At 40.4% G+C, this 72,089-nt stretch overlaps 1 pseudogene across 1 annotated transcript; it reads right to left on the reverse strand.

Moving 5' to 3' along the window:
* Window positions 1–561: 561 nt before the first annotated feature.
* Window positions 562–39,040, reverse strand: LOC308432418 (stress-70 protein, mitochondrial-like; annotated as a pseudogene). Its single transcript has 3 exons — window positions 38,192–39,040; window positions 33,074–33,147; window positions 562–2,573 (listed from the first exon to the last, which is right to left on the reverse strand). The product of its transcript is annotated as a stress-70 protein, mitochondrial-like (transcript).
* Between the last annotated feature and the right edge of the window lie 33,049 nt (window positions 39,041–72,089).

Below are 72,089 nucleotides of genomic sequence, written 5' to 3' on the forward strand. Positions count from 1 at the left end.
CCAGACATTGGCCAAGAAGATAGCAAGAAGTATGTCTTAGTTAGGCCCATGAGGGGCTTATATCACCCTCAAGTATCACTTTAAGCTATGGCTAACACAGCTGTTATCTGTTGACCTAACTTCTGTACCTATAGACCATGGCACAGGTAGTTTAGTTTTGCAAGGTATCGGCTGAAGTGCTCCTTGTGCACACAAGTTATTCTTTATAGCAGTGCTCTTGGCCGACAAGCATCTGCATATAATTTCAATTCAAGGTCCATGACAGGATACCTCCACTGCGTGTGAAATGGGCTTCCTGTCTTGAAAACATTGCCACTTCAGCACAAACCAGATTCACTTTAATAATGATCGGCACACAGCCCCATCCCACCCCTTTACATGCAGCTGGAAATAACAGGCTAGTTACAGAACAGTATGAACCTGCTATTGCTGACTTTATTACCCATTAAATGAGTTAGCTATTGTCACTGAATTTATATATTAAGGGAATTATATATAAAATACTGCAAAAATACAGTAAAAAGACTGAAGTTTGCCCCTTCTCTGCTAAGGAAGTCCCTTTACTCCCAAGCTTCATAGTATGTCGTCCTTCTGTCTCCATAATACACTGTCACTATCACTGTTTCTCTTCCTTCTGATCCTCCTTCTGTTCCCCAGTGCCAGCACTTGAAGAACCTTCCCCTTTCTGATGCCATCTTTTTATATGCCATTTCAAAGAGTTTCAATGATGCCTGCTGAAGGGAAGATGCTGCCTGCCTAATGTTTTCTCCTGTTTCGCTATTCTTTAGAGCAAGAAGTTCTCTCTTTTTTGAAATCTCTTCCTTTAGCTTGCTGCACTCATCAGCAGGCAACTGGTCCTTGAATTCTTCCATCTTGGTTTCTGTGTCATGAATAATTCTTTAGCCACATTAACTACTTCAACACACAACTTCTTTCTCAGGTCTTCCTCAGCACCCTTCTCTGCATTTTTAACCATATCTTCAATGTTATCTTTGCCTAATCCACCAGAAGGCTGGATTAAAATCTGCTGCTCACATCTTGTCCCTTTATCCTTGGCAGAAGTGTGCACAATCCCATTGGCATCAGTGTCAAATATAACTTCAATCTGAGGCACTCCACGAGGGGCTGGAGGGATTCCAATCAAAGTGAACTGTCCTAGAAGTGTGTTGTCTCCAACCATCTCCCTTTCCCCCGACACACTTTAGTCTCTACTTGAGTTTGTCCATCAGCAGCAGTAGACTTTTTTGGGGGTTGGAATAGTGGTGTTCCTGTTAATAAGTTTGGTAAGGACACTTCCCAGTGTCTCAATACCCAGAGAGAGGGGAGTGACATCCAGGAGTAGCATATCGGTAACATCACCAGCCAACATGCCTCCCTGGACGGCAGCTCCAATAGCTACAGCCTCATCAGGATTAACAGCTTTACTCAGGGATCTACCATAAAGATCTTGTACAGTCTGCTGAACCTTGGGCATCCTTGTCATGCCTCCAACCAGAATCACTTCTCCTATGTCACTCTTGCTGACTTCTGCATCCTGCAAAGCTTTCTGGTCTTTCTTGATTAGATCTGTGACAATGCCTTCAAACTGAGCTCGAGTCAGCTTCATTTTCAAATGCTTTGGTACGGCAAGTTGATGTCATTCTGCACAGATGAGGAGAGTTCACACTCAGCCATCTCAGCAGCTTCCCGAGCCCTCTGAAGTGCCGTGTTGTCTTTTGTCAAATCAACCCCTATCTCCCTTTGGAACTCCCTGACAATGTGGCATAACAAAGCTTGGTCAAAGTCTTCACCTCCTAAGATAGTGTCCCCATTGGTAGATTTTACCTCAAACACTCCTTTTTGAATTTCCACAACAGAAATTAGATTAGGCTCCACCACCTAAATCTTACACAGCAATCACTTTATTTTCAGATTTGTCCAGACCATCAGCCAGAGCAGCAGCTGTGGGTTCATTGATCACTTGATGCCCATTTAGCCCAGATATCTGGCCAGCATCCTTAGTGGCCTGTCGCTGTGAGTCACTGAAATAAGCAGGCACTGTGATTACAGCATTTTTTGCAGTGTGGCCCAAGTAATTTTCTGCAGTCTCCTTCATCTTCATCAACACAAATGCTCCAGTCTGACTTGGAGAATAGAGTTTTCCATGAGCCTCAACCCAGGCATCACTATTAGAGGCACAGACAATTTTAAAGGGAACATTCTTAGTGTCTTTCTGTACTTCAGGGTCATCCCTTAGTAGCATAGAAGGTATTGTTTGGGTTGGTGACAGCTTGATGTTTTGCTGGCATACCAACATGTCGTTCCCCATCTGCTGTAAAGGCAACCACAGAAAGGGTAGTTTTGGAACCTTCAGCTTTCTCCAGGACCTTTGCTTGTTTGTCTTCCAAATGGCCACACAGCAGTCAGTAGTACCCAAATCAATACCAACAACTACACTTTTGATTGCTTCTGATATATAAATCCTTCTTGAAATGAATCTAAAAGCCTCATGACTAAGGCCATTCCAGCTATCCTGGTGACGAGCAGCTGCGTGACTGTGGTGCCCATGAGATGCCTGGCACTGATCTTGGCGGCTGGACAGAGGGGGTATGAGGGCAAGAATAAACACCCCACAAGCCCTGGAGCTGCAGGTATGGCAGTGCCTACACTTCTCTGTTGGTCACTGGTTCTTGATGCTAATGTAATTGGTCAGTGATACATCTTAATGTCTTTTTTTTTCTAGTTATGTGAATATTTCTTATAAAACTGGATTCCTGTTAAAATTGTTTTGCACATGTGGATGTTTTGAGGTTATAGCCAACATTTAGTAAATTTGAAATTTCTGAAAGCAAACCTTAGGGCATATCATCTAAATCTGTACTGAGATCCTGTACTTCCTTTCTCCACCTTCAGCCAAGAGAATGTTTATAGTTTTAACTAGAAGAATAAGGCAATAGAGATAAATAAAAGGGACAGAAATACGAAAGTCAAACTATCCCTGTTTGGAAAAAACCTAGTCACATACTTCTAGGACCCATAGGAACTCCTAGAACTATCAAATGATTTTCCCAGCAAAGTAGCATGATACAGAGTTAACATGAAAATCAGCTTCTTTCTTACAAACCAGTAATGAACTAACCAACAAAGATCAGAAGAATGAATCACATTCATAAAACCCAGGAATAAACCAACCATGATGGTTGACAGAGCTCTGCAGTGGAAATTTTTAAGACACTGTACTGGCAGGTTTTGTGTCAACTTGACACAAGCTGGAGTTACCACAGAGAAAGGAGCCTCAGTTGAGGAAATGCCTCCATGAGATCCAGCCGTAAGCATTTTCTCAACTAGTGATCAAGGGGGGAGGGACCAGCCCATTGTGGGTGGTGCCATCCCTGGGCTGGTAGACCTGGGTTCTATAAGAAAGCAAGCTGAGCAAAATAGATAAAGCAAGCCAGTAAATAACATCCCTCCATGGCCTCTGCATCAGTTCCTGCTTCCTGATCTGCTTGGGTTCCAGTCCTGACTTCCTCTGGTGATGAACAGCAATGTGGAAGTGTAAGCTGAATAAACCCTTTCCTCCCCAACTTCTTTTTTGGTCATGATGCTTGTGCAGGCATAGATACCCTAACTAATACAAATTGGTACCAGCATAGTGGGGATATTTCTATGACAACCTGACTATGTTTTGGGGAGGACTGTGGAATATTTTCTCCCTGGATTTTTACCACCCATCTCCTTGGACTACCAAGCCTTGAATGGTGTTGCCAGTTGACCCCTTCTAGGGAGGACAGTTGTCACTTTTGGCCAAGAAGCAGCTCTGTGCACCTGTATGTGATATCACATTCTCATACTTTGTCCTATACTGTTTTATGTAGGTTGTAGGTGTCGAGAGGTCAAGGTAGGGGGAAGAGCGTAGAGAGTCTTTAATTGTCTTGAGAGCTTCCTATTGCTTTCTTCTCTTGCCTCTGAGAACATCAGTCTGAGGGCTGTCAGGCTATGGGCTGCCAGCGTGGAAACCTTGGATGATGGATAATTCCCAAGACACAGCCTTTTTGTCTCAGGGAACTCCCTTCTTCACAAAGAAGGAGGTGGAAGCTGTGAATTGGTTGTTAGCTTCTGAATTTTACCAAATAAAGTAGAATTTAAGAAGAAAAGGAAATAGTGGGAGACTTCAACACTTCACTCCCATCAATGAACAAAACATGGAAATAGAAACTAAAGAGAGACACAGTGAAACTAACAGAAGTTATGAACCAAATGAATTCAAAAACATCTATGGAACATTTCATCCTAAAACAAAAGAATATACCTTATTTTCAGAACTTCATGATACCTTCTCCAAAACTGACCATATAATCAGTCACAAAACAGGCCTCAACAGATAAAAAAAGATGGAAATTATCCTATGCATCATATCAGATCACCATGGACTAAGGGTGGTCTTTAATAACAACAAAAACAACAAAAAACCCACATACACATGGAAGCTAAACAACACTCTACTCAATGATAACTTGGTCAAGGAAGAAATAAAGAAAAAAAAAATTAAGGACTTTTTATAATATAACAAAAATTAAGGCACAACATACCCAAACTTATGGAACAAATGAAAGCAGTGATAAGAAGAAAACTCATAGCCCTGAGTGCCTCTAAAAAGAAAATGGAGAAGACATACACTAGCACCTTGACAGCACACCTGAAAGCTCTAGAACAAAAAAGAGGCAAATGTACCCAAGAGAGGTAGATGGCTGGAAATAATTAAACTCAGGGCTAAAATCAACCAAGTAGAAACAAAAAAGAACTATACAAAGAATCAACAAAACCAGGAGCTGGTTCTTTGAGAAAATCTACAAGATAAATAAACCCTTAGCCAGACTAACCAGAGGGTACAGAGACAGTATTCAAATAAACAAAATTAGAAATGAAAAGGGAAACATGACAACAGAAACTGAAGAAATCAAAAGAACAGACATAATATGCAGTCACTGATAATTGGATACTAGTCCCAGAAAGCTCTGAATACCTAAGAAACAACTCACAGATCATATGAAGCTCAAAAAAAGAAAGGTCAAAAAAAAAAAAAAAAACAAAAACAAACAAACAAACAAAAAAAACCCAATAAGTGTATAGCACCCTCTCAGAAGGGCGTACACCTAGACCTTAAATCATTAATAACTCAGGAGCTAAGAAGATAGCCTTGTGGCCATTTTTGGTATTTAAAAATAATTATGTTTAATCTATGCACACCAAGAAAACTTTGACTATTTCCATCTTACCTTTTGTTTTACATGTACTTTATGCTTATTGAAACTAATAAAATTTCAATGCATACTATCAAACCTTAAAAAATCAAGTACTAACAAAAATATATTCATATAGTTTTATGCCAAAATGCCTTTAAAAACCTGTACATGTATCTCTGTTTTTTTTAAAAATAAAGTTGTAAGGGAAAAAAAAGAAACTGAACAAATTTTAAAAATCATCAGATCCTACTCCAAAAGCATATACTCAACAAAACTGGAAAGCCTGGATGAAATGGACCATTTTCTAGACAGATACCAGGTAACAAAGTTAAATCAGGATAAGATAAAACATCTAAACAGTCCCATAACCCCTAAAGAAATAGAAAAAGACACAAAAAGTCTCCCAACAGAAAAAAAAAAACCCAAAAAAACAAATGGGTTTAGTACCAAAATCTATCAGACCTTCATAGAAGACTTAATACTAATACTCTCCAAACTATTTCATAAAATAGAAACAGAAGAAACACTACCCAATTCCTTCTATGAAGCCACAATTACACATATACCTAAAATACACAAAGACCCAACAAAGACTAATTTTTTGCATGAATATCGATCCAAAAACACTCAATAAAATTCTCAAAAACCAAATTCAAGAACACATCAAAATGATCAAATAATCCTATTAAAAGATGGAGTACAGAGCTAAACAAGGAATTCTCAACAGAGAAATCTTGAATGGTTAAAAAGTACCTAAAGAAATGTTCAACATCCTTAGTTATCAGGAAAATGCAGATCAAAATAACCCGGAGATTCCACCCTACTCCAGCCAGAATAGCTAAGATCAAAAACTCAGATGCTGGCAGGGATGGAGAGAAAGTGGAACACTTCTCCATTGTTGGTGAGATTGCAAGCTGGTACAACCACTTTGGAAATCAGTCTGGATATTCCTCAGAAAATTGAAAATAGTTTTACCTGAGGACCCAGCTATAACACTCCTGGGCATATACCCAAAAGATGTTCCAACATATAACCAGGACACATGCTCCACCATGTTCATAGCAGCCTTATTTATAATAGCCAAAAGCTGGAAAAAACCCAGATGTCCTTCAAAGAGGGATAGATACAGAAATACACAATGGAGTACTACTCAGCTATTAGAAACAATGACTTCATGAAATTCTGAGGCAAATGGATGGAACTAGAAAATATTCTGAGTGAGGTAATTCAGTCACAAAGAACACACAATGTATCTACTCACTGGTAAGTGGATTTTAGCCCCTCCCCCCAATAAAAGGTCAGAATACTCACAATACAACTAACAGACTATATTGAAGCCCCAGAAGAAGAAAAACCAATGGATGGATGCTTCAATCTTACTTCGAAGGAGGAACAAAATAATTTCGGGAAGTAGAGGGAGGGAAGGATCTAGGAGAGTGAGAGAAGGGCGAGGATAAAGAGGTGCAGGGTCCGATTTGGGAGGATAGAGAGGAGAAGTTCAGAGGGTCTGGAAATTGAATAGAAGTGAGTAGTAGTGGGGGAAGGGGAACCAGGAATAGCCACTAGAAAGTACCAGATACCAGAGAAGCAAGAGGTTCCCAGGACCCAACAGAGCCAAAGTACTCTCATTTGATCCTTAACTATGTTCATTTTGTTATCAACAAAGAGTTCGTGCTGTTGTTGTTGTTCTGCTACTTGTCTTGAAATTTTAGATTTGTGGTAAGGATTCTGACACTCCATGGTTCTGCCACTGGGCTTGGCAGTTTCCAAACTCCAACTCAGAAACTGGTAGTTTTCATAAAACTGCCAACCTCAAATCAACAGAAGTTGGGAAATCCTTTCAAAGCAGAATTTGATGGTAAGTCACCACTCACTAGAAACATTATGAATTGGAAATTAAGTGATTTTGACAAGTGAATTTCCAGTCAAATTGGTCATGACAATTTATCTAAAGAACTGTGTTATTCATTCAGAACAGAAACAGAGCTGAGCTTTTGGAGGGATTAACTGTACTGGAATCCTGAAATGAGAAGGTGACTACCTTGTGTGTCCTGTGTCTGTAAAGTTTTTTACTCAAAGATATAGGGTGAAGACCCTATAAATAATTATGTCACATAGTAGATAAACTGATGTAAGCTTTTTTAAAGTTTTTTTTTTTTAAAAAAAAAAAAAACCTTCTAAACCTGCTGCAGTAGTTTTATGAACCAATCTTGGTTTGTCAAAGCCATAAATCTGATAAGAGAATAAAAATTTCAGATGATGCATTTCAGGCACAGAGGTGCATACAGTATGCAAATAAAGTAAAGTTGGGAAAAAAACAAGAGTCAGACTACCTTGGTCACAGGGATTACTGGATGGTTGCAGTTGGATCCATTCTCAATGGAAAATAGAAATCAATTTATATAAAGCAATTATAGTTAGCTTTCTGCCTCTAATAAAAACACGCCACGTGTATTTACTGCTTTTACAAACTCTAATATTACTTAGCACTGCCCTGCTCTTGAGTTCTTCTTCAGGGGTGGGGGATGGGAGGGGTGGGGTTCTGCATTCATTTTCCATCAGCTGATGCAGGGAAACCCTGTTTGGTTCAGAGTGTGGCTTAATTCTTTAATTATTCTTTGCTCAAGTAAAATCTTTTTTTCTGAGGGGCGGGTGAAAAACATTTTTTTTTTTTTATTTTTTAGAGAAAGTGCTGAAAAGGAGGACTACATCTTATATTTTAATTATAGAAACAGAGTGCTTTTACTCTAGCTTACAGTTCCTTTTAGGCTTCATCTGTAGAAATAAAATCAATACTACATCCTCTCACTTGTACTGGCTTTATGTAACACTCAACACCTCGCTTCTCCTGTACATATGCTGGACACTTTCAGCACGAACAACTTCGCCTCTTTGAATATAACAATTTTCATTAAAGTAAAGCCCAAATATTTGTTAGCAAATTATAATACAGAATAATAGAAACTCTTTGCCCTACCATCTCCCTACCCACACTGCATTATCAAGCTGGACTCTTGGGAAATGAAGCCTGTTTTAAAAATTACAAATTGGCAACTGAAAAATTTTAATGATGATTTGTAAAATTTTCTCAGCCGCCTACTTTCCTACTTGATGACCTCACCTTTGCTTGCTTGCAATCTGCAAGTAAACTGTGCTAGTCCAATATCCTCTCCCCCAAAATGAAAACTGGTTTTAGGGCTTATTATTATTAATCTTATGTTAAAATTTCACATACAGTTTTACCTCCTATCAATTCCTCATTGTATTTTTTTGTCATCTTATTTACTTAATGTCTAATGTTTTTGTGTGATGGGATGAGCCATTAAGAAGCTGAGATGGACAATTCAAATACAGGGTTATAAAGAAGAAAGAATCAAAAAAGGAAAGGAAGGAAAGAAAGGAGGGAGGGAGGAAGGGAGGGAGGAAGGAAGGGAGGGAGGGAGGAAGGGAGGGAGGAGGGAAGGGAGGGAGGGAGGGAGGAAGGGAAGGAAGGAAGGAAGGAAGGAAGGAAGGAAGGAAGGAAAGAAGGAAGGAAGGAGGGAAGGAGGGAAAGATGAGGAAGGAAGAGGAGGGGAAAGGAGGGGAGGGGAGGGAAAGGAAAAGAAAAAAGAGAAAAGAAAAAAGGAAAGGAAAAGAAAGAAAAGAAAAGTCTGTAGTAAAGTAGGAGATGTGCGGTTGCTGAAGCCATGGTGAGACCACCTTTCAACCTCACCCTATGGAGGACTTGTGAGGTGTCTAAACACTAAGATTTATCTTGCAGCGTTACAATATAAACTGAGTTGTTCAGGGTGGGACCAAGCCTTCCATCAATGGCCTTGCTTCTCCGACCAGCTTCTCCATTTACCCCTAATTCTTTCTTTTCCCTAAAGAAAACAAAACAAAACAATGCACTTTTTTCTTAGCTTATCTCTTCCCAGCGTTCACGCTATCACAGCCTTGCCTTCGTTTACCATTATTACTAGCCTCACACTGCTACTATTCACGACCTTCCACCAAGCGCTGGTTCCCAGGAAAGCAGCCATCCAAGCTGCGAGGCCTTTGTTCCTCTCAGGTTCCCACGGTGTAGGCTAAAATAGATTGATTTTAGGGAAATAATAACTTCATGCACTGAAGCCCTTCATCTTGTGCTACAGAGCAAAATCAATTCTTGGGACTTGGGCCAGCTGCATTGTGTGAAAGGGGGCATTTCATTCTTAGGGCTGCAGCTACCAGGCAGCCTGCATCTTATCCTAAGCCTGGGACTGGAGATAAAGGCGTGGAATAAAGAGTTCAGCACAATGACAGTCTTGAAAACAGCATATCCCTGCTACATAATCTTGACACAGAAACATAGCAGACGTCCAAAATGGCAGATAAATATGTCACTGTAATCAAATACAACCTAATGTATTAATTCTAGTTCAATTTTATTGCATTTCTCGAATTCTCAAGTTTGTCATTTTATTCGCTGCATTAGCATTACTTATCTGAAGTTTAATTCTATTTAGTCTTTTCTTCTAGGATGGGTCATTTCTATGTTTGGGAAGTAGCTTATCCTGGGTATTGCAATGGTCACAGTTAAAGTAGGTTTTACATTTAAGAATGACAAAAAAAAAAAAAAAAAAAAAAAAAAAAAAAAAAAAAAGAATGTGATACATGTTAACAATAATTTTCTTGTTTTAAAATAGGAAAATTAAAGGGTACACCAGCTATTAGGGTTTAAAGTATTTTGAGAATATGGCTCAGTGGGTGAGAGGACTTGATATTCAAGCCTGGTTGGAAATCCCCAAAACTTACATGAAAGAGCTGAGTACAGCCATGCATATAATTCCAGCACTGAGAGGCAGGTGCAGGCAGAATCTAGGCACTGACTAGCTAGCTCACCTGACTAACCAAAAAAACAAGATTCAGAATCAACAAGAGACACTGTTGAAAAAATAACAAAGAGCATACACCCCCCACACACACCAAAGATCATACAAACACATCCCATACACATACCCTATACCATACATGCACCCATACACCACAACCACTCACAACGCACAGTACATACACAGCCCATGCACACATACACTACACTTCATACATATATCACCTACACACATCCACAGACACACACTATAATTTGGAACACTCATACTCCACACAATATATACACTCATATCATGCACATACACACACACCAAAATATATACTGCATATATAGCACAACACACACCGTACATGTACCATACACATGTACCATATCATCCCATATATACACATTCTACTCAAATACCATATAAACATGTACACTGAAATACAGTAATTATACACAGACTCACACACATACACACATACACACACAACTTCACCACACAGTCATATCACACATACACACACCAAAATATATACAGTATACCATATACAATACACACAGGGGTAACGGACATAAGATATGTTGAAATCTAGCCTTCACTCAGTATTGAATGTGACCTTGTTTGGAAATAGGGTCTGCGTAGACTTAATCAAATTTACGTGAGCTCATACAATACAATGGCAGGCCATAACTCAGTGCTTGGCATCTTTCAGGTAGGAAACAGTGCAGATGGAGACACATCAAGAAGAAAAATATGTGCAGCAAGAAGAAGAAAAGAACAGAAAGCTGTAACCACAAACCATGACACACAGGATGTCTGAAGCAGTGGAGTTGAGAAAAGCAGAGATAGAGTTCTTTAGAACCTTCAGAAAGGACAAACACACACACACACAGACACACACACACACACACATGAAAATGACAAAAATAAATTCTTAGGAAAAAAAAAAGACACTTAAATTTTGGGCTGAAAATGAGTGGAGTGCTTGTCAGTCCTGTAAAAGTCCAACTCCCAGAAGTACAGAGAGCAAAAATCAGCAAGCAGCATATTAAACTCAACTTCAGAAAGAACTTGCATCTAGACAGTAAATCTAATATGACATCGAAGGTTGGGACAGAGATAGGAGGGTCACAAAACACTTTTGAATTCTCACCAATAATCTTTCTCTAAGTGACTAGTTACCCTCTGTAACATCAAATACACCCTTACAGGCATGCATACATGTTACATATGCATACACATAGAAGGATACACACCATACATGTGTCTGCATATGTATACATGCGCATTTGTATAAGAGTCTGGCACACTGGAGATATTTTCATGTATTTGTATACATAAAGGTTTTCCTGGACGTTAAAGAGGAATGAATTGCTTGGTTGATGGAAGTTTCTCAAACAGAAATGGGATGCCTCGTAGCCAATGTTCATCTTAATTGCAGTAAAGGAAAACAGTAATTTAACAGTCCCCGAAGAAAACCAACCTTATTCCACTTACATATGCCTTGTTGAAAAAAAAAAACAAAACCAAAAAACAAAACCAAAGCAAAACAGTAAAAGCAAACGACAGGCTGTCAGCTCACTTGTTATTTAAAGAGACAGCACAAAGTCATGTTAAGTAGGGCCAACCCAGAATTCTATGCCTGAATAAATGACCAACAAGTCGTTCAAGCAAACATTAAGAGCCTTTCTCACTAAATCAATTTCACCAAAAGAAGAAACTTATTTTTTAAATAACGTAGAAATAGAAGCTGGGAGAGTGACATTCATGAAGCGGTGGCAATCAGAGACACGGGGAGCGCATTATTAGGTGTAAATGAACATTCATTCAAAGATAATGGCAGTAATGACCATAGCAACAGTGCATTCATTAAACGCAATTGAAGGCTGGCAAATGAGAGTTGGAACTAGAGTGGATGCCTTCTAGTGTCCAGCAGGGAACAGTGACCTCTGACATCTGTTAGGTGAGTATGTGTATTAAAGAATTTAAAAGTGGCTCTGAAAAAAAAAAACATGGAACATCTTCAAAATGAATAGTCTAGGAAATTTAATCTAGATGGGCAGGAAAATAAATTGGAGAATGGAACTTTTTCAAAGAAGATAAAAGATAAGGTACAAAATTTAAAAGGAGAGTCCGGCTGAGATGAAACATCTAGGACATGGTACACTCTGTATCCGGCCACGACTCACCAGTGGTCCTATCAAACATCATCTACAATAGGGAAAACGACATTAGGGGGTTGAGGCCAGAAGGACTACTACCCCCAAGATCCTTGCCTCCTGATAGTCTCACTTCCGTGTAAACTCCTTTCTTCTTTATAAACAAAGCTTGTATTGAACACCGAGAACGTTGTAAAGTCATGAGTTTTCACTTTGTGATGGAGTCTGTCTCACCAATGATGCTACCCTTGCCTTTCTCTCTGCCTGCCTCCCGTGGGTTTCCTTCCTTCTCCACAATATGAGCCTCCTGCTATCATGCCGCTTGGATTCCATTTCATTCTGTTTTATTCCCCCTCTCCCAGTTTCTTTCTTTTGTTCCATCTCACTTGTCACATGGATGTGCCTGTGCCAGCACAATGCTGTCTGTCTTAGTCACTGTGCAGTTGCTATGAAGAGACACACGCCATACACAAGGCAATTAGTATAAGTGCGAGCATTTAATTGTGTGGTTTCAGAGGTTTGGTCTATGTCATCATGGTAAGGAGCATGGTAACATGCAAGCAACCACGGAGCAATAGCTGTGAGATAATTCCAGAGAGGGGGGGGGAGGGAGGGAGGGAGGGAGGGAGGGAAAGAGAAAGAGAAATTCTATACTTGGTGTGAGCTTTTTGAAACCTCAGAGTCCACCCCCAGTGACACACTTCCTCCAACAAGGCTTGTACCTCCTCCAAGAAGGTCACACCTCCCAACCTTCCAAACCTTCTCAAGTAGTTTCATTCCCTGATGACTAAGCATTCAAATATATAAGTCTATGGGGGCCATTCTTATTCAAACCACCACATTGTCTTTGTCATTATACTTTCATAGCATAATTTCAGGTGAGGCACTACAGTAGTTCTTTCTGCGTAGGTTTAATTTGGCTATTCTGAGATGTCTGTTTACATATAAATTAAATTTTTTTCTAGTTCTGTGATGACTGACATGTAATTCTCGTGGATATGACTTAGAATCTATCTGCTTTGATAATGTAAAACATTTGTATAGTATTAATTCTGCCAGTTCATGGACATAGAAGGCTTTTAAATCTTCTAGTGTCTTCTCATAATACTTAAATTTTTCATCATGTATCTCCTCCTTTGTTAGGTTTATTCCTAGTTTTCTTCTAAAATCCATTGTGAATGGGATATTTTTTCTAATTTTTTATGTCAAATTCACTACTATTATATTGAAAGGCTGCTGAATTTTGTATGTTGAGTTTTGTATCCTGTTACATTGCTGAAGGTGTTTATCAGATCTAGAATTTTGTTTATAGAGTCTTTGGAGTCTCTTGAACAAGGAATAATTTTTTACATAGGAATAATCTCCCTTCTTTCCCTACTGTTATCACTTTATTTCTATCTTTTTCTTTATTGCTTTACCTAAGACTGTGAACATTATACTGAAATGGAGTATAGTGTGCACCCTTGAATTGTTCCAGATTTCAAGAATAGTCTCAGTTCTTTCTTGTTTGGTAAACTGGTGCCTCTTTGTCATATGTAGCCTTTATCATGTTGTGACATCTTTCTATTACTCATAATTTCTTCAGGGATTTTGTGGGAAAATGGGTGAATGCCATTTTTGTATCAGTTGAAATAATTATCTGGATATTGGATCATGATTGATCCTGAATTCTTTTCTTTGTCATATATTTATTGATTTGCCTATGTCAAACCTAACCTGCATCCTTAAAATGGCCCAGTTTGTTCATAAATATATGATCCTGCCTGTAGCTTTTTTTAATTTGCATGCAAGTGTAGGTTTGTGTTGGTCTGAATCCAACCACAGGGCAAGGCTGCTTGGGGAGGGGAACCTTCCCTGACCAAGTGTCTAGCCTGGGGTGGGGGAAGAGAGGCTCTGGCTTGTCCCAGAGGGAATATGGTCTTTAGCTTGACTTGACAGCATCAGGCTTGGAGGCTGTTGTGGCTGGGAGTGCACAGAGGCCTTCTATGGGAGACTAGACTGGTACTCTGTAGGCAAAGACCTTCTCCATAGCTCCCCACAGCAGATCTTGTACATGGTTCCAAATAGTTCATTTTTGTGGTGGAAAGTGGATGGATGCATAAAACAATACCCCACTTTTCAGGGTGGGCCTGAGATTAAATACCTTCTGCAAGGAGGAATGTCTGGGAAGGAAAGTTTACTGGCAAAGCCCTCCAGACCTCTAAGGACCTCATTAGCATGGAGAACTCTGTTTTGAGCCTACTTGACTATAATCATGTATCTTTTCTTGGTCTGAGATGTTAGGGATGCCTCATCTACATGTGCAAGAGCTTGGAACATGGCCCTTATGTGACTGATGGCCACAAATCTATGGGAGATTGTAGCTATATGACATAGGCATAGTCTTGGGAGCAGGTGAAGCTCCTACCATCCCTTCAGGGTCTCTGGCACTTCAAGCCTTTATCTGGACCTTACCAAGCTCTCTCTTGCAATCCCACATACAAGTACTTTGATGAGATTTTTTTTATGACGATTGGTCCACACAGTTTAATTTTTGTTTTGTCCTTATCTAGTCTGCTTATTCCTTATCAGAGTAATGCTGACTTTGGAGAAAGAGTTTGTAGTATTGTAGTATTCCTTCACGTTCTATTTTTGTAAAAGCTTGAGAACTATGGGCATTAGCTTTACTTTGAATATTTGATGGAAGTTAGTAGTAAATCTGTCTGATCCTGGACTTTAGTGTGCAGAGAGCTGTCTGACCCTGGGCTTTTATCTGTGAAGAGCCATCTGATCCTGGTCGTGTATCTTTGGAGAACAAGATCCTGGACTTTAGTGTGCAGAGAGCTGTATGACCATAGACTTGTATCTGCCCAGAGCTGTCTAATCCTGGGCTCTTTTTGTCTGTGGAGATCCATCTGATCCTGGCATCTCATGTATGGAGAGTCATCTGATCCTGGACTTTGTTTGCAGAGAGTCATCTGATCCTGGACTCTGTTTGCAGAGAGTCATCTGATCCTGGACTTTGTTTGCAGAGAGCTGTCTGAGCCTGGGCTTTCGTCTGTGGAGGGCCTTTATTGTTGCTTCCAATTCCTCACTTGTTAATGAGTTCTAGATTTAATTTTTTACAACAAACGTGCTTAGGAATTTAGCTAGTGTTTCTTGATTTCCCACTTTTTGTACTAAAAATTTTTGAAATACTCCATTGTGATCCTCTGGATTTCTCTGGCATCTGCTGTGACACCTCTGATATTACTGAATTGGCTTTTCTATCTCCCTCATTTAGCTAGAGGTTTGTTCCCTTGTTTATCCTTCCAAGGCACCAACACTTTGGCAGATAGTCTTTTCACTTTTATTTTGTTGGTTTCTGCTCTACTTTTCATAATTTTTTTTGCCATCTGCCTCATGTGACTTTGGCTCATTCTTGCTTTTCTAAACCTTGAGGCATATGATTATTTTTTTTTTTTTTGAGTCATCCCTAGCACTTTAACTTGACAGCAACAGCCTTTATTTCTAGAACTCTGCTCATCAGACCTGAAAACTTGACTTCACTTAATTCTAGAAATCTTAAATCTTTTCACTGTTTTTTTCTAATGACCCATTTTTTAAATTTCTCCAAGTATTTGTGTAGTCTGGTAAATTCTACTCCCTTTAATATTATTTTACTAGGCTCAACAAAAATCCAGAGTCACTCTTTTTGCTAAGGTTTCTTTGTGACTTGCAGTCTGATTGATTTCAGAGGAGCTGCTGTGGGTCACTGCAGAGAATACCTATTTCCAAGGTGTTGTATGAAACATTCTGTCTATATCTGTTAAGCTCAAATGATGTGGAATAATGCTTATCTCTGCATTGGTTTTTTACTGATTTTTAATTTGAAGACCTAACAGTGAGAGTGAGTTATGAGAGTCACTATTGTTTATCCAGACACATCTGGTAATTTAGTGTTTATTTATGAAATTGGAAGCCCCATTATTTGATACATACACAGCCAAAATTATGATATATATTCTTGAATTATTTTCTCTATTAATATGTACTAGACTTGTTAGAAGGTGTGAGAATAGGTAGTGAAAGTTCATGTGCATGTACGTCCATGTGCCTATGTGTGCACCTGTGTGTGAAGCCCAGAGGTTGATCTTGATTGTCTTTCTTGATCTCTCTTAACCTCATTTTTGATATAAATCTAACCCATCAAATCAGTGAGGCCTGGCCACTGTGCTCCAGGTATCTAACTGTCTCTGTTCCCCAATTGGGTGCTCAGGTGACATGGGGACTGGTGTCTCATTTTCTAAAATCCGTTTGCTGTATTGTGAATCCACTGAATAGGTGGGTAGGTTTTTCTCTTTTATCCACTTTTTGGTGTTCATTTTCTTTTCTGTGAGTCTTCTTGGTTGGCTGTCTGCACTTGGGTTTCCTACAGGGTAGGGATGCTTTGATAACAGTTCCAGAGCTAACCTGCGACAGAAGACACATATGTAGTTCACATGTGTGTATGGTTCAAAGACAGTGGCAAAAGGATCATGTCTGCAGAAAGTGTAGTTACTATTTGTTAGAGCTAAAGGCATTAGTAATGAAATATCCTAATGAAGACAGAAGGGGAAAAGTGGAAAGGTGAAGCCTGAAGGAGAAGGGAAGGATCTTCATTAAACTTGTGGGAAATAGTAACGTTGATGGTGCTGAGTAAGTGCAGATACAGAAGGAGGAGTCACAGGAACCTATTTGGTGAGGCTGAAGGAAAAACACAACCTCTGAACAAGGAAGGACAAAAGATTAGATGAACATAAGAAACAAACACAGTAGACGTCCCAGCCCAGTCAGCGTCTCCTCCTGATTGGCAGACCGTGCTTTCTTCTCCTTCACCGATCTTCATGGTGGTCTACTTGGGCCGGGAGGCTCTGTTTGTTTCAGTAATTCGCAGCAAGTGTGCTTCTCTTGTGGAGAGGATCTGTGTGTGGGAGCACTCTGACGCCATTTCCTGGGCTGGGACTCCTGCACTTGCTAACTACAGCTTCTTTGTTGTTTGGAAAACTCCCTGTTCAGGGCTGCTGCCCATTTTTAATTGGGTCCTTTGTTTCCTTGTGTGTGTGTGTGTGTGTGTGTGTGTGTGTGTGTGTGTGTGTGTGTGTGTTTATTCTACAATGAAAACTTCAAATCTTTGAAGAAAATGTTTGAGAAATACAGTAGAAGGTGGGAAAACTTCTTATGTTCATGGATTCTTAAAATCGGTGTCAAAAATGATTATCCTACCGAATGTATTTTACAGATGAAATGCAATCCCAATCAAATGCCCCATCACATTCTTCATAGAAATAGAAAAACAAAAACCTAAAATACATATGGAATTTCAAAACCTCCAGATAGCTGAGGCAAGTCTGAAACCAGGAACAATTTTAGACGGTTGACCATACCATATTCCACAGTTATAATTATTTATAATGTATTTTACATCTATAATTAAATACTATGGTACTAACGCAAAAGACACACATGTAGATTAACTAAACAAAAGGGGAGACCCAAATTTGAGGGTGACTAATTGCAGCCACGTCATATTGGACAAAGATGGCACAGCTGGAGAGACAGCATCTTCAGCAACTGGTATAGGGAAACCTAGATGTCCACATTTAAAAGAATGAAGTTACACCAATACCTATCACCCTGTACAAAAATCAACTCCAAACAGATCAGAGACTTCAGTGTGAAACCTGAAACACTGAATCTGCCAGAAGGAAGCACAGACCGCACTCTACAGATAAAGGTATTTTAGAATAGGACTGTGTTTGCTCAGGAATTGAGAACAAATAACCAAGAAAACAACCAATCAAATCAAGAGAAGACCACAGAAAGGTAGAAAATCTTTGTTAGCTGCACATATGATAGAGAATTAATATCCAGAATATCTAAAATAGAAAATAAAACTCATTTTAAAATCTGCAATGATTTAATGTAGTGGTTTTATGGTGAGTTATACTGGGCATTTTTTCTTTTTACATACTTCTTCCAACTCACTGAAACCTTTACAATGATATGGCATTTTTAAAGGGACTCAAGAGAAAAGGCGTGTGCTACAGAGTCCCGCTCTTACAGAGGATGAATAAACAGGTGTTTAGTTGGACAATAGAAGCAATATGAAGTATAATCCTACATAGTAGGCTTCCTGGTATTAAATAAACTATATTGGAAGATGACAGCTATATAGATATGATTAGAACCGAGATCTGTATCCTCTGATTCCCCGGGCCTTATCATCAAAACTATGCAGATCTGGTGCAAACAGCATAACACAGAATATGAAGATAACTTTATTACAGAACTATGCATGCAAAACACACTCACAAGGTGTGAAGGCAAACAGTAGCCAAACAGACCACTCTCCTGACACACATGCATAATCAGTCGTTCTTATACTACTTTTGTAAAGTTTCTAGAACAAGTCGTTTTTCTTGTGGGCCTTTCTTATGTCTAGATGATTTATAACCTCTTGAGATTTGTCCTTTCTGGAAGTGGCAAAAAAAAAAAAAAAAAAATATGTCTTTGTTCTTTATCTACAAACTGCCTCTTACATCATAATCTTATAAAATCCAGGCCTCCTTCAACTTGGCTTCCATAATTATTCATCCCCGTTAATTTGTACAGTTTGGAATGTCAACTTTCTTTCCAAAACAAGAAATATGGTTTAGGAACCATTCTTCTGACAAGCAATTAAAGCCCTATGGTTTTTTATTTTTTTCCAATTTTCCTTTTTAAACAAGCTGTAGTCTATGTGGGAGAGATCTATTCATAGTATTCCCTAAACCACCAAAGTACTAATAACTACCTAACATTTACATATAGTTCATAACATTATGTTAAAAATTATGAAATACATACCATAACGTTGAGCCTTTAAAATTTGTGGTTCGGTAGTTTTTAGTACATTTATATTTGTACAGCACCATGAGAAACTCATTCTAAGTATCTCCATTATTCTACAAATCTGTCTCATGTCCATTATAAGTGCTTTCTAATTTCCCCTTCCCTCCACTCATGGAAACTACTAATCTTCTTCTTGTCTCTACAGATTTATGCATTTTGGACATTTCATGTAAGTGGAATAATAAATAATACAGTATATATTTTCTGTGATTTTCGTTTTTCGGTTAGTATGATGATTCCATGTTCATCCATATTATACATCTGTATGATATCATATTATACTGACATATTTTGTTACCCAGGAAACTCAGTCTCCATTTTTTCGGGTTTTTGGTCACATTGGTAAAATTATTTTAAAATGGATTCAGAAGAATATGGAGGGCAATTATATTAGAGTTTGAGGAGGAAAAAGTCTAAGTAAGAAAGAAATCCCAGCAGCTACAAAAAGGAGAGAGACAGAGAAAAACTTATGCTTTTACAGTCAGCCATGGAAGTCAGAGGAAGCAATGAGAAAGCCCAGCATGTTAAGGAAAATGTAGTTAGTAGTGCTGAGCTATGGGTCTGAGTTCAGAGGGCCTTCAGTCTTAGGCTCTTGTGTGCCATGGGGAAAGATTGCACCATGACATACAATTAGAAAGAGAAAGGTAGATAGATTAGTAAGAAAAAAAACAGCCCCAAGAATGGAAGTGGGCTAGTGAACAAGGAACCAGATTCTCCAAACTATCCTACTACAAAATGTATAGACTTTTATAATGCCCCCAGCTCGGATATGTAGTTCAAGGGCTCTTTTCCCACAAGGTCTGTTCATTAGATGAGGAGTTTCCAGAATTTCTCTGCAGAATGGTCTGTCATCTGTTGATCTTCATGTTTCAAATAAGTCTCTACTCTTCTACATACTGCTTTTGTTTATGCATTTATACCTTGAGATGGTTCCGTTGTTTGCCTACTTTGCCTAACACCACCACAGACCTCATTTATAAAGATTCTGTGGAGACTAAAATTTCAGTTTCTCTATGCACATCCCATAAAAGAAAGCAGAAGCACTACTTTCCAGTGTTTCATTGCCCTGGGCAAAGTAAAGAAGATTTGTTGCACAGAAAAAAAGAGCAAGAATTTAGAAAAGAAAAAGACAATCTCCAAGGGGCATGCACAATTATTCTGATGCTGCTTCAGGAAGGACAATGCCAAGATAAAATATAGATGTGTCATCTAAGAAAATACTCTTTTCTTTGTAGAAACAATATATATTACTTTCAGTCCAAAACAAATTCTTTAATAATTACATGTCCATGTGTTCATGTTTCCATCTAACCTCTTGTTATTTGCAGGCATAAGCTAAGATTATTTTTGATCCTTCTATCACACAGAAAGGCTTCAGAAAATAAGACATTGCAAAAGAGACATTGTTGCAAAGAATCATTAATAATACTTATGGATTCTAGTCTTTGAACAGAACAAATACCTTTTATTACAGTCAGCAGGTATGCCATTGAAAGGTAATTAACAAAACTAAACTTGAAACATAAAATGGGTTGACCGAGACCATTGGAAGTGAGAAAAACAAAGAACTCCAAATCTCAGATCAGCTAAGATGTATCTTACTTCTCATTTCTGTTACTATCATGAAATATCCTGACAAAAAACAATTTTAATTCATGGTTCCAGGTGACAGCCCATTATTGTGGTGAAGTCACGGTGAAAATTTTGAGAAACAACTGGTTACAACATAGACATACTCAACAAACAGAGAAAAATGAATTAATTCATAAATGCTAGTGTTGAGTTCAACTTTTTTGTAAGTTTTCCTAAAATCATAATGAGTGCATCTTGACACATCAATTAACAAAATTAAGATAATCCCTGCTTCTGGTCTTCATCTTTACCCTGAGCTAAGGCTGTCCCACGGATGCCTAGATCCAAAATATGCCCAGAGAGAGCTGGTCTTCCAGGAGCGCTCTCACTCCTAAGCCCACAGGTAAGACTCCATTTTCACTCCACTGACTTCCAAAGAGGGACATGCCAGGAGTGCATAGGACACAGAAACCACAAAGTAGCCCAGAACAGGACACTTCCACTCTTCATCTGTGCCCAGAGCTAAGGCTGTACCACAGCCCTCCATAACCAAAGCCGCCCCAAAGAGAGCTGGTCACCCAGGAGTGATCTAACTCCTAAGATCACAAGCTCACAGGCCCAAAAAAGGGACAATCTCCAGTAAGAAACACTAAGGCCAACCAACGTCACAGATAACAAGATGTATATAGAGAAGTGTAAGAAACTACCCTGGACTACTTGGCAGTATCAGAACCCAGGTCTCCCATCAAAATAAGTGTTGGATATCTCAACACACCAAAAAAGCAAGACTTGGATTTAAAATCAGAGCTCAATATGATAATAAATGTTTTTAGGAAGAAAATGAATAACCTTAACTCCCTTAAAGAAATACAGGAGAGCACAGGTAAACAAGTAGAAGTCCTCAAAGAGGAAACACAAAAATATCTTAAAGAGTTACAGGAAAACTTAACCAAACAGGTAAAGAAATTGAACAAAACAATCCAAGATCTAAAAATGAAAATAAAATCAATAAGGAAATCAAACAGAGAGACAAAGATGAAGATAGAACATCTAGGAAAGAGATCAGGAGTTGTGGATGCAAATCCAACAGAACGCAAGAGATGGAAGAGAAACTATGGGCAGAAGATACCATAGAAAACATTGACACAACAAATAAAATGCAAAATGCAAAAAGCTCCTAACCTAAAACATCCAGGAAATCCAGGACTAAACCTAAAGATAATAGGTATAGGGAAGGGAAGATTCCCAACATAAAGGGCCAGTCAATGTCTTCAACAAAATTATAGATGAAAACTTCTCTAACCTAAACAAAGACATGATCATGGACATACAAGAAGACTATAGAATTCCAAATAGATTGGACCAAAAAGAAATTTCTCCCAACGCATAATAGTCAAAACAAAACAAAACCAAAAAAGCACAAAACAAAAAAAGAATATTAAAAGCAGTAAGAGAAAAATATCAAGTAACATATAAAGGTAAACCTATCAGAATTTCACTGGAGTTTTCAACAGAGACTATGAAGCTAGAAGATCCTAGACAGATATTATACAGATCATAATGAACACAAATGCCAACCCAAGCTACTATACCTAGCAAAATTCTCAGTTAACATAGATGTAGAAACCAAGATATTCCATTACAAAACCAAATTTACACAGTATCTTTTAAAAAATCCAGCCCTACAAAGGAAAATTAATGGAAAACTCTAACACAAGGATGGAAACTATATTCTAGAAAAGCAAGAAAGTAATCTTGGGGGGAAAAAAAGAAAAAACCAAAGAACAAAACAGAAAACAGAACCAAATGAGGGTAACCACACAAACCTAATTTCACCTCTAACAACAAAAATAACAGGAAACAACAATCAGTATTCCTTAATATCTCTTAACATAAATAGTCTCAATTCCCTAATAAAAAGACATAGACTGACAGACTGGATACATAAACAGGCCCCAGCATTTTGCTTCATACGGGAAACACACCTCAGTGACAAAGACAGACAATATCTTTAAGTAAAAAGCTGAAAAAAAAATTTCAAGCAAACAGTCCAAAGAAACAAGCTGGAGTATCAATTCTCATATAGAATAAAATCAACCACCAACCAAATGATAGCAAAAAATATCAAGAAGGTTACTTCATAATAAAAAAAAAATTGTCTACCAAGATTCCTAACATCTATGCTCCAAATGCAAGGGTACCCACCTTTATAAAAGAAACATTACTAAAGCTCAATCACACATTGCACCGCAGACAATAATAGTGGGAGACTTCAACACCCCACTCCATCATGACAAAAGTCTTGGAAAGATCAGGAATTCAACATATTAAAAGCAACATACAGAAAACCAGTGATCAACATGAAACTACATGGTGAGAAACTTGAAGCAATCCCACTAAAATAAGAGACTAGACAGGACTAGATAGAGGACCCACATGAAGACCATGCTACACATCTGCTACATATGTGTAGAGGGCTTAGGACTAGCCCACGTATGCTCTTAGAAACCTGTATGTGTATGGACTGAGCAGATTGAATTTATATGTAAATTAATTTTATGTATATGCAACAACAGTGGTTGGAGAAGAGAAGGAAGTTAATTAGGGTCAGGAGGTTAACCTGGGAGAGATGTGATGTAATTATATTTTTAAAATATAAGAGTTTAATTAAATTGCTGGATTAGGTAGCCATAGTCTTGGTCACACTTTCAGAAAAAGAAAAAAGAAAAAGAAATCAGAGATCTCAGAAGATAGAAAGATTTGCCATGTTTATGGATTGGCAAGATTAATATACTAAAAATGGCCATCTTGACGAAAGCAATCTACAGATTCAATGCAATCCCCATCAAAATTCCAACTTAATTATTTATAGAGTTAGAAAGAGGAATTTGTGAATTCATTTGCAATAACAAAAAATCCAGGATAGAAAAACTATTTTCAATAATAAAAAAACTTCTCGGGGAATCACTATCCTTGACCTCAAACTGTATTACAGAGCAATCATAATAAAAACTGCACAGTATTGGTACAAAGACAGGCAGGTAGATCAATGGAATTGAATTGAAGACCCAGAAATGAACCCACACACCTATGTTCACTTGATCTTTAACAAAGGATTTAAAACCATCCTGTGGGGGAAAAAATGACCACATTTTCAACACATGGTGCTGGTTCAACCGGCGGTCAGCATGCAGAAGAATGCAAATTGATCCTTTCTTATCTCCTTGTACAAAGCTTAAGTGTGCCAATGACCTCCAGATAAAACCAGATACACTGAAACTAATAGAAGAGAAAGTGGGGAAATACCTCGAACACATAGATACAGGAGAGAATTTCCTGAACAGAACACCAGTGGCATATGCTCTAAGATCTAGAATTGACAAATGGAACCTCATAAAATTGTGAAGCTTCTGTAAGGTGAAGGACACTGTGAATAGGACAAAATGGCAACCAACAGATTCAGAAAAGATCTCTACCAATCTCACATCTGACAGAAGATTAATAACTAATAGATACAAAGAACTCAAAAAGTAGACTCCACAGAACCAAATAATCCTATTAAAATATAGGGTACAGAATTACAGAAAGAATTCTCAACTGAAGAATATCAAATGGCAGAGAAGCACCTAATGAAATGTTCAACATTCTTAGTCATAAGGGAAATGCAAATCAAAACAACCCTGAGGTTCTACCTCACACCAGTCAGAATAGCTAAGATGAAAAACTCAGATGCTGTCCAGGATGTAGAGACAGAGGAACACTCCTCCACTGTTGGTGGGATTGCAAGCTGGTACAGCCACTCTTGAAATTAGTCTGGCAGGTCCTCAGACAATTGAACATAGTACTACATGAGGACCTCAGCTATACCTGAGCATATACCCAAAAGATGCTCCAAAACATTACAAGGACATATGCTCCCCTATGTTCGTAGCGGTCTTATTTATATTATAAGAAGCTGTAAAGAACCCAGATGTCTTTCAACAGAGGAATAGATACAGAAAATGTGAGATATTTACACAATGGAGTACTACTCAGCTATTAAAAACAATGACTTCATAAAATTTTTAGGCAAATGGATGGAACTAGAAAATATTATCCTGAGTGAGGTAACAAAAGAACACACTGGTATTCACTCACTGATATTAGCCCAAACACCTGGAAAACCCAAGATACAATTCACAGACCACATGAAGTTCAAGAAGGAAGACCAAAAATGTGGATGCTTCAGTCCTTCTTAGAAGGGGGAACAAAATATGGGAGGAATTACCGGGACAAAGTTTGGAGCAGGGACTAAAGGAAAAGTCTTTCAGAGACTGCCCCACCTGTGGATCCATGTCATATGTTGTCACCAAATCCAGTCACTATTGCTTATGCCAAGAAGTGTTTTCTGACAGGAGCCTGATATGGATGTCTCCTGAGAGGCTCTGTCAGAGCCTTACTGATATAGATGAACATGTTTGCAGCTAACAATTGAACTGAGTGCATGGACCCCAATGGAGGAGTTAGAAATAGGACTGAAGGACCTGAAGTAGTTTGCAACCCATAAGAAGCATGACAATATCAACCAACCAGACCCCCCAGAGCTTCCAGGGACTAAACACCCAAGCAAAGAGGACACATGAATGGACCCATGGCTCCATCTTCATATGTAGCAGGAGATGGCATTGCCTGGCATCAATAGGAGGAGAAGCCCTTGGTCCTCTGAAGACTTGTTTCCCTAGAGTAAGGGAATGCCAGGGCTTGGAAGTAGAAGTCAGTAGGTGGGAATGGGAGCATCTTCACAGAAGCAATGGGACGTGGGAGGGGCATGTGAGATGGGAAAGGGATAACATTAAATATATATATTATATATATATATATATATATATATATATATATACATTTAAAAATTTAAAAAGATAATTCCTTACAGAATTCCTCAAAGAACACCTGAAGCATGATGTCAGAGCAGGCTCTGTGTATGCAGCAGTACTTTCATTTTTTTATATTTTAATTAGTTTTGCTGCTGTTGGCACATAAAAAACAAAATGAACCATGACTATGGTCTCCAGGGAACATTGCTTCCTGGCGACGATCATGGTTAGCAATTTTACTGCAGGAAATGTGAAGGAGAAAACACTCAGTACTGCCATTACTTATCCTCCCTGTTTCTCAGTCTCATTTTTGCTTGGTGGGTGCATCAGCGTCTGAACATCACCTTACAGAAGAATCCATAATGTGTATAAGTGCTATTCAAGATAAGATATGCTTTTATTTAGAACAAGAAACCTACAGCCTGGATTTCTCTGTCTTTGTGAAAGCATTTAAAACATTTAGACATCTACCTACCTTTCTTTTGCTTCTACTGAGGCGACTGGAAACAAACCTTCAGGCATATCTAATCACCACAGCACAGCAAACTAAGATGGACATATTCCCATGTGCTCAGGACAAACACAGTTTATATTCAGCCTCAGGGCAATTACTATGATCATAGTCCTTTTATTCTGTATAAGTTTCCAAATAAATTCTATGTTTTCCCTCCAAACAATCTGTTTAAATTTAAAAAAAAACAAGGGCTAGGGTAGTCAAGAGATTAGGCTAAGTCAAAATTTAAATCTATGGCTTTCTAATTCTGAAGTCTGTCTTTTTTTTATAGTATAAGTAATTAACTCAGTTTTTGTACAATTCTTATATTAAAATTTGTCTCAAGCCAGAAAAAAATCATGCCCAATAGACAGTGTATCACTGTTCAAAGTAAAAACATAAGTCCTAGCTTAAGATGAGACTACTTCTCAGCAACTGTACCAGTGGTACCATTTATTATGTGACTGAATTCTGTTTATAGTATAGATACTCATAACAACAAGCAATATTTAATATTTATATTCATCCCCCTTTTTTCTTTTTTAAAAAGATTTATTTATTATATGTGAGTACAGTGTAGCTGTTCTCAGACACACCAGAAGAGGGCGTCAGACCTTATTACAGTATACATCCCCTTTTTATCCTAAAGCACTGCTAGTGATTTGTCCTAACCCTTTGGTGATGAGGAGTAGGAATCATGTCATCCTTATCCACTGAGTGATAATATGGCTGAATAGTATTAATACAGTAGTTCTATCAACTATTTTATACATGTATCGACATGCTATGTTTATCTGTTGCATGATCTCTTATGAACATTAACTCATGGGACTTTTAATGCCTTTCTTTGTGTTTGAAGTTAAACCTTCTCCTACAAATTGGCCCACTATTAACAACATCCGGAAAAACCGACCAAATTTTTCCAGCCTGGACTACTTACTCTGTACAATACATCTCACAACAATAGTAGCCCTGCTTTTTTCCAGCATTATAATTATAGCAAAAAGTTTTTTAGCAATTCAATGTTACTTCGACATTCCAAACCCTTGTGCTATCTTAACAACATTATCCATACCATTTATACTTTAACACAATGTGACATTAAAGTAATTGTCATATCTCCACTTGATGCCAACCAGTATTAATGTTAATACTAGTCATGGATCAATCCCAGCTAACTGTATTTCCCAACACAATTTTTTTATTGACTATTTGAAAATTTTATATCATGTACCCTGATCACACTCACTTCCCAGTCCTCCCATGTTTGCCTCCTTCTTGTGACACCCCCTCAGGAAGAAAATAATCTAATTTGTGTTGCCTATATATTCACTGATACATGGTCAAACTCCCAGTGGCAAGCCCCTTGTAGAAAATTAAGTCTACCCCTGACCATTCACCCCCTAACCCATGAAGGGAAAAACATTTTCAACATCTTTAATCACAGTCTCTAAGAGTTCTTTGCTGGGAATACAAACAGTGAATATTAACATGGTCCTCTCCAGACACCACCATAGCCCTCTATAGTATAGACCAAGGACATCAACATAACCTCCAGGGTAACACAGGCCACAGATACCAATATGGTCCCTGCCAGCAGCCTGGTCCATAGCTTTCAACACAGCTCCAACAGCAGCACAGACCAGGAACATCTGGCAATTGTTGGTAACATAGGCCATGGACAGCAACATGATCCCCAGCTGCAGCAGGACCACGGATGTCAACACGCTCTCAGATAGCAGTACACAGCATTCACATCAACATGACCTCAAGCAGCAATCTGTACCATGGTCACAAATATGACTTTCTGTGCTAGCACACACTACAGATATTCACTGCAGTGAGCCAGTGGTCTGGTTTCTGAAACACTATAAACGTGAGAGCATTTTTGAGACTTGTCTCTTGTCGCGGTTGTCGGTCTCGCCAGCAAGAAAGACGCGCAACAACAGGATTCTTCTGCAGACGTTTATTGTGGGGTTTGATTGCAGAGGCGAAAAGACCCCAGCCCTGGAACTGGTGCTGCTTAAACAGGCCTAGGTAGGACGTGTTCCTCTCTGATTGGTGAGTGTCTCAGACACTATTTTGCATGCTCCGGGCTCAAGCTGTGGTGTGTCATCAAGCTGATAGCTCATGCGCACTTTAGGTTGTTTACTGGTTGCAGGGCCTACACCCAGTCAGCTCGGGCGCCATCTTGTAATGGCGAATGTGGCTTCCCACAGTCTCTAGCTGTTAGAGTCAGGGAGGTGTGACTCTCAAACTCCTCAGAGCTCCAAGGCAGTACTGGTGGCTCCAGCCATCTTTGTTTTATTTTCTGATTTTGTCATATTTGAGCACACATATTTTGAAAGACATACTATATAATATTCAGGATATACTATTTATACTCTCGGTAATAAACTACATCTAAAATAAACACATCTGATAAATAAAAGGCACGGCAGAAACTGTATCATGAACTGCTTTCCCATTTATAAGTAAAAGCCTACCACTTACTAGAATACCACAGAATACCATTTTAACAAGAATGTATGCCAAAGACCTTACATAGCATTCAATGTACCATGTCACAGAACAATAGCTGACTCCCACTAACTGAATTAATTGCCACTTCCCAAACAGCCGTGTAAAGACATGAAGTAATAATTTTGTTGTTTGGGATCATCTTCATGTTTACTCTTACCAACTATAATGGCCATTCTTGATTGTTAATTTTACTACATCTGGGCACACCTGTGAAAGTTTTATTTTTTTCCTTAATTAAATCATTTGCAGTGAAAAATGCACCTTTAACCTGGATCTTTGAGGTAGGACGATGAACCTTTAATACAGACTTTTTAAGGTTGGAAAATCCACCTTTAATCTGAGCCACAAATGCTGCTGGCAGCCTATAGAACAGACACAAGGAAGTTCTTGCTTTTCGTCTATTGGATCTCATTCTCAATAGCAAGTCCATCCCTTCACTGTTATTAAATCCTATATCTTTGGGATTCTAGAATATACTGAAGACAAACTTACACATTCAGCCTCATAGAGTAAAGAGCTACTAGATTCTAAACTCTTCTGTTAGTTGGCAGTCATTGTTGGATTAGCTGGACCACAGCCTGTAAGCCGTTCTAATACATCTCCTTTTTATTTTAATATATGAACATAGATTCATTCTTTAAGGTCCATTCCTCTTGAAAACCCTGATTAATATGCCAACACTAGTGAAAAATAACCTTTTAAAATACCGTGTAATTAGAAAATATTTTTGTGGAATTCTTAGACAATATTTCTTCATTAAACATTCCTCGAGTAATTACACCATTCATTTTACTAGGTCTCCTTATTATGACTCTTGGCTTCACAATAATCAAAGATGTTAGCCTAATAACCCTCATCCCACAACTAAATTATCTTCATCTACATGTAACCCCTAAACTTCTAAGCCTTTTTCAACTGTAGCTCAACAAAATTCATTATTTTAAAGGTTTATGATCATTCAAAACAGCTTTAAAGACTATAATCCTGAAACTTGGGAGGCTGAGGCAAGAGGATTAAGAGTTTGAAGGCAGGTTAAAGCGCATAGTGAAACCCTGAGCACCACCACCGCCACAACAACGGCAACAACAACAAACATACCTAGCAAATCGGAAGGTAGAGTGACTAGAACTAGCTCTGTGATAAGTGGAGGAGGAAGTACTTGTTTTCCTTTTGTTATTGTTATTTTATTTATTACGTTTATTTATTTGTGGCATGGTGGGGGTGACTGACAATTTGTAGGGATCTGTTTCCCTTCTCACATGGGGTTCTGGATTGAACTCAGGTTGTCAGGTTTCCCCAGCGAGTGACTTTACCTATTGTTGCAGGCTGTTGTTCTTGTTGCTGTTGCTCCTGTTCTCATTCTTGTTCTGTTGTTGTTCTGAGTCAGGATTTTGATGTGCAGCCCAAGCTGACAATCCCTGTACTTCAGTTTTTTGAGTAGCAAGATTGACGGAGTATATAATTACATATAGCTCTAAGAATGCTTTTATAGAAAATATTACATGTTATTGTTGTGTCTGTTAATGTAATTAGCAGGTCTCATTTAATTGGCTGAACAACCACATTTGATAGTCTATTACTACTCATACTTCAATGACAAAGGCTGACAGCTGTAATGGTCTCAAAATTAGACCTGAAAAATGAGCATCATAATGGGACTAGTTGATGTCAGATGACAGAATATCTTGTCGATAACAAAACTGCATGTTTCCTGAACTGCATATTTGATCTGTATATTACTTTTATAAATAAAAACCAAGAGTCTTAAAAAATAAAGCTTTAAATCTAGATGTGACTCTGGAAAGTAGCTATTCAAACATCTGCCTCAAAAAAATCACATAAAATTAAAAAGAATATACTTTATCTCCTTTCTTTCTTCATCATATAACTTTTTATTAGGTTCTTCATCTTTTAATTTCCTTTAGCACTTGATAACAACAAAAATAATTAAAATAAATACATAAAAAATGCCAGCGACAACTATTAACCAACCATGTATAGAACACAGTGGTATATATACCTTGTCTGTCAAGTTCATCTTCTCCACCCCCCCATAAGTTATTTTGTCTCCCATTTTATTCAATTGAGCAACTTCTACCACATTATAATGTTCTAATTGTAACAACATAACCAACTCTAGGCAAACTCTTAATACTAGTATCACTCAGATCACTGTCTTTGACCCCTACAACTCTGAATATTTCTCTGTTGCCATACACCACTCAAACCCCCAAACTGATTAAAATATAATTAACTCATTTTTAAAAGTCGACCCAAACCTAGAACATTATTACTGATAATTATCCCCTTCTGTACTGTCTCTGTGCTCTCTAAATAATTACCAACTAGAGAAAAATCATCATTGCTCTTCATCTATGGAAACATTACTGACCAATATTTGAAAAACTCGCCCTTCATCAGAAGTATTAACCACTCACTCACTGATTTAATATCATTGTCAAATAAAAATTTGGTTCCCTGGTTGCCATCTGTGTAATCCTGTAAATTATCCCTGACAATGCACTGTTTGTGGAACATAAGCAAAAATGGTATCCATTATGCATATATGGCCAAGATGTCAACTATAATTGAATCATTCAATATCATCATGTGCAGTACAACTTTCATGTTTTTTACCTCTTCATTTCTTCATGAAGGACAAAGGCTATACTATGGTTAGTATATATTTCTATAAGCTGAGCACCCTAGAATTATGTTTAGTATATTAGTTATAGTAGAAACATTTATAGGCTATGTGAAAGGAAAAGATGACGGGGCACCAATGAAAGGAAAAGTTACTGGAAGAAAAATTTACGGAGCACCAATGTTGTGAAAAGATGATGTCCCAGGTTTTGGCACCAATATTAGGGAAAGGATAATGAGAGTGTGTGGCATATGGCCCCTGGAGGTGTGGCAAGGCCTGGGGGCAAGGGAGATGCCTCTGGGGGGGCCCATGTTGGGAATCCCTTCCCTCTGAGGGACCAGCCACACAATGGTATAGTACAGAAGAGAGTTTATTCAGGTCATGGGTGAGTTAAGAGGGTAGTAGAGGCGGGGGGGGGGATAGAGGAGTAGAGGCTGGCCATGAGCACGTGGAGGGAGAGGGGGGAAGGGAAGGGGAAGATGAGGGGTAGGGGTTGGAGAGGAAGGCTGCAAGAAGCCAAGAGGCCTAGAGAGGCAAGAGAGAGAGGAGGGGGCAAGCAGCCCCTTTTATAGTGTCAGGTCATTGGGGCAGAGCATACCTGGCTACTGCCAGGTAATTGAGCGGTGAGGTTTACAGAATCTTAACACTATGTTTTACTGTGATAGCAAATATTTCTTTCAGGAGCAAATATTACTACAAATTTTACATCAGCTGCACCTTACATCCCCTGTACCTTTAGCTAAGCAGCTCTGAGAATTATCAATTAATAAGATTACTTAATATTCTTCTTTGCCTTTCATTTTATTTTTCTAGTTATTGTCACAGTCTTGGTAATTTCTCACCTTCTATGCATGCCTGAAACAAATTAAAATAGCACGTTACAAATAAGTTCCAATGTGGACAAAATCTCATTCCACCCCTTGAAAGGACTAAGCTCAGGTCAGGCTGACGCCATGACAGCCTGCAAACTGACAGCTTGGAAGGCTAGGCCCAAGTTTCTCAGAATTGAGAACTTGGATCCAGGAACCTGTGGTCAGCCAACCACAGCCAATCAGAAGACACCTGTCATCTAGCTAAAGTAAGAACAGGTCACTAGAATGAGGAAGCAACCCTGCCTGGAAGTCTCCAGAACCTAACCAATTGAAAAATCAGTCAGACCCCTAGAGATAGAGCTAACCAATCAAGGTAAAACGGCACATACTTCTCCCTTCAATTCCCCTGAAAATAAAAGCTTGGCCTGAAAGTCCACTAGGGGTCTCCATTCCCGAATGGAGAAACCTATGAATGCAGGAAATACAACTGAATAAGAGCTCTTTGCTTTTGCATATTATTTGGGTTTAGGGTATCATTCTCTAGAGATTCTCAAACGCTTACATCTTGCTATCCTGTTAAAAGTATTTATTTGGAGCCTCCTATTTTTCATTCTCTTCCTATGTCCTCTAGTTCTATTCTCTCCTGGTCGTTTATGAAAATCTGATAATTATACTTCTGCTAATTTTCTTGACATTTGTTCATATTTTCTTTTGCTAATGCAACCTTACACTCAATTTATAATGTATTTTATTTTTCATGAAAAGAAAAACATATAAGTTTGTACATCCACAGGCTATGTTGGACAGAACCCAGAACCTTTTGCCTGCTAGTGGGTAAGTACTTTACCACAAAGATTCATCCTCATTCCAATATGCTATAACTGATTAATAAACAAAGACTTGCTTTGAACAAGCTAGGTTAAACAGTTGAAGATGAGGTGTTTTGAGGTATTGAGACAGCGTTCAATTGGAGAGCTTCAATACTCCTCAAAACATATACACACAAACACATTACATATTTTTCATTAACCATTATCCTCAGACAATTCCAGATGTCACCTACAGAGGAATCCGCTTGTAAATGGAGATGTGTCCCGATGATTCTGAAGACTTGTATCTGGAAAACTCTATCAATACCTGCAAAACAAAACACAAAAACAAAAACCAAAAACCAACTGTACAGTCAGCCTTTTCCAGCAAAGAGAAATGAACAGGAAGGAGCCGTGAGTTTGAATACCTTTAAGTATCCTTGTGCAGCCAAGCAGTGGTAGCACAGACTTTTAATTCCAACCCTTGATAAGCAAAGGCATGTGGGTCTTTGTGAGTTCAAAAAAAGCCTGGTCTACAGAGTGATTTCCAGGACAGGCAGGGCTAAACAGAGAAACCCTGTATTGAAAAACCAAACAAAAACGAAGAAGAAAGAAGAAGAAGAAGAAGAAGAAGAAGAAGAAGAAGAAGAAGAAGAAGAAGAAGAAGAAGAAGAAGAAGAAGAAGAAGAAGAAGAAGAAGAAGAAGAAGAAGAAGAAGAAGAAGAAGAAGAAGAAGAAGAAGAAGAATGAAACAATGAACAAAAGAAAGAGCAAATGAAAGAAAGAACAAATGGGAAAAAAAAGAGAATCCCTGTGCAGTTCTGAGATGATACCTTGTATTAAGTGGTCTGACAAAAGCCAAGGACACATTTCTTTCAGATTATAAATAAATAGTTATTTAGGTAGGTAGGTAGGTTGGTAGGAAGGTAGATGGATGAATGGACGGACAGATGGACTTGCGGGCGGACAAAGTGATGGATGAACAGACAGACAGATGAGGAAGGAAGGAAAGAGATAGAAAGGAAGGAAGGGGAGGAAGGGAGAAAAGGAAGAAAGGAGACAGACAGAAAGAAAGGAAGGAAAGAAAAAAAGAAAAAAGAAAGAAAGAAAGAAAAGAAAAGAAAGAAGGAAGGAAAGAAAGAAAGAAATGTTTGCTGAATTTTAGGGAAAAAGAAAAAGCAACCAAAAACATGATTTACAAAATGGGCAAAGTGTTGGGATTCTGTAAACCCCACCCCTCAGTTACCTAGCAACAGCCAAGTATACCCCACCCCTCAATTACCCAGCAGTGGCCAGGTATGCTCCGCCCCAGTGACCTGACACTATAAAAGGAGCTGCTTGACCCCTCCTCTCTCTCTTGGCCTCTCTTGCCCTTGTGCTCTTGCAGCCTTGCTCTCCCATTTCCCTTCCCCCCTCTCTCCCACGTGCTCATGGCCGGCCTCTACTCCTCTACTCCTCTACTCCTCTACTTCTCTCTCTCTCTCTCTCTCTCTGCCTCTACCACCCTCTTAACTCTCCCATGACCTGAATAAACTCTATTCCGTACTATACTGTTGTGTGGCTGGTCCCTCAGGGAAGGGATTCCCAACATGGACCCCTCAGAGGCATCTCCCTTGCCCTCAGGCCTCGCCGCACCTCCATGGGCCATATGCCCCCCACTCTCTTCATCCTTCCCCTAACATTGGTGCCGTGACTCGGATCGTTATCCTTTCACAACATTGGTGCCCTGTGACTTTTCCTTTCATTGGTGCCCCGTCATCTTTTCCTTACACAAAGCCTTAGGAAAATTTGCCACCAAAATCAAGAGACAGCTGACCTACTAGTTCAGTGAAGCTGTTCTCTAGAGAGTCACTTCCACTCAGTAATGAGGAATTTCTCAGTTTGAAAAACTGGGAAGCAACTGCTATGTGCATGCTAATTACCATGAACGAAGCCGCCTCATTTTCTAACTAAACTCTCCCATTTTTTTGCCTCACTAGCATCACAAAATCCCCAAGCTTCAGGATTTTTCTAAAGCAAACAGCTGTCCTCCTATTGACAGGTTCCACACTTATGAATCAAAAGCATTAGGGGCAACTGTCCAAACTTGCGCAACCAGTTTAGATACCACTTATATTATATTGATATTAAAGGAACATGAAGGTGTCTGAGACTTCTAGGTTATATTGCTGTTTATGACAGATTTGGCATCTGTGGATTATGTATCCAAGGACATCCTGTAACCATTCTTCAAGAGATTCTGAGGAAAAAGCATACTGAAGAACAAACACCCCAGTCAATGGACTAGTCACTTTTTGTAAAGTAGAATACTTTGCACTAAGACATAAATTTACTAATGAACTTTGGGGTGAGCTGCACCTGCACAAACTATATCCAATGGCTGTGTGGGTGTGCACCTATATCTTCAAATGTTAATTGCTGTGCTGGCAGAGGTAAGTACTGGCAAGATAATTGGTATTGTCATTTTCATGGTTCATTACTTGATTTCGACATGTAAATGCTTGACCTTTCTTACCTGTGCAAAAGATGAATCTCTGAGATTATCATGTTAAAAAGCAAGCAGTCATGATGAAGGTCACATAGCCCTCAATGACAAAAGGCAACACAGAAGAACCAGGCATTGTCCTGCGTCCGACTGGTTTAGACTGGATGAATAAGGAGTGTGGGTTGTTGCAGAATAAAAACCTGATGCCTGGAGCTGGGGCAGAATGATAGGACCGAAGGACAGAAGAAGGAGACAGAAGCATGGCAAGGAGAACGAGCAATGAGAACCACATGGAGAGGTGTGTGGAAGAGAAGTTGGGTTGAGTGTGGCGCACTAGCTGAGGAATGCCCAGCAAACAGGCCAGCCTTACACTATACAGATGTCTCCGAATCTGTATTTTTAAATCCCAAGCAGAACACTGCCCCAAAGCCCCGAAATGATAAACAATTTTATTTCAAAGAATCTAACTATGAAAAAAATAAATGAAATAAAATAAATGAAATAAAGCTATTGAATGAATAGCTTCTTGTCATGTACTCAAGTGAAAAGTCACTCAGCATGTACTCAACAGCCTTCCCCCAAAAAAACTGAGACAAAACATATTCCTGGCTTTAAAACGCACAATAGATTGTTATCTATTTTTATAATATCCAATATAATAAGTATAAGGTGATCTCTTTGTATATTTGATTTGCTTCTTTCCATTTATTGTATTGTATGTGTATTACGTTGGGTTTTTGTTTTGTATGTCTTATGTGTATTGTGTGTATGTGTATTGTATTTTGAGTTTTTGTTTTGAGACAGGGTTTCACTATAAAGTCCTGGCTGGCCTTATGCTCACAGAATCATTGGCCTTTTAACTCTCAAACCCTGGTATTAAGTGTGTGTACCACTATACCTGACTAGTTTGAGGTTTTATGTATAATTCATTATTGTTTCTTCTGTATTGGGCTTGCTGTTTTTTATTGTCAACTTGACTAAATTAAGGAATGTTTATGGAACTAGAGTTGACTAGGCCTATAATTCAAGCTGTTTGGTAGGCTGAGGCAGAATGGCCACTTTTAACTTTCAACTCTATATAACCTAGAATCACCTAGGAAGAGAATATCCGTTGAGAAATTAGGTAGATTAGATTAGCTTATGTGTATTTCAACGATAGGGATTCTCTTGATTGTTAATTGACCCAGCCCACTGTGGGTGGACATACTCTCTAAATTGGACCCTGAACTATAAAAGTGAAGAATCTAGTGAACAATGACTCAAGGTTAGATGTATCACTGAAAAGCCCAGGTCAGCATGCATGACAACATATGAAAGCTGGAGTCAGAGATTTCCCTGTATGACTTGCAGGCAGCTTAGCTGTGTCTGTTCTCTCTAGCGGTTGAAACTCTGGTGGAGGAGTCTTGAGACTTTTGTAAGCTTTGGGATCTTCCAAAGACTTCACATTTTTGTTTACTTCTTAATCCTTGTATGTTTTCTTTACTGCCTGACTTAATGAGCCCGTACCTAAAAGAAATATTTCAATTTAAAGGAACTTGCCAGACAGCAGAGATCTTTTTGTTTAATTGTATAATCTTTAATTACATTTATGATGCTTCAGTATTTTAGTAGATAAATACCATAGAAATAAATAATTTGTTAAACAGTTCCTTTTTTTATTCTTATGCTATTATAGGTGAGATTGGCATCTTAATTTTTTAACTTGTATAGTGAGATGTTATTGATTGTATGTCTAAATATGTATGTGCAAGTGCATTTTTGTTGCTAAGAATTGGACCCAGGGTTCAATACTCCGCCACCAAGCAACAGTCCCTGCTGCTATTTTTATTTTAGTTTATCTTGTATTGATCAGTTCTTCCTAGGTTTTTGTTGTGGCTAGTATCTTTAAATTTTTTTTCTATGTAAGATAACAGGCTTTGATGAGGATGTGGAAAATGGGGAACTCATATGCTGTTGGCACTAATACAGGTCAGTACAAGCATTATGGAAAATAACATGAAATCTCCTCATAAAACTTAAAACAGAGCTACCACATGCAGTACAATTCAGCAATCATATTTTTGAGTGTTTTCCCAGAGCAGTTGAAATCACTATAGCAAAGAGACTGAGCTTCCATGAACACTGTGATGGAGTATGTGTGTAAAAGACTCTGGGAGCTTTCACCAGCCTTACACCCACCTGTCTTCCGTCAAGGCTAGGCCAGATTCCAGCTCCCTGCCTCAGGTCAAGGATAGGTCACGTTCTATTCTCTGCCCACAGGAACATTGTTGAGTAGAAAATTCTCAGAATGTACTGACTGTTGCTTGCTAACCAATAGATTTAAAGGCCAAAATGCTTAGCCAGTAAGTTTGAACTGTAACCTTGCTGATGTAACCTGTACCCCTAAAAAGAAGAAAAACTGCTTTCAATAGCCATTTTGGGCTGCCTTCTAGTCACTTACTTACCTTGAGGGACTGATTGAGGGTTGACCCTGATGCACCAGAAAATAAACTTTTTGCTTTTGCATCGATCTACATCTCAGTGTCTCACTCAGGGGCATCTCCAAGTAAGTACCACTGAGTGAGGATCAGGGTCTTACATATGCATACACATGGCGAACCTCAAAGCAACTAAACAGACATGATAGTAGAAAGGTAACTATTAAGAAAGATAAAAGGCATCAGTGGGAAGAGGGAAACAGAGTTAAAAGTAGTGAATTAATCAAAATAACGTATATATACTTAGAGGATCTTGATTGTCCAGTTGACTGAATCTGAGATCAATTCAGCTACATGGCTTTGTGCCAGGTTTGTGAAGATATTTCTAGGTGTGAGTAACTGGGGATGAAGGGAGACATACTTCTCAAGACAGAATACTGGGGAGATAGCAGTGACTCTTGCATACACACCTTCACCCTTGCTGGAGTCTGCATCCACACCGAGTCCACACTGCATCCACACCAAATCCACACTGCATCCACACTGAGTCCACACTGCATCCACACCGAGTCCACACTGCATCCACACCGTGTCCACACTGCATCCACACCGAGTCCACATTGCATCCACACTGTGTCCACACTGCAGCCACACCGAGTCCACATTGCATCCACACCGAGTCTACACTGCATCCACACCAAATCCACACTGCATCCACACCAAATCCACACTGCATCCACACCGAGTCCACACTGCATCCACACCAAATCCACACTGCATCCACACCGTGTCCACACTGCATCCACACCGAGTCCACACTGCATCCACACCGTGTCCACACTGCATCCACACCGAGTCCACACTGCATCCACACCGAGTCTACACTGCATCCACACTGAGTCCATACTGCATCCACACTGAGTCCACACTGCATCCACACTGAGTCTACACTGCATCCATACCGAGTCCACACTGCATCCACACCAAATCCACACTGCATCCACACCGTGTCCACACTGCATCCACACCAAGTCCACACTGCATCCACACCAAATCCACACTGCATCCACACCGTGTCCACACTGCATCCACACCGAGTCTACACTGCATCCACACCGAGTCCACACTGCATCCACACCGAGTCCACACTGCATCCACACTGTGTCCACACTGCATCCACATTGAGTCCACACTGCATCCATACTGTGTCCACACTGCAGCCACACTGAGTCCACACTGCATCTACAGAGTTCACACTGCAGCCACACTGTCCACAATGAATCCACACTGCATCTATACTGCATAAGTTCACACTGCATCCACACTGCATCTATACTGCACCCACACTACATCCATTCTGCATCCACATTGAGTCCACATTGCATCCACACTGAGTACACACTACATCCACACTATTACTGTCAATGATATGGCTTTTGCAGCCATCAGAACCCAGCTTTGGCATTCCTGTGTAAACTGAAGGCTAGTGGCTCTCTGGAAATTCTCCAGTCTTCGTCATAGATCAGAACTGCTGAGGCATCCAGTCTCATGGACTGGGAAGCTGCTGGCTCTCCATCTCTTCTGTTGGACTACTGAGTTCATATCATGTAACAAGCCTAATTAATCACCTTTGTAATATATACTTACCCTATCAGTTCTGTTCCACTAGAAAACTCTAACAGACACATAAAATGTAATAAGAAAGCCCCTTGTTTTTTGTAAGTAATACATGCTAATAAAGTTTAAGCATCATTTGCAACAAAAAATAATTTTTAAAAGTGTAGTATATGATACGTTGAAATGTATTGTTACACAGCATTTGGAATAATTGAATCATACTCTTTGGATGTTTATGTAAACTACTCTTGGGCCTTGAATGTGCACTGTGCCCCTCCCATGATTGAGTGAGTGGTCTTCAATTAGTGATTCTATGCAAGACATCTGTGAAGCCTTTAGGAAATAGGGCATCACTGGAAGAAATGGATCACTGTGGCTGTGACTTGAATCTGCAGTCTGCCCCCCCCCCACACACACACCCCACCCCACACACATACACTTTCTTTTCACTCTCTGCTTTTTGACCTTCTTGGGATCAGTAAGTTTCCTGCTCCTGCTGCATCCCTTCAATGGGGTGATGGTTGAATTTCCCCTTCTTCCCACCCCCACCTTTCACCCCCTGTCAGAACTGTGAGCCAAAATAAATTCTTCCTCCCACAAGTTGCTTTTGTCAGGTTATTTTTATTCACAGCAACAGAAATATAACTATTACAGATAGGATTTGTGAATTATTTATTTCTAATTGATATTCTTAACACTCAGTAAGTAAGTTCATTGGGATAAAGAAGTAGTTGACCTTGATTTTGACATCCTTTTGTAGTATTATCTAAAATGTATTTCAGAATTGATGCTGAATTGTTGGTAATAGACTAATACACTGGGTAAGTTTTAAATACTCTTATAGAATTGTGTAAGTAATTGAAGTTAGTGATATATAAATATAGATAGATGGATGGATAGATAGATGATAGATAGATACATAGATAGATAGATAGATAGATAGATAGATAGATAGATAGATGGATAGATGGATGGATAGAGAGATGATTAGATAGATAGATGATAGATGATAGATAGATAGATAGGTAGATAGATAGATAGATAGATAGACAGACAGATAGATCATTCTACGAATTCTGTTCCTTTAGCAAACCCTGACTAATAAGGTTCTAAACTCCATGGGTTGAATCCATATTCAGAAGCCACTTTAAATGTTAGGGAAACCCCCCAAAAGCCCTGTATATAAAGCTTCAAAGAAGTTTCTGCCACTGTTTCCCTCCTTTCTATTCCTCCCAAATCAACTTCCACCTCCACACTTGCTGCTGAAGCCCCAAAGAAAGATGACTAGATTACTACTTTGATGCTTTGTCCTGTTCTCAATGTTTTCTTACAAAGTTTGTTTGCCTTTTATTTTGTTCATCATTGTTGTGTGCGTGTGCATGTGTGTTGTGCAGTAGCAGGAGAGGTCCTGTACGTGCCACAGTGTGCGTGGTGGTTAGAGAACACTTTCAATAATGTGTTCTCTAACACTAAAAATAATTTTTTTCCACTGATTTTGATCAGCGTCTCTCTTATGTTTGGAAAAGAAATTTGCCTGGGAAATTTTAGGTAATTCTCTTCTCTCTGCCTCCCATATCACTGTAAGAGTGCTGAGATTCCAGATTCTAGATACTTCATCCAGATATTTTACATAGGTTCTAGATATGGAATTCAGGTCATAGCTTGTACCACAAACATTTTTACCCATGGGGCCATCTTGATAGTCCCTCTTTATTTTTTACTACCCTACAACTACCAGAACACTTGGATTCCCCACCAGGAGTGCATTCACAAAAGAGCTATGCTGTGAATCAGATCTTAAATCTGCCTCTAAAGCTCACGGGCTGAAGGTGTGGGCCACACAGTGAAACAGTATTAAAAACGAGGGAATCTGGGATGTGCCTATCTCAAGAGCTCTGGTCATCAGTAGATGAATGTAGTTTGGGGTTTATAGACTAGTGGGAGGTGATGGAAACTGTAGGAAGCACACCATAGTTGGAAGAAATAGGCTAATGAAGGGTATATTTTCTTCCTTGCCCATCTCCCCCACCAGTCTCTCTTCTGAGCTTAGCAGCATCCCACCAACACACACCTCTACCATGGTGCTCTGTTTCTAGGAGGAATCAAGCCAAAAGTTTTTGAAGTAAAACCTGTAGAAAATATATCCCAAATAAGCTGTTTCTTTTTAAAATTGGTTTCTCTGGTTTTTAATGTATTATGCACTGAGGAAGAAGAGGCTGGACCCATGCGTACTGACAGCCCCACCATCATAAAAATTCTGTGCTGAGCTGGGGGTGCAGCTCAGCAGTGAATGTTTGCCTAATATATGCAAAAACCTGAGTTCCATTCTGTTGTAAAAAGTTAAAAATAAGTGCTCTAAGGCGTGGACAAGATACTAAGACAGGTTTCCTTATTTTAAAGCTTTGGAGGCTTTACTTTGTTAAATATTGCACTACCATAGGATTAAGAGTAGCAGCTGACATACACTGAGGTTAGATATGGGGCTGAGGTGTACCGAGTAAGGAAGGGTTTCTCTCATCATCTTCTTGCTTTCCTTTTTCAAAAGAACTATGTGATTTCTGTTTATTCTGTCTCCTGGATTTCTCACACAGGACAATTTATGTTGCAATCTGTGATGGGCCATTTTATTTCCTACACATGGTGATGGGTAGAACATATCATCATTCACTAACTATAGCTAGAGGGATTTAATCTGACAAAAGCAGAAAAAAAAGAGAAAAATGATTGTTTAGTGCTACTCTGTGCCTGCTGGCAAATTGATCACCACTGAGGATAAAATGCTGAACAAAGGTAAGTATTGAACTCCTTCGGTTTCTAGTCCACAAGGTTTCTGAATAGTGGCTTGTGTTCTATTACAGAGGTTTTGTTATAGCTGATTGATCTCCCTTGGAACTGAAGTAGAATAAAGTAAAAAAAAAAAAAAAGAGAGAGAAGAAGACTAATTTTTATACTGCGATAATGATTTATTGAGTGATTTACTTAAAGTACTGTACTGCCTAATCACTAAGCAGGTCCTCACTTGCTATTGGAACAGAACGACCTGAAGAATAGCTGGAAAAAAAAAAATGGGCTTATTGCCCTTAACAACCTGCTGTCCGCCATGTTGCTTATGTAAAATCTCCCTTAGTATATAAAATGAGGATGAGAGTGCAACCAGATCTAATGCTGTAGCCTTTCAGGAGCTCCCTCAGCTCCAGTCGACCTGCAACATCTCTCTTCCACTCTCACTGACACATTCCAAAAAGATTCCCACAGCAACATCGTTGGCTGTTCTTGCCAACCCAAGGGGCAGGGAGTTCTTGTACGCTTCGCTTGCTTTGTAAGCTTTGTTAATTCCTCAAGACACCCAAATGACCTGCTCCTCCCTCCCATCCTCTCCTTGCCTGAGTATTTCCAGTGGCCCTACCGTCAGACTTCCCTAAGGACATAATGGTCTTTGTCTAATAGCTGTACCTGCCCTTTCCATCCCCCGAGGAGTGGCCAGGCCTTGCTCTACAAGAAAAAAAAAATCCAACCCAGTCCTGAGCTTACCCCCCAAACTCAGGTCATATAAACCCTCCAATTCCAAGCCACCCTGGAAAGTTCCCCATGCTCCCTAAAAACCCTACATAAATCTTGTGTTCTGCCCAATTCTCTGTTGCTTCTCTCTTGATCAGTGGTAGCCACCCTCTGGATTCCTCCTCCTAATAAATCTCTTTTATGAGGTTTTGAAAGACCTCCGAAGGGAGACCCTCACTCAAATCTCAGGAGAGGCGCGCACCCAGCGAGGCACCGAGACCAGACTTGCTGCAATCGCATGAGGAAGTTTATTGAAAGTGAAAGAGTGAGATCTCAGACCAGCATGCTGGGGTCGAGACTCATACACCACGCAGGGGTAGAGGAGTTCGACCCCGGCCTGAACTTGTAACAGGCTTATAAAGGCAAAAATCACAAAGGAGGGGGAGGATAGGGGGAATGAGGAAATTCATAAGGGGAAGAATCATACATTTTTTATCAGTACACCCCCAGGCACACCTAGGGCGTTGGAACATTCCACAGAGGTCATCCGGACCCTGTGTGGTATTTTGGGAACTCAAATCTCAAGAAAGTGGGATTTCCTGGGTGGGATTTCCTGGGAGCGGCAGAGGAAATCCCTAGGGCAAGGAATCAGTGTCCTTTGACAACCTTTACTCTTCATTCCCCCATTTTTCTTTTTGTAAAAAGCTCTAATCTTAGAGCGATCCCTCAGCTTCTTGTAATATCTGGTATTGTTGTCTTAGGACCATTACCTGTGCAGCACTCACCCTTTCTTTTATAGAAGTCACCAGTCTATTGAGGATGCATGGCCCAAAGGTTAGGATTAGCATTAAAATAAGTAAAGGCCCGACCAAAGCAGAGACTAGCGTAGAGAACCAGGGTGACCGGTTAAACCAATTTTCATACCATCCTTGGTATGTTTCTCTTTCTTTTTTTCTCTAAGCTTTGCCATAGAATCTCTTATGACACCAGAATGATCTACGTAAAAGCAACATTCTTCTTTTAGGGCAGCACAGAGCCCTCCTTCCTTTACAAAAAGCAGATCTAATCCCCTCCTGTTCTGTAGCACTACCTCTGATAATGAAGTCAATGACTCTTCTAGTTTGGTTATAGACTGTTCTAATGCTCCCAGGTCCGCGTCCATAGCTGCTCTGAGTTCATTATAGTAGTAAGGTTGTTGGATGAGGGCAGCTGCCCCTGTTCCAATTCCTGCTGCCACTCCAAGTCCTAGCAAGACAGCTAAGGTCAAAGTAGCGGCGGTTTAAAACAACAAATGCACTATCAAGCAGATTGAACAGGCGGTCCTCAGTTCTCATAGGGAGATAGGAGGGTGTGGTCAAAAGGGGATACGAGTCCTCCTTTGGTGACAGAGTGAGACAAGGAGGACTCTCAGGCCTGGGTGCAGGGTTATCAAGCACCGAATTGGGGCCTACGGGTCATGTGGGTGGACTCTCTATCTTTATCTTAATAACAAAAAATGAATCTAGGGTCCCCTCTGCCAGTATAGACTCTCCATCCCCAACGGTTTCCTCTTACCCACTGACGATCTTGTTTTCCCTATGGGGTGAAGCTGATATTTAGAGGGTTACAATAACTGTCTTTGCACGGTCCCTGAGGGCTACCGGAGCTTTCAGAGGCACACCCAGTCCTATAAGCCAGGTATTTGGATGGATCTCTTTCCCCTTTCTCTGGCTCCCCTGGCCTACGACCTTTTTTAACTATAATTAGATCCCAAGCGGAGGAAGGGTTCCAGTAGGCTTTTCCCATGGTCTCACATCCCCATTTACTACAAAAATAGTCTGAGGCCCCTCTCTTCATTTCCCTGGTGTGTCCCTGTCCGGGGCAGACATAGAAGTCTGCTGCCTGAAGGTTGGCTCGGTAAAACTGTCCTGAACACCCCAATGTGATCCCTATGCCATGAGGGACACACTGTTCTTCTGGGGGTGGCTTTTCTAAATTGGTATAACTGGAAAGATCCTAGGCCATAGAGCTGGCTGCTAACTTACAGACATCGGGTGCAAGATCAGGCCACCAAGTCCAAGGGGTAGTTGACCACACGATGTCGCCCACTTCATTAAGCACTTCCCAGGTTAATTTTTGAGGGGCATGGGGGTTATTACCCAAGGTTGGGGCTACGACGAAGGTGCAGCTTAAGAGAATTGTCACCAGCTGCCACTGTACCCAAGCAGCAATCTCGTTGACCTTGACTGCCGAGGGGGTAGTCAACAGCACCAGGTAGTGTCCCTTCCACCGGGGCTCAAGCATGCCAGCACGATGTCGTCTGACCAGGACTGAGTCTCCGACCTGGAACCCGTGGGGCACCGCGGTGGTTCCTGGAGTGTAGGCTTCTTTGATTCGACTCCAGATCTGTGTTTTAATAACTTCTAAGGCCTTTAAGTGGGCAAATAAAGCAGAGGAGGAGGGGGAGTTAGTGCCAGGGTCCAATATCCCGCACGACTCCGTTAAGGGGGGCGGTCCCCCATGTAGGAGTTCATAAGGGGTAAGGCCGAAACGTTCCGGCGAGTTTCGGACTCTAAGAAGCGCAAAGGGGAGGAGGGTCACCCAGTCTTTACCGCCGGTCTCAATAGCTAATTTAGTAAGGGTCTCTTTTAGAGTTCTATTCATTCTTTCTACCTGTCCTGAGCTCTGGGGTCTGTAAGCACAATGTAATTTCCAATTAGTCCCCAATAAACAAGCTAATATCTAACTTACCTGGGCAACACAGATGGCCCATTGTCTGATCCAATTACCTTAGGGGTGCCAAACCTAGGGAAGATCTCTTCTGGAATCTTCTTAGCTATGACCGCTGCTGCCATTTCTCTCTTTGTGGGGAGGCTTTTACCCACCCAGAAAATGTATCTATAAAGACTAATAGATACTTATATATCTATATCTTCTTGGCTCAGTTCTGTAAAATCCACTTCTCAGTAAACCTCAGGTCTATCTTCTCTCCTCCCAGCCTTCTACATACATTTGCTTTCTAACATGGCACACAGTTATCTAGTCAAATCTGGCACAAAAGAATTTGACCTCAAGACAGTCTTTACAAGTTTGTCTACCTCTAGATGAGTCCATTGATGCATTTTCTTCAAGTCCAGTGCTGTACACCAGGTCCTGGATAGGGCAATGAGCTCAACAGGTTATAGGGGTTAAGTACTGTGAGGTGGAGTTCTGCCACCAATTTGTTTACCTCCCAGAGATCTTGAGCTGTCCAGCAGTCGTTGGTTCCATGTTTCCGCACCAGTAGGAGAGGCATACCTCAGGATGATGGACACATACGAAGTTGTTGGAGTAACCGAATGATGAGTGTCTTGATCCCGTCTCATGCCTCCTTTGATATGGGGTACTAACGCACCACTAGCCTGGACTTTCAGCTCCATATGGGCAGGGGCTGGTTCTTAGCCTCTCTCATTCCTGCAGTCTCCGCCCAGGCCTGTGGATATGCCTGCAGCCACCAGTCCGTCTGATCTGAGGCAGGCTGTTTAGAGTTGGTACTTGTCCTCCAACTGAATGGTTAGAACCTGCACAGGCTCCCCTTCTGGACCTCTAACCTGTGGTCCATCAGAGTGGAAGTGAATCTGTGCCTCATCTTAGTCAGGAGGTCTCTCCCCAACAGGGTGCAGTGACAGACTGGCATTACAATGAATAAGTGGGATACCCGGCCCACTCCGAGATCCACAGATCTTCGGGTAGTCCATAAATATTTAAAACTTTGGAGCCACATGTCCGGGGCTTCTGTTGCTGGTGTCCCCTTTTTTTCTTGTTGGGGCAATTTTTTGTCTCAGTGGCCTTCTTCTTTATAGTAAGCACATTGACCTTTGCCAAGAGGCTCCCTCCTAGTGCCAGACTTGATTCCTAACTCCCTGGCCCTTCACTACTGTGGCCAAAATCCTACAAATTCCTTTTTTGTCTACTACCCTTCGGTCCTCTCTTTCCTCTGCCTTCTGCTTCTCTCTTTCTCGTTTCTCTTCCTCAGTCTCCTCCTTATGAAACACTTTCTCTGATTCCTTCACCAAATCCTGCAAGGGTTTTGGAACCCCTCTAGCCACTGTAACTTTCTCTTAATATCTGATGCTGACTGCTGTATAAAGGCCATAGCCACCTCTGCCTGCTGACCCTCAGAGGTTGGGTCAAAGTATAACCCCTGTAAGCTTCCATTAAACGTTCAAGAAACACAGACGTCGGTTCAACAGGTCCCTGAAGAACCTCTCTTACCTTAGCCAAATTAGTGGGTCGCCTTGCGGCTCCCTTGAGACCTGCCACTAGAGCCCGGCGGTAGACCTTGAGACGCTCCTTACCTTCTGCAGAGTTGTGATCCTAGTCAGGGCGGATCAAGGGAAAAGCTGCATCTATAAGATTAGGGAGATTGGTGGGGGTCCCATCTGGTCCTGGAACATTTTTTCTAGCTTCCAGGAGGATCCTCTCCCTCTCTTCCGTAGTAAAGAGGACCTGCAAAAGCTGCTGGCAGTTGTCCCAAGTGGGCTGATGAGAAAACATCAGGGACTCAAGGAGTCCCGTCAGGCCCGAGGGGTCCTCTGAAAAAGAGGGGTGGTTAGTTTTCCAGTTATATATATCGGCTGATGAAAACGGCCAATACTGTAGCAGGACTACTTCTCCCGGAGCTGGGGCGGGTCCATAAGCCTGTAATGGTAGGACAATAGCAGAGCCAAGCCCCACGCCATTTCCCCCTGGGCTTCGAACCCGGGGGCTTCGGGTCCCGGCCGCTGGTTCTGTTTCAGAGGCCGTCTGGGAGTCAGTGGGAGTCGGCGCCTGTGGGGGACTTGCATGAGAAGCCAGTTGAGGGTATGGGGGTGGAGGGTTGTCGAGGAGAAGAAAACCATCATCAATTTCAGGATAGATCTTCGTGGGGGCCGATGGAGCAGGTGCCAGCTTGTTCGAGGCCACGGCCACCGTTGCCGTTTCTGCCCCCGCTGTCCAGGGTCTCACCCAGGATGTCGGGTTTTGGACCAGGTCCTCCCACACGATGATGTATGGAACCTGATCCGGGTGTCCCCCTGAAGCCTGAAAAACAATTCGCTTAACAGCGAAGATAAGAGATAGATTAAAAGTTCCCTCCGAAGGCCATCCTACGCCAAAACTCGGCCATTCGGAGGAGCAGAAAGTTTGCCACGGTCCTTTCCTGACTTCAACAGAAAGATTATGGGCCCTTGTCTTAACGTCCGTCCAATGGTTCAAAGTCAGTGTTAGTGGGGTTGTCACAGTCTGGCCCATTTCTAGTTCTGACACACACACACAAAACACTCACAGATACTACAAAACAGAGAGACAAAGTCAGTCGCCGACCTCGAGTCGACCCGAAATCCCGAAAAGAGCCAGATGGCCCAGAATTGGCCCTCTGACACAGATCGTCAAGGAGAAAAACTGATCTCCCGACTTTTCCCGTGGGGATCCACCAGGCGTCCCTGGTCCTCCCCCTGTCCTCCTGGGACGTCTCCCAGGGCGAGCAAATGGTGGACCCTGGACACGTCTATCCCCATCCACTCCGCTCCTCCCTTGGAAGAGCAGACTCGGTTAGAGCGTTTGCGAATACCGAACTGCGATCGCACCAGACCTCTGAACAAATCACAAAAACAGAATCACAATCTGGACAATCCACAAACACAGAATCACAATCTGGACAATCCACAAACACAGAGTCACAACAGGACAACAAGGAAAGAAAGAAAAGAAAATCCTTACCTCCAAGTAGGTCTAGGGCCCCTGGGTGGTCGCGCAAATCCCGGACGAGCCCCCAAATGAAAGACCTCCGAAGGGAGACCCTCACTCAAATCTCAGGAGAGGCGCGCACCCAGCGAGGCACCGAGACCAGACTTGCTGCAATCGCATGAGGAAGTTTATTGAAAGTGAAAGAGTGAGATCTCAGACCAGCATGCTGGGGTCGAGACTCATACACCACGCAGGGGTAGAGGAGTTCGACCCCGGCCTGAACTTGTAACAGGCTTATAAAGGCAAAAATCACAAAGGAGGGGGAGGATAGGGGGAATGAGGAAATTCATAAGGGGAAGAATCATACATTTTTTATCAGTACACCCCCAGGCACACCTAGGGCGTTGGAACATTCCACAGAGGTCATCCGGACCCTGTGTGGTATTTTGGGAACTCAAATCTCAAGAAAGTGGGATTTCCTGGGTGGGATTTCCTGGGAGCGGCAGAGGAAATCCCTAGGGCAAGGAATCAGTGTCCTTTGACAACCTTTTACTCTTCAGTTTTTTGTATGGTATGACTTTATTTTTATTCCGTGGCTCCTGGCTCCCAGGATACCTTTTGGAACACATCCCCAGACAGAGCAGAGTTGTCACACTTGCTGTAGAGGAAGCCTTGTCCTTCAGAGCTACAGCACGAACAAGGATGCCTCTAAATATGGTGACTACTCTACAGTTTGGCTGTGACACCTGATGCTTCTATCACAGCGTTGTGCTCTCAACCTAAATATATATGTAATGGTGACAAAATCTAGAATCACTTAGAACATGGGCCTCTAGACATGCCTATAGGATCTCAGTTTCTTTAATTAAAATGGAAAACCCTCTCACAACGGTTGTTACCATTCCTGGGCTGGGATTTGGAGCTGTATTAAGTCAAGAAGGGGAGCTAAGCAATTCATCTCTCTCTGCTTCCTAATTGAGGATGTGGTATGACCAGATGCTTCAAGCTACTGACATCTTGATGTTCTTGTCGTGATGGGTTGTACCTTAAACTGTGAGCCAGAAATTATTTGTTATCTTTTAAGTTGCTTTAATCTCAATATCCTGAAAAGAAATTAAGATAACATAGGCAAGGGAAAGATGATTTCCCCTAGATTCATCTTTTTCTCTTTGAGAGACCTCCCAAAATCATGAGAGCAAGCAAGCTAACCCTGCTCCTTGTCGGCTGTGGTATTCAGTGGGCTAGCCAGGGCAATGTTGGAGAGCTTACCCTGGTGTTGCAGGCACTGGAGAGCTAGTAGGCTGACCAACTCAGCTACCTGTCAGGCCCAGATCCAGGGCTTTGAGTTGGCCCACCCCAAAAGCTACTCCATCTAGGATCTGCTGGGGCGTGTGAGAGGGCAGATCCAACACTGCAGGACCTCCATGGCACATGGACAACAGGATATCTTAGAGGAGTCCACACGAGTACACAGTACTGATAATGTAGCAGAAGCTGGAGGCCTCCTCGAACCAGACAAATGAGTCATTGCAATGATTATTTGCAAGTCAAGATGTCTAGATAAAAGAATATACTGCATGACATGTTACAGCTTCCATGACAAGATGGTGTGTGTGTGTGTGTGTGTGTGTGTGTGTGTGTGTCTGTGTGTGCCTGTGTGTGTGTTTATTTTATTTTATTCTGCAGAAAAGGTTGCAAAGGCAGAGGGCAACTATGAATGAGCAAGAAGATGAGTGGAAGTGGAGTACATAATGTTAAATTCACAAAGAATCAATAAAAAGTGTTTTAAAGAGCTAAAGAAGTTTACAAGGCTTGGGAGACCGATTAGGAGCACTGACTGCTCTTCCAAAGAGCACAGGTTTTGATTCCCAGCACCCAAATCGCAGCTCACAATCACCTGTAACTCCAGTTCCAGGGGATCTGATGACATCTTCTGGCCCCTGTGGGCATCAGGCACAGACATATATACATGTGAAATATCTATACATGTGAAAAAATATTTAAATCAAATAAATCTCAAACAATGTCTAAATAGAGACCTTGTTTTCAGTAGTCATTTCTCTAGTTATGGCCAAAGAGAGTATCTTACTTAAAACATTTGTCAGTGATTTAGACAAATCCCAGGGAGATGTTAGGGCTTCTGACACACATTCCACTCGTGCCTTTACTTTATTCACAAGTGCCACAGTCATCATAACCCATGATCTTCCAGACAATCTGTCAGGCACTGAGGCATGCTTTCAATCCATCCTGACCAAAGCAGACAGAGAGAACTTACGTAGCGTCTGGTTTACAGTGAATTTCATCTCTAAGGCTTGGAGGTTCCTTCATTTCCTCTTCCATCAGTTATCTGAAGTAGAGAAGTGAGGACTTCAAACATAATCTTGCATAGGTTAAATCACAAGTTACAAAGAAGCTGCCTGCCTCCCAGTTTGCTCCAGAAGTAAGGGACAGGCTTTGACCCTGGTGCCATCCCATGTGCACTAAACTGGCTTGTCCACTGAAAATGGAGAGAGTGGTGACTTGATTCTAATGCAGACTATTGCATAAGAGAGGTTTGCCTACGAGGTTAGTTCAGCATTCCATTCATTCACTGAAGTTTTACTATGCATCAGGCACTGTTCAAAGTGCTTGGGATATTATAAGGCCCAAAGGAGTTTTTTTGTTTTGTTTTGTTTTGTTTTGTTTTTTTCCACCCTGTTCTTATAGAGCATAAAATGTGTTAGGAAAAAAAGGAGGAAATCATGTATATTAGTGCATGTTCAGGTGAGTTGATAAAAGGAGATCTGAGAAAATAAAACATGTTATCATAAGAAAAATAAATATTTTCAAAGAGTCAAAAGCTCTTTGCCAGCTCAGGTTTGATCTGCATGAGATGTGAAGGAGGACCAGAATGGGCCAATGGGATGCTGAGTACAGAAGGTTCAAAAGAAAGGCCCCAAAGTTAAGCAGACTGTGACATGTTCAAAGCTTCAAGGAAATAGGCTAGAGTGTCTTTTTCACTGAGCTTCTGCTGCGTTTGCAGGAACAAAGTTATCAGACAGAATAATCTAGATAAAGTAAGAGATCTGGCGGAGCAGAACTACACAGACTGCTTTAGCATAGGCTTCACATCTTCTAATAAGACTGAAACTCCCCTAAAAGGCTTTGCACAGGGAAGTTCATGATCTAATACAAAATTAGAAGAATCATTTGGGGTGGTGTGTGTGTGTGTGTGTGTGTGTGTGTGTGTGTGTGTGTGTGTGTATGCTTGTGTATGACTGTATGTGTGTGTGTTGGTTTCATGTGTTTATCTGCATGGAGAGATACCAGTAGAAAAGCTGGGAGTGGCATGCACTACTGAGAACTACTTCCACAGGCTAGATAACAGCTCCTTGGACACAGAGAACAGGAGATAGAAAGAGGACAAGCAGGACATATGTGGAAGTAAAGGTCACAAAGGAGAAGACAGCATGCCAGGTAAGAACACCTGCTGCACAAGCATGAGGACCTGAGTTCAAATCCCTAGAATCAGGTAAAACATGGGCATGGTTGTGTGTGCCTAAAACCACAACCATGCAGAGTGGAGAAGAGAATTGTTGGACCTGGCTGGCCCATTCTTCATCCCTATGTGTTCCTTTGCACATTGGTACATGCAATCACACATGGACATATGCACATATAACACACATGCACACGTGTAAGTGATGGTGTGGTGATGAAATGATAATCACACCCCTTCATTCCTGAGTACTCAGGCCTCTCCCAGGAGACTTCTGTGATTCCCATGCAGGGAAAAAAATGGACCTATTTGCCTATTTCTTGAATATGGGCCAGTTTTTGGACTTTTGATCATTTGAATTTCAATTTCATCAACTGAAAGGGGAAAAAAGGGAGAGTTTGCAAATTTCAAGATGTTAGTTCAGATACTGAATTATCTGTTTTCCTCTGTTAGATTTCTGCCACAAGACTACCACATCAGGAAGCTTGTTTTTCCTACCACAGAAAAGAGCCGGATCATGTAGACTGCCAGCAGGCATCAGTTATGGGCATGGATCTGGGTCTCCTAAGTCCTCCCAGACAGCATTTCGGCCAAGGGAAGGGTATGCGAAAGCCTTGACTAATAAATCACTTTTTAAGCCATTCTGTTTGTTGCAGTTGCTAAGCAGCATTTCACAAATGAAACAAACATATCTGGTGTGTAAGGGGCACAGAAGGAATGAAACCAGAGGACTGATAATGGGGTCTTGACAGTAATGTCATAGTTAAAATGAAACAGCTTTTGCCTATCCATTTATCACCTCTGCCAACTTTTCTACTTGTGAGAAGATGGCTTTGCTATGTGTGCTTGCTCAAGTTTATTGTTTTAGCTGTCATGAGCTAGAATCTAAACATCTAAGTGAACCACCTCACTCATTTCTCACATAGAATAAAAATGTGCAAAGCTAAACCAAATGAGCAGCTACATATATGTATTCACCTAAAAAATGAACACTGATTCGAGGTTTATATAAGACTTAGAAATAAGAACTTTGGGGTTTGAGCAGGTGATTTAAACAGGTGACCTTTTGTTCTATTGTGGTACATACACTTTACATTTAGCTGCCTGATAAATTTGTTACCATACTGCTCTGTCTTATAACAGAATCTTAACAGTCTATGTGATCAAGGCTTATATATGTGTGTGCTCTTATTTGTAATTCTTAATTGAAAACTAAGTACTTTGTGTAATTTCCCAGTTAATTTCTAAAAGCAGCCGTGAGCAAATGAAGGCACAAAACACATGCAATCTTCCCAAAGCAACATGGAAAGCAAGGCCACAGAAATATTTTTATCTGGTAAAAGCTCGTCATTAAACTTAGTCAATGAGTCCAGGTCTGCTGAAGAGACTCATCCACTAAACCTCTATGTTGCCTGCATTGGCTGAAGGAGTTTTGATACTGACTTGCAGTTGTCTGTCACTCCTGTATAGTGTGAGATAATATCAGACAAACAGAACAAATCCATCCCAGCACCAAGGGTCAATGAACTCCAATCAGATGATGGTTAATAAATGATGTCTTCTGTGAAGACAACTCAGAGACACAGAAGGGCATTTGTCACAATCAAAATGAAATGAGATTCATGCCAGCTCTACTAAAATATAAGTTTGGCAGAAATGTTTCTAACAAAAGGTTCTTGATACCAGAATCAAAGGACCTTCTGTCAAATACATCTTCATAGAAGGCAATGCTCATCATTGTGACAAAGGCCACCTATTAGATAGGGATAAGAAAAGAGAGAGATGTTTTCACTGAGGTTCCATTTAATGTGTGTGTGTGTGTGTGTGTGTTTGTGTGTGTGTGTGTCTATATACAGTACAGATTCGAAGGCAACTTGAAGAAGTTGTTTTCTTCCACTATGTGGGTTCCAGAAATCACACTAAGGTTGTCATACTTGGTACAAAAACCTCCATAATCCCCAGTTATTTTAATTACTTTAAATATTTTTTTAATCTTTAATTTGTGTACCAGTGTTTTCCTGCATGTATGTCTATGTACCAAATGTGTGGCCTTGGGTCCACAGAGGCTAGAAAAAGGTGTCAGATCCCCTGCAACTGTAGTTAGAGGTGGTTGTGAGCCATCATATGGGTGCAAGGAACTGAAATTATCTGGTCCTCTGCAAGAATGGCAGGCAAGCACTGTTAACTACCGAGTCATCTCTTCACCACTACCATTTTAGTAATCTATGTCCACATTCATGTGGAGAGAAAAAGGCTCTTATGTTGTTGGAATAACCACACCAACCCCTCCACGCCCCCCACCCTCCCCACCCCCAACCGCTTAGGGGTAGCTAGACTGCGGGCTTGCAAGCCTCAACTCTGGGAAAGATTCCTGCCCCCTTTTGTTATGCTAATTGGCCCAGTCTTAAGCCTACTCCACACCTGGTTTTCCGGTTTCCAGTTGCCCCAGGTTACAGACCTCACCCTAGGTGGTGACTCCTCCACCCAGTAGCTAGGGAATTTGCATACCTCCTCTGTAATTCCTGAGTGTATGTACTGGGACTGCAGTTCAAGATGGAGTAAACTTTTCGGTAACGTGAACAATGGACTTGTGTCTTTCTTTCAAACCCTTAGGCCTTCGCCGGGTTCGGAGTAGCTGTTCGTGGTGCAGGCACCACATTATGTGACTTATTTAATTGGGTATCTTTTGGCTTTGGTTCCTTCTGTATTCTACTTGATAGTCTGTAGTGGTTACTTCAAGTTGTGTGTGTGTGTGTGTGTGTTAACAAAAAAAAAAAGGCTATTGTTATTTGGGATAAATAGACTGCAACTCCTATTTTCTGGAGTAAATGGCTCTTTGCAGATTATAAATGCCCCTTAAAGTTTCCATTTGTTCATATGGCATTTAGTATGAATTATTCTCTTTTATTCTAGTCTGAGGTCTAGTTCAAAACCTTCAGTTCAAAACAGTGATTCTGTTTTTGTTTAAAACTGGTGTTCTGAGGTGATGGACCCTTACCTCATGCCTGCAATCATTAACGTGTTGATCCCTGTGCTGTCTTAGTATGTGCCCCAAGAGGAACACAGAGAACCCTACCTTCCAGAAACTTAGAATACATGGGTAAAGTCTGTGAACCAGAACTCAAAGTTTTTGGTGCTGAAACAAACCACTGGGTAGAAACGTGGCCAAATCCTATCCCAACACCAAAACCAGCTTTCTTTGTAGCATCTTAGATGAGGCAGGCAATAAATACAAGGGGCATGGCATCTCTTTAAGTGGGAGATGGTATAAATTCAAAATGAAAGAATGGCTTCTTGATATGAAAGGGAGCCCAATAAAGACAAAATCACAGAAGGCTTGGTAGAAGCAAAGAACCCGGCTAAGACACCAGACACAGGAAGTCATTCATTTGTTAACCATACTCCTAAAATGGATGTAGTTGTGGAAGAATGACATTCCTTTCTCTGTGATTAACTTCAGAAATGATGCTTTTAATATGAGCTACAAACTACACTGAGTAGGTTTGGGAGAGAAGAAAAGTACAGACAGAGAGGTACAACTGTACATCTTCTGCCAAGAACTGTGACTTGATTCATCAGGCACCGTTGTGGTCTAGGATGCTTCTGTAAAATGGTGAGGAAAAGTCAAATATACTTCCGAAGGAAACACAGTAAGGGTTCAGGGGAGAAATGTGAATCCAATGCCAAGAGCCAAAGGGTCAATTATGGAGAAATTGTGAATCTCCAGTGTACAGCTGAAAAAAGCAAAAATGTTCCATTTGTACTCCCTGTTTATGTGGAGGGGAAATAGTCTCTCTCCTGTAAGCACATATCATGCCTTCTTTCTTCTTAGGCCTCCTATTTTCTCTATATATTTCCTGTGTAGAATGAATAAAATTTCTATATAATTACTCATTCTCTATCCTGAACAATTTTTCTGGAAGTTTATTTTAAAAACAAAATCCCATAATCCTGTGAAATGATGATTCTGTATCTGTAATAATGAAGAGCCATGAGAGCCGGTTTAACCCTCCTCATTAGTCAGTGACAACTTGCTGCAGAGAACTGTTACCTCATACTCTAAAAGCCTACAATTCTGCAACTATCTGGTTCCATGGAACTTACCTCAAAAGATGATGGCAGTATACTGTCAGCTCACTTCTTTGTTTATTTCAGCTGTACCCCTTGGACTGCTGTGAACCCACTCTTAGCCAGAACCTTGCGTTCCTAAACAACCCCCCCCCTCAAATCCCATATACAGTATCAACCTGTTTGATACAACTTTATCTAACCAACTTTTCCTTAGCTAAAAAGCAATAAATTCATTGTGCTGATTAGATTTTGTTGATGTGGCACAAGCTAGAATTATGTCAGAAAAGGGAATCTCATTTAAGAAAATGGTTCCATCAGGTTGGGCTGTGCACATTTTCTTGATTAATGATTAATGTGGAAGGGACCACTCTACTGTGGGAAGTACTACTTCTGGGCAGGTGGTCCTGGTTTGTATAAAAATATAAGTTGAACAAACCATGAAGAGCAAGGTAGTAAGCAACTTTCCTCCATGGTGTCTGCTTCAGTTCCTGCCTAGATTCCTGCCTTGAGTTCCTGCCCTGACTTCCCTCTATTATAGATTCTTGGACCAATATTATCCTACTCTTAGCTTTATAAGCCAATTAGGATTTTTTCTCACCAACCTGCTTTTGATCACAGTGCTTATTACTGCAACAGAAAAAAAAAGTGGGATATTCATCTTTGGTTTTCCTTTGAGATTCTAAGTGTTGATTCCATCCATTCACTATCTTCATTGAAAATATCTCAACCTTAGATTTGGTTGGTGACATTGACAGTGTAATGATAGTTTATTGTACATGTTTCTGTCTGTCTGTATCAGTTTCTTCATGTGTGTGATAAGAAGTTGACTAGGTAACCAAACTTCCTTTAGGATAAAGATTCAAGGAGTCTGTGACATATAAATCCTGTGTGATCTAATTACATCATTCTCAACTCTTTTTACATGTTTTAATGTTTCTCAGAACTTACTAAAATCAAAAAAATGTGGCATTAAAGTTCAAAAATATAATTTAACTCCTGCAAGGCACTGACATCAGCATTTAACTTGAGATGGATCGGGACAGAGACAGTCTCATTGCCTATTAAGGAATCAATCCACTGCCTCTGCACTTAATAATAATTATTCTTCCCAATAATAGAAATCTTTATTATTACTCTATAGATCATGAATGGCATGGCTTACATAGCTGTCCTCATATTGTCTGACTTCCTCCAACAAAGTAAAGTGTAACATAAAAGCATAAAAAACATAAAAGTCCTTTCATGTGTCCCCATCTACTGAACAGCTTTATCAATAACTTACAATGAGCCTTGCAAATTTAATTTCACTTACCTATGGCTTCACCTGGTTTTTCTTCAGACCTCCTATTTCTTTTCTTTATTTTTCTCCTAAATCATTCTATATCCTTATAAACTTTCTTAAATTTTGTAATAAGGTGCAGCATGAAATGTAAACAGAATGGTATCTTCATGTTCAAATTCTCACAAGACATCAGTATGAACAGCTTGCATACCAATGTAGTTCATAAGAGCTAAGGCATCCAGATGTAAGATGATGCCTTTTATGTAGGAAGGCAGGTGCAAGATAAAATGAGGCCTGTCATTGGGCAAGAAGGATGGATGTTTGGGAACAAAGTTTTAGAAAGAGAGGGAGGAGTGAGAGCAAGGAAAAGGAGCTGGAGGCAGATATAAGCATTCCTCCCTGCACATAGACACAGGTTGCTATGAATATTTTATAAGAAATGGGTATTTACAGGATTTTGTGCTGTCTAAATGGGAGAATTCTATATCAATTGGATCAGAGGTTACTGTGCGGTGTTTTCCTTCATTAAACTGCAACTTAGCTGAGTTCAAGTGAAGGTGCAGTGCCGGGACGCACCAAGCCTGCCACAGAACTGGAATGTGTGGGCCTGGCATGCTAAGAGCCCACCAAGGAAATTGTGAGTGGGTGTAACATGGCAAGGTTTCATGCTGAAATGGCTTGTGGACCGCCTGGGTCAGAGAGAGCCTGGGAGCCAGCATGGAGTCGCTGAGATAAATTAGCTCTAGTTCCACATGACCTTATGGTGCTGGAACTAGCATGGGAATGACCGCCCAGGTCAGAGAGAGCTGGAGGAAGCCTGGAGCAGTAGCTTGCTGGAACCTGTCATGCTGTTTTGTTTTATTATTGTTTACCACATCATCCAGATAATAATATAAAAATTTACACAAAAGACACAGTGAAAATGGGAGAGAGGACAGTTCTACATGTTCATGCCTGGCATCCTCCAGTGGCAGGCAGTAAGTTACAGAAGTGGCATCTAAGTGGTAGAAAGAGCAGGGAAGAAGCATTCGAATTTGTTGTGCAATATATGCATATATTTGATATTACACTAGAGCTCAAGGCTCCATATTCAGGCCTGCAGACTTGCTGGCTGACTGGTCCTGTGATCCACATTGGCAATCACTATCTTAGCATCATAGGCCCATGGTAGAAGCCTGCGTGAACAAATACCAGGCCAAAACTCAATGGCCCAGACTTTAGGAGACTTCCATAAGTCACACATGTTCATAGTTTATATACACATTCACCACACACACACATAGCCCACGTACATACCATATATACATATACCTCACATATATACCATATGCACACAGAAATCACACACAAAAACACCATACACATAACACACACACAATATACATATGCCACACACACTTATACTGTATATATATTACATATATACCACATATGTATACTGCATATGTATGTGGCATGTACATATACCACAGATACATACATTATAAAAACAACACACATACATATACCACATATATATGTACAAAACATGTTATACACATAAATTATATAAACATATCACATACACCACACAGACCACAAACACATACTCACACACACACACACACGCACACACACATATATATATATATCACTCACATGTACACTACACATATACACATACATACAATACACCACACATGGCACACACACAAACACACATCACAAACACACACAAAACAAAAAACAAGAAAATAAATAGCCAGTCATTCTGAAATACCTATCATAGGCATAAGAGCACAAGAGTAACGAAGGACAGTACTTGGGCTTCCTGTGTGGTACAGAGGAAGCATGAGAAATTCGGTTGCTCTGGAATCTACATTAAGGTATGATGCCTTTCACCCTTTCAATAGCATTAGCCTTTTTATCCCCAGGAGTGAGCGACATTTATATTGTGCCTCAATGATATATGATTCATTTTTAAATTCTTTTAATTTTGGGAACATTTTCATAAAACTACTGTGTGAAATTTTATAAGTTTTGTGTGTATCCTGTTGTAAGTGATGCTGTGCGTTCAAAGGTGGGCTGGACCTAGTGGTTTTCTTCTATCAACGTGAATACAGCGATAGTGATGGGACATTACTCCAACACAAAGTCACAAAAGTCTGTGGGTTCTGGCATGTTTGTACTCTCTCCTGCTGGCTCTTCCTGTTGAGCTCTTTTCACTGTCTTCAGGAAGCTCTATCTGGCTCACAGACCTGGAGTCACCTAAATCTACCCACATACCTCCATTTCAAGTATATATTTTAATTTGTGTATATGTGTATATATGTTGTATGTGTTCTGTATATATATATATATATATATATATATATTTACACATATCTATAATGTGTATTGTGTTATGCATATATAATGTGTATATGTGTTGTGTTTAATGTGTGTTATATACATATGTTGCATGCATATTGTATGTGTGTATATATTTTATACATTTTATGTGTATGCATATATGCCCTATGTATCTGTGTGTATATATACATATTACATGTATGTATATTTGTCACATATATGTATGCATGTTGTATGTGTCATATAGGTGCATGCACCCATGCATGTGTAGAAGCTAGAGTAGACGTCATTGAATGTCGTACTCTAGCTCTACCTTAGACTGGATTTCTCACTGAGCCGAGAGACAGCAAGCCCAAGCAATTCTCCGGTCTCTTTCTCCAACAGGACTGAGCTTACAGGTAAACAAGTGACCATGCTCGTGTTTTTTTGTCTTGTTTTGTTTTGTTAACCTGGTTTCTAGGGGGTTTGAACTCAGTTCGTGAACACTGCACAGCAAACACTCTATACCCCTCTATTTCAAATACCTTATTCTTGCTCTTTTTGTATCATGATCCTAATTCTTACACAGCACTCCTTAAGATCAGACTCAAATCTGCCTTTAACTATAAACCTAACTTATAAAAAACAAAAAGCTTTGTATAGTAATCATGATGTTTCCCTGTCTTCTTAAAAATCTTCTTGGCAAAAGTTTGAAACTCTTCAGTTGTCTTTCGTTTTGTCAGAAACAGCCATCACATTCTAGAGTTCTGTATTATTCATATTTAAAGACAAATGCATCTAGATTTGCCAAATTCTAGGTGACCACAGAAATTCAAGTAAATTCAAGTAAACATTCAAGATTTCATTTCACTGTTTCTAGTATTCTGTTTTAGAGGCTGCTAAGATTATCACTCCTTACAACCCAACAAGGCAATCGGGTACCTAATTTTGAGGGTATGTTTCCAGATTTTCTCCAACACCCAACTTTATTTTCATTATGAATCAGCACAGATTCATGATGTGTCCTAAGCAGAAAATGTTTGCCACATGGAAGATTTGCATGCAGAAAGAATCAGAAAATAGTAGAAGTAGCTACCACTGTTCTGTGGACTTCTACAGTACCTAAACTGCAGCCTGCATGGGAGGCTATGGCAGCTTCTCGTTGACAAAGCTACGGAAATGCAGCCTTCAAGCCCTGGGGTTCCTAACTGAGGCACTTGGAGGCCCACCTTGTACTATGTAAGAACCAGCTTCATTTCCAAGGTCCATACCTTAGCCATGCACATGTACTAATGGTAAGAATGGGAAGCACAGCTTTGTCCTCCACTGCTTCTCTAAAGAGAAGGGCATGGAATACAGGGTCAGAACTCACTTCAAGTCAACCTTAGCTCTTAGGGAAAGTAAACATGCTTCAATTTTCTCTTCTCTCCTTTACTTGGAGATGGCATAATATGATCCAAGACATACATGCAACAGAGAAATGTAGTTAGTTCATTCTCCATTGTGCAGATAATGAGCTAGGTTGTTCCATGTTGTCCATGTAAAACCCATTTCTGTTTCCAGTTTTCTATGAGACAACTCACTACAGAGCTGACATCAAACACATGATTACAATGTGGCGCCAGATAGAGGACATATAAGGAGCACATGTACCATTGTTTCTTGCTGCATATTAGAATGTATGAAATAATTCTGTTTGTTTGTTTGCTTGCTTGTTCATTTGTTTGTTTGTTTGTTTGTTTTGAGACAGGGTTTCTCTGTGTAGACCTAGCTATTTTTAAACTCTCTCTCCCTGTAGACCAGGCTGGCCTAGCCTCAAATACAGAAATCAGTCTGCCTCTGACTGCTGGGATTACAAGCACTCACCACCAAAAACTGGCATGAAATAACCCTTTTTAGAGCCTATCCTTTTCTAATTGTTTTGTGAGAATTAGGGGACAGCACAAGACCCTGTTTAAACCAAATCTGACCTTTTGAAATTATTTTATTCTGGCGAAAAGAACAAAGACATAAATAAAAAAGTATTGGAAACCACTAAAGAAGTCTAAACTAGAGATAAAATTTAATTGTATGGTAGAATTATAGTAGGTGTTTGTTGCAAATATTTTTCAAAACATACTAGAGTGGATAATAGTCCTTTATTTTCAAAGTTTTGTACATCTTATATTTACACAAATGTTTTTCATCTTAAGATGTTACATGTTCTAGTTTGGGGGATGTGAACACCCCATAGTCATAAATGGTTCTCACTCCAACAGCTCATGTACTAGAGCCCTGGTCCTCAACAGTGGCATTAAAGGTGTTAAGACTCTTCAGAAGGGCCAAGTCAGGTGTAATGGAGAATTTATATTCCTAGAACTTTGGCAGTAGAGACAGAAGGCTCAGGAGTAAAAGAACAATTTCAACTGCATAGTAAATTTCAGGCTTGCTGGGACTACCTGAAACCCTGTCTTAGGAAAAGAAAATGAGTCATGAGGCTACTCAGAGAATCACTGTTGGCAAAAATTAGTACAGAAGTCATGGGACTGCCATTACAAGATTGCCAATACAAAACTGACCTTTCCTTGCCCCTGGCTCTCAGTTCACCCATGTGACACACTCATGCTTTTCAAACTCCAGAACGATGCCATCTGCCATGGTGTGACTCAGCCATGAGCTTTCACCCAAGTTGTCACTATACTGTTTGGAGTCTCAAAGTAATGTCTTCTTAATGGGTTGCCAGTTTCAGTGCCATCTGCTTCCACCCCTCACCCCCACCTCCCCTCCCCAGCTCTTCCCACCACTGGCCCTAACTTCCTTTTCTTGTTAACACTCTGAACTAACTTATCACTACCACACTGTTGATTCCTGCATGCATCTCTCCCCACATCCTTCAACATCGCTAACCCTTCCCTAAAGACCACCCACCACAGTTACAAATAAATATAACAAAAATTTAAATGTCTAAAACAAACAGATTAGAGAGAAATGGGAACTCCTGGTGTTAAAGGAGCCTTTGGATAAAGTCTTCGCACACAAGAGGCCTCTCCATCCTAGAGCCAGAGGACCACTGGCCTTCATCACACTTAGCCCTTAAAAGGCAGACTCTACTCTTTGGAGCCAGATCTCTGTGGTCAGTACCTAGAGCCTCACTTTGCCGCCTTACCTTGTTTTGATGTGATTCATTCACTTCCGAATGGCTTCCACACTTCAATGTCAGCCGCAAATCTACTATTTCAAGTACACGTATAAAATGTATGCATTACATGTATGTCTGCATTGTAACCCATTCTTTAAAGACTATAAACAAAAACCATGGACTGTTTTATATATATATATATATATATACTATCAATAACTCTATGTCTTACTTCAGATCCAGCTTTTTCCTATTTTGGTGCTATTGGGTGATCATTAGGCTGTCCCAATCGGTGCTCTGATCCTGAGGCCCGTTGTTTCCTTTTCAGCTTTCCCCACCCTGTGGACCCCTCTGCTACCTTTCCACTTCTCTATAGCTAAATGTCACACTCCCTTGTGGACACTGTGATTTTTCCATTCCTCTTTCTTGGGTCTGACATGCTTAGAGTCATCACACCGTTCTGGCTCAAGAAAGCCTTCTGGTCAATGGTAACTCCCTGGTCTCTTCCTACTTCTCTATGTCCTGTAAGCATGTTAATGTCTCTTCCTTCTGACAAAGCAGTACAAATAAAACAATATCTTTCCTTACATACTTTTTTAAAACAACCATTGTGTCTCCTGTTGTTGCCGGACTGCTTAACATAGCAGTCTTCCTTTGATCTTGAGCATGTCCCATCGGTCTTTCCTTTTTACTGTTGTAACTCACCTCCCATCAGGTTCTATCCTGATCCTGGTCTGGCTACCACTCTTCATTCTCTTTAACTTCTGATGAGACAGATCATGTTGGTGATCTTTGTTACAGTGGGACACAGCTGAAGTCAACAGGTTGTAAAGAAAAATGTCTTGTTTGGCCCTATTGTTTCAGAGGGTTGTTTTCTTAAGTCTCTGGCCAGCACACTGTTTCTTTGCAGCTTCTGGTGAGGCAGAGAATAGAGACAATGAACATGTAGTAAAGGAAAGTAAATACCTCATGTGTCCATGAAGTGAAGAGAGAAAGGAAGGGCCCAGGAATCCCCAAATCCCTTTCAAAGGCACACTGTCCATGACGAAATGTCCAACAAACCACAACTCCATAAAATGCTATTATCTCTCAGTGGTGCTACAGGCTAGTAACACAAGCCTTTGAGATATATTTCAGATACATTCTATAGCAAAGAGACTTTAGAAATACCTAACACATCTTAATGCTAATATTTTTTTCTGTTAATTGATAACCATGAAACAGCTGCTCACTGCTCTGATTACACTGCGTGTGGTTGTTTGACTGAGATAGCTCCCAGGTGGCATTTAAACACTCAGTCCCTAGTTGGTTGCTATTTGTGGAGGACTAGGTGGTGTGGCCTGTTCTGGAAAAAATATGCCACTGAGAAAGAGCTCTGAGGTTTCAAAGGATTCTGCCACATCAACTTAATGCTCTGTTTCCTGTTTTTGCATCAATATTTAAGCCCTCAGCTACTATTCAGCACCATGCCTGACTGCCACCATCCTCTTGTCACTGTGATGGTTAAGAATTCTTGTCCTTCTGGAACCATAAGCTCTGAATGAATCCTTCCTTCTATAAGTTGCCTTGCTCATGTTTTATCACACCTGAAAAAGAATTACACCAATGCTTGGTCAATTTCTATGACATCATAGATTGTTGTTTTCTCCTCACTCTGGTCCTCATTCTTTTTACATGATTTCTATTGTTGTTGTTGTTACTGTAGAGATTCCCTCAGATTTTGATTGATAATAGAATAATTTTATAATGCTTTCAATTTCATTGCAAGGGTCACAGATGGAAAGGGAATTGAGTTAACAATGGTAGGCTAAACTAAAGCACAATCCACTTTGTGGGCTAGACTAAAAAGCCAATCCCACTTTGCTGAATGCTTGTTAAAATATGAAATCACAGACCCTAACAGATGACTGCAGACATCCCTAAATCTGGCATCATTAGCCCCAAACAATACAGAGCAACTGCTACTCCTTGAAGACTCCCTTTCCCCACACATTCACCAGGCCTCTCATCTATAAAACACCATAGGCTTGACATAAACAATTTGTGCCATTGTTCCCCAAGTTTTCATTATAAAGATGATCTTCCTGCTTGGATCTAATAGGTATTATGACTGAGAATTCATGGAAAGATGCCGTATCTGCAACGACTGATTAGAACCGAACCGCCATGTTGTGGAAGAGTTGCAGGACCAGAGCCTAATTTCCTTATCTTGGGCTAGTTTTATCCTCCAGAATAGTGCCAGAACTAGTACCCTGCAACTAATAGATAATAACCTTTGGCTATTCAGGAAGCTAACATTTAACAGGCTACTAGCTTCTACCAACCCAAAAGCTGAGATTGTCACCAGCTAGTATCTGAGGACTATAGGGGTGACTCATCTATCTCTCTACAACCATCCTCTCTAATTTTTCCATATATGTACTTTTTAATTGCCTTAATTTGTAACTTGATTTATTCTGGTGCTGTACAACTCCATGAAACTGCTTGCCTGGGGGAACATGGAACCTGGGGTAACATAGTTTCTTGTTTCCTGGCCCACTGCCATTCAAACCCTCTCTTACTTTCTTCCAGGTGAGACCTGCGTCTTTTGCACTTACAATGTTTCCAAATGTCATCTGTGTTTGCTGAAGAGTGTGTTCTAAGACCCTCTACTTCCTGCTAGCATCGCCAGTGGCACAATAAACTTTTCCTTCAGAAACCCTGTCTTAAGCGCTTGGATTCAGAGCTTCTTTTTTTTGTCTGTTTGAAAGACTATATCCGATATAAAGGAATTCTGTTTATTTATCATGCCTAATGTGTTGTCCTGTAAGAGAGAAGTAACATTTAGTTCTTAGGACAATTTTATAAAGCAAGATACATGTTTCATTCAAAATTATAAAACATAAGTATAGAATGTATACTTGTTTTTCCTATCTTTCTTCATGTTTGTCAAGGACTGTGGGTTGCTATGGCAACAAAAAAAGGTCAAGTTTTGAGGAAAATGAAAAAGTGTGTAAAGGAGGGTTTTTTTTTAAATTTATTAAGTACGCATATAAATACATCTATCCCAATGATATTAAAAAAATGTTTTACATTTTAAGAAAAGTAAAATTCTCTTAAAAAATAAATTCATTTCTTTTCTACATGTGAAAGAATTCAAGTGGCTGGAGCTAATGCAAAAGACAAATTGAATGTCAGTACAGAATTAGCCACAGGAGCCATGGAGGAGAAAGCACAGCTCCAGAGCAACTGGGCCCCTAGCTGGCAACAGGAAGACAGACCAGTGACTTCTCTGCGGCCACATTACTGGGAACAAAGCAGGATGAGGAATTTGGGCCTTTTCTGTCAAGTCTCACTATCAATCACAGTTCATATCCAGAACTGATGACGAGTTTACTCTTCTCCGTTTCCTTTCAAAAAGGAACGGTGGGATGGTTTCTCCTGGACTTTACTGATAATCAGTGACAACCACATCATCATCCAGCCCTCAGACCCCACCCAGAAGATCTGAAACTGTGATAACTGCCTTCTTTCTTTCAGAAATCCCTCATGCTTTCCCTCCAGGAAAGGAAATGGGACAATGACTCTGGCTGGGTTGTACTGACCAGGGAGGCCAGCCTGGTAATGACCACTGATGTCATTTGCAGCTGTTCACACAGAGCAACTATAAACAGGATCATATTCCAGTCAATTGAATTTTTGAACCTCAAAATCCGTGCACTTCCTTCTCTGCCTGCATGTGGGATGAGAGTTCTAACCTCGCCACCAGGGGAATACTCATCTGTGACTGGGCTCTGAAGAACACAAACAGAATGAGGGAAGCCAATACATCTGTGCAGATAAAATCACATGGAAGGCGATCTCTATTTAATGAAGATATTTTGACCTCTTAGGTAATAAGAGTTTGAAGAGCTGCTGGCTCTGTTCACCATTACTTGAGGCTCCGAATTCGCGTTCTGTACTCTAGAACTCTGTGGAACAGAACACCATGTCAGGAACCTTGGTGGGTAGAGCAGATTGATACCCCAGAAACTCACACCGGAAACAGTAGGTGCCTCCCTGCCAAATTCTTCACCGGGAACACATGTCACACTTCCCACAACAGGAAATGTAGCCTGTGGTCACATAGGCCCAGAACAAGAGTTCTCCACGCTAATGAGGCACCTGGGGGCCCTGAGAGTTTTTCGCCAATAAGCTTCCCTTTCCAGACATTTCTCCCTGCAAAAGGTATTAACTCTTGGGTTCATCCTGAGAGGTGCAGTGAGCATCCATTTTCCTTGATGATCAGTAAAGAGTTTAGAAACATGGACTGTCTCCATCGAGAATCACCATGAAGAGCACAGAGGGGGGTCTTTGACCACCAAGCCACAGCCCAAGCCTCCCACAGAAGGCCTTCCTGTGCTTCCAGTCACAACCACAACCAAGCTATGGACAATCACCACTGAGCAAAGCTAGAACTCCCCCTTCGCAGGCCTCTGACTTTGCTCTCAAGTCCTCGCAACTCAGAGATACCGGAATATCAAGGAGTTTAGGAGTGCCTGGTCCTGGCATCGTAGCTGTCCCATGGACGCCTGTCACCTCATTTCCAACTTCTCTGTGCAGTTCTCTAGAGGTGACTAGATGTCCGGAAGTTAGGGAATACCAGCCTCAGTGTTCTCACATCTCAGCCTGCAGACTGTGCCTTTCTACCCCAAGAGCAGTGTCTAGGTGCTTCCCTGAAGCCCAGCACCTTCCCTGCAGCATCATGTGTTAAACACAGTCAAACTCCTCTAGTTTTGCTCCCCCAAGCAGCCCTGCCCAGCAGCAGGGCAGGACACTGACCCACAGAAGGCCACCCTAGATATTTCATATACAACAAAACTACTTGTCATATAAAGCTTTAGTTTGCTCTGTAAGTTTGTGCAGCAGCTAAGCATTTTCACTGGGAAAATTGTCGTTTAAAATGATCATTGAAAGTTTCAGTGAAGATATTATCTAAACTTAAAATTATATTAGACCCCAGAAACAATTAGTCAATATGTGAATGTCACTCTCTCCCTTTTGAATCAAACGGAGTGGCCTCATTTCATCGCTGGACACGGACTATGAACAACTTAGTCTACCTTGTCAATGAAAGGAGATACAACTGTTCAGGTACCTACAGAATCCTGATGCCGGGGACTGCTCGGTCCCGTCCTTCTCTCTGCTAGTGCTCTGAGCCAGACAACTGAGGAACTTCCTGAAGGAAATTCAGTGCCCTGCAGAGACAGGTTTGCGAAGGCAGTCATCCACATCCACATTCATACCAATAAAAGCAACAAACACTATCAAGAACCACCACGCACCTTGGTTTCCTGCACTCGTGCCCTCTCAGGGTGGGCCTGTATCACAGTTCACACGCACAGTGGGCAGGGTGATCCCTGGACCTACAGAGCGGGACTGCACTCCTCACAGACGTTAGCAGTTCAAAGCTGCCTCCTGTGTTCAGTTCCTCTGGGGCCTATTCCACCTGCCAGGTATATGATACACATGTCCCTTCTCTAGGGCAGTTTGGAAGCCTGTCCTTTTCAAATTTGGTGTTCTCTGTTCCTGTGATTTTGATTTTTTTGCTTTTGTTTTTGTTTTTGTCTGTTTTTTGTGGGATGTTTTTTTGTTTTGTTGTTGCTTGTTTTTATTTTGAGAGAGGTTCTCTCATTATAGTCTTGGCTGTCCTGGAATGCTCTGTGTAGACCAGGTTAGCCTCACAGGTCACAGAAATCTGACTACCTCTGTCTCCCTCCTGAGTATTGATATTAAAGGCCTACATGACTATGCCTAACATTTCTGTGTTTTAAATTTTTAATTTGCTGATGAGTTTTAATAAATATTACTTATACACATATGTAAACTCCCAAAAATATAAAGTGAACATAAGTTATGTTTTGAAGGAGTTATAGAAAATCCAAAAACTGATGGTGGTTATTGCAACAATTTTTTTAATAAAAAAAAAATGCATTTACTTAGAAGCATTCAGAATGTCAACAAAACAGCTGACATTCTGTTTTGCAGTTATTTTTTTTTCCAGTTACAGAGTGGTATTCAGTTAACAAACCAACAATTGTCTTTATATAAGCTGCATCAGAGACAATGGAAGACAAAAAAATAAATAAAGCCAAAACAAACAAACAAACAAAAAAGCCTCAAACTATTGTCCCTATGTATAACTAATTTGTGCTGTGCACCAGAAAGAACATGCTTTAAATTTCCATGCCAATTTACAACCCTTCTTTTCATCCTCTTCTTCTTCTTTCTTTTTCTTGCTCTTTTGAGCCGTAACCACCCCCTTTTTCTACATCAGGTTTTTCTATAGACCTGTAGGTAGTAATATCCGTCTTGTACTTCTTCAGCTTGGCTGCTTTTTCTCGTAGGGCTGCCTGTCGTTAGTGGCGGTATTGTTCCACATCTCTCCTAGTTTCTTCGTGACATCACCAGTGAATAAGCCCTGATGATGATTAGGGGACTCAGAACAGAACGAGGAGGCAGAAGCAGGCCTCTTGGGTGCCTTCAACATTTTTTTTTTTTTTTTATTTTGGTCGCCTCTTTTTGAAGGATGTAGGTTTTCATTTCTCTTTCATAACAAGTCTTGTCAGTGTTTGCCATATCTTCAAATTTCCCCTTTTCTTTAACAGATGGTCCTCCACTCTGAGTACTTTTTGGAGAACTCTGAGAAGTTGACAGAAGGATCCAGCTGCTTCTTCTTGTGCTCCTCCCGGCAGGTTTGCACAAAAATGCATATGAGGACATTTTGCCTCTGGGCTTCTTAGGATCTCCTTTGCTCCTGTTTAGTTGATTTTCCTCAGAGAGCCAGAGTTGCATTAGTTTCTCATACTCCCAACCTGCTTTAAAAATGAGTCCGATGAACACTTTATAGCCTGCGTGTCTCCCAGGAGGTCTGCAGTAAACAGGAGCACAGCCTTCCTATCTCTCAAAAGATATGCAATAATCAGGGACATAGGTGACACTTCCATGCAAATACCTACACCAGCTGGGACACCCACAGAACCTGGCTGACATGGGACGCACTGTTCCTGCTCAGCTCCATCTTCCTTCTAGTTTTCTTCTCTACCTGGCCACATTAATACACCTGATACTCGTTCACACCCTACAGCCTGCCTGTCTCCCAGGAGGTCTGCAGTAGACCAAGTACAGAGAAGGTCTGTAGGAACAAGGAAAACTGAGGTCTGCCTTAACTGTGGACATGATTCTTCCAGTTTGCACCTCCTTCTGCAACTAGGGAAGATGATGCTTGTGGAGCACAAACCCTGACTGTCTTCCAGGAGGTATGCCTTGACTAGGGGCACAGGGGCCTGCTCTAACCAAGGGCACAGGAGGCCTGTTCTAACCAGAAACACAAGAGGCCTTCCTGTAACCAGAGACAGTACTGCCTGCATTCCAGGAGGTTGGCTCTAACCAAGATCACAGAGTTTGACCTGCCTCCAAGGAGGCCTGGTCCAGTCACAGAAACCAGAGTTAAGCAGATAGAGAGAGGCAAACACAAAAAGATAAGTGATAGAAACCACTGCAATTCAATACCAACACTTCTCCCACCACAGCAAACCCTAAAACATCTGAAAAACAAGATTCTGACCTAAATTCTAATTCATGAAGATGATAGAGGCCTTTAAAGAGGATTTAAATAACTCCCGTAAATAAATACAGAAAAACACAAGCAAATAGATAGAAACCCTTAAATACGAAACAAATCCCTTAAATAAATATAAGAAAATACAACCATGCAGGTAAAGGAATTGAACAAAACAGTCAAAAACCTAAAAATGAAAATAAAAACAATCAAGAAAACACAAATGGAAGCAACCCTGGAGATGGACCACTTAGAAGAAAGATCAGGAGCTACAGATAGAAGCATCATCAACAGAATACAAGAAATAGAAGAGAGAAGCTCAGACACAGAAGATACCATAGAAAACATTGATACTTAGTCAAAGAATATACAAACAGTAAAAAGCTCCTAACCCAAAATATCTAGGAATTTCAAGACACAATGAAAAAGATAAAACATAAGAATACAAGGAATATAAGAGGGTGAAGATTCTCAGCTCAAAGGGTCAGAAAACATTTTCAACAAAATCATAGGAGGAAACGTCCCTAACATAAAGAAAGAGATGGCCATACATTTACAAGAAGTCTACAGAACACCAAATTGATTGGACCAGAAAAGAAATTCCTCATGTCACAAAATAATCAAAACACTAAAAGTAGAGAACAAAGAAAGAATATTTAGAGCTGTAAGAGAAAAAGGCCCAGTAACATACAACAGCAGACCTATTAGAATTAAAGCAAACCTTCAAAAGAGGATCTAAAAACCAAAAGATGTTGGAGAAATGTTATCCAGACCCTAAAAGAACATAAATGCCAAACCAGACTACCTAATACATTCTATGAAGCCACAGTTACACTAACACCTAAGCCACAAAAAGTTGAAGGAAAACTTTAGAACCATTTTACTTATGAATATTAATGCAAAAATACTCAATTCTTACAAACTGAATCAAAGAATACATCGAAATGATCATTCACCATAATCAAGTAGTCCTTATCCCAGTAATGCATGGATGGTATGATATACAGGAATCCTTCAAAGTAATCTACTACATAAACAGAATCCATGGGGAAAAAAAACCACATAAACATTAGATGCTGAAAAGGCCTGTGGAAAAAAATATAAAAACCCTTCATGCTAAAAGTACTGGAGAGAATAGTAATTCAAGGTCCATACCTAAATATAATGAAAGCAATATACAATAAGATAATAGCCAAAATCAAACTAAATGGAAAGAAACTTGAAGAAGCAATCTCACTAAAATGAGGGACAAGAGAAGGCTACCCACTTTCCCCCAATTGATTTAATATAGTACTTATACTGTACTAGTAAGAGTAATTGGGTAACAAAGACATCATGAATTTTGCAAGCAAATAGATGGAACTAGAAAATATCATCCTGAGTGAGGTAACCCAGACCCAAAAGGACATGTATGGTACATATTCATTGATAAGTAGATATTAGCCAAAAGTACATGATAACTAGGATACAACCCAGAGACCTTAAGAAGGTTAACAAACAGAAAGGCCCGAGTAAGGATGTTTCAATCCCACTTAGAAGGGGGAACAAAATAACCATAGGAGGCAGAGGGAGAGAGGTACCTGTGTAGGAGACTGGAAACAAATGGGAAAAGTCAAACAGGATCAGGTATGGTGCAGGTCAGGAGAGAAGCCTAGAAGACCAGGATAAGGAAAGAAATGTGCAGGCATGGGAGGTAGGGGGACCCTCAAGAAAGTACCAGAAACCTG

The sequence above is a fragment of the Micromys minutus genome, assembly GCF_963924665.1.
Source record: "Micromys minutus genome assembly, chromosome: 18".
Classification (NCBI taxonomy): Eukaryota; Metazoa; Chordata; class Mammalia; order Rodentia; family Muridae; genus Micromys; species Micromys minutus.